This window comes from Thamnophis sirtalis, unplaced genomic scaffold, assembly GCF_051295495.1.
Source record: "Thamnophis sirtalis isolate CommonGarterSnake01/CBP01778 unplaced genomic scaffold, rThaSir2_p1.2 scaffold_18, whole genome shotgun sequence".
NCBI classification, from domain to species: Eukaryota; Metazoa; Chordata; class Lepidosauria; order Squamata; family Natricidae; genus Thamnophis; species Thamnophis sirtalis.
Window position 1 is genome coordinate 2,588,388 of NW_028261398.1, and position 58,321 is coordinate 2,646,708.

The 58,321-nt window shown below is 49.7% G+C and overlaps 2 protein-coding genes across 4 annotated transcripts in view; one reads left to right on the forward strand and one right to left on the reverse strand.

The window, feature by feature from the left end:
• The window catches only part of SART1 (spliceosome associated factor 1, recruiter of U4/U6.U5 tri-snRNP), a 41,857-nt gene extending 22,937 nt beyond the window's left edge, over positions 1-18,920 (reverse strand). Inside the window, 6 exon segments of the mRNA XM_087702934.1 lie at positions 2,687-2,764; positions 3,845-3,950; positions 4,455-4,581; positions 7,589-7,644; positions 10,802-10,859; positions 18,523-18,920. Of these exon segments, the coding sequence (XP_087559060.1) occupies positions 2,687-2,764; positions 3,845-3,950; positions 4,455-4,581; positions 7,589-7,644; positions 10,802-10,859; positions 18,523-18,880 (783 nt within the window). The 5' untranslated portion in view covers positions 18,881-18,920.
• Positions 18,921-23,114: 4,194 nt separating this feature from the next.
• Positions 23,115-54,340, forward strand: DEDD (death effector domain containing). 3 transcript variants are annotated; one of them, XM_087702947.1, is made up of 6 exons: positions 23,115-23,285; positions 26,360-26,393; positions 37,687-38,093; positions 42,055-42,162; positions 50,410-50,556; positions 53,409-54,340. In XM_087702947.1, the coding sequence occupies exons 3-6, from the start codon at positions 37,730-37,732 to the stop codon at positions 53,783-53,785; spliced, it is 996 nt and encodes a 331-aa protein (XP_087559073.1). In that variant the 5' UTR covers positions 23,115-23,285; positions 26,360-26,393; positions 37,687-37,729; the 3' UTR covers positions 53,786-54,340. The 3 variants fall into 3 exon arrangements, with proteins under 3 accessions (XP_087559073.1, XP_087559072.1, XP_087559071.1); XM_087702945.1 differs by having other exon boundaries at positions 23,116-23,285; positions 26,360-26,563; XM_087702946.1 differs by lacking the exon at positions 26,360-26,393.
• Positions 54,341-58,321: the final 3,981 nt, after the last annotated feature.

Sequence of the window (58,321 nt, forward strand, 5' to 3'; positions counted from 1 at the left end):
TACAAATGACTGTAGAGAATATATCTACCCCTCCTTCCTATTTTCCCCACAAGAACCCTGCGAGGTGGATTGGGCCAAGAGAGGGGTCGGGGGGGTGGGGGGGGCTGAGAAGCGGATTGTAAAGGCCAGTCTAAATCAACGAGGAAGCCGGATTCACTTAACAACCGTGTGTCTAACTTAACAACCACAGCGATTCACTTAACAGCTGGGGCAACCAAGATCATAAAATGGGCAAAGCCCGCTTAACTAACGTCCCGCTTAGCAACATAACCTAATTGTGGTCGTTAAAGGGTACCTGGAATGGCTCAAGCTGTCCCTTTATTTTCCCCTTGGACCTCGAGAGTGGACAGCAAGAACGGGAACCACCCCCCACCCCCCCCGAGTGAATTTTCTTCGCGTCAACTGGAAAGCCAAGGCAATCCTCTCAAAATTCAGCCCAGAATTTTGCTTGCAAGTCGTCAAGGTCGCTAAACAGATCACCTTTGACCTGACTCGATTTTACAATGCCAGTGTCACCGTGGTCATTCATTCATTCATTCATTCATTCATTCATTCATTCATTCATTCATTATATTTATATGCTGCCCTTTCCCCCCAAAGGGGACTCAGGGCGGCTAACAAATCAAATCAGGGAAGGGGGGTGTACAGACAAAAAATAAAAAATAAAAACGATACATAACAATACATAATTTAAAAACACACAACAGTCATACCATTCGAGGAGGGGGGCAAAAGCTCTTTAGCCCCAGGCCTGTCGGAACAGCCAGGTTTTAAGGGCTTTGCGGAAGGCCTGGAGGGTGGTGAGGGTGCGAATCTCCACGGGGAGCTCGTTCCAGAGGGTCGGAGCAGCCACAGAGAAGGCTATCTTGGAGGAAGCTAGCTATCTTGACCCCTTCCAGTCCGGCTTCAGACCTGGTTACAGCACAGAAACCGCTTTGGTCGCATTGACCGATGATCTCTGGAGGGCCAGAGATGGAGGCTATGCGTCCATCCTGGTTCTCCTTGACCTCTCAGCGGCTTTCGATACCATCGACCATGGTATCCTTCTGCGACGACTGCGGGAGGTGGGAGTGGGAGGCACTGTTCTGCGGTGGTTCTCCTCCTACCTCTCGGACAGGTCGCAGTCGGTGTTAGTCGGGGGGCAGAGATCGTCCCTGAGGCCCCTAACATGCGGGGTGCCACAGGGTTCGGTCTTATCCCCCCTACTATTTAACATATACATGAAACCGCTGGGCGAGATTATTCGGAGGCACGGGATAAAATACCACCAATATGCGGACGATACGCAATTGTATCTGTCCGCCCCGTGCCAACTCAATGAAGCGGTGGACGTGATGAGCCAGGGTCTGGAGGCCGTTAAGAACTGGATGAGCGCTAACAAACTGGTACTCAACCCGGACAAGACCGAGTGGCTGTTGTGTTTCCCTCCCAATAATTTGGCTAATACACCAACGCTTAGGCTGGGGGGTCAAATTTTATACCCCTCAGACAGGGTCCGCAACTTAGGAGTCCTCCTGGACCCACAGCTGACTTTTGATCACCAGCTGTCAGCTGTGACCAGGGGGGCATTTGCCCAGGTTCGCCTGGTCCGCCAGTTGCGGCCCTACCTAGACCGGGGGGCTCTCACAACAGTCACTCGAGCCCTTGTGATCTCTAGACTGGAATACTGCAATGGGCTCTACATGGGGTTGCCCTTGAAGTGCATCCGGCGACTACAGCTAGTCCAGAATGCAGCCGCGCGAGTGATAGTGGGCGCACCGCGGTTCGCCCACGTTACACCCGTCCTCCGCGAGCTGCACTGGCTACCTGTTGGTCTCCGGGTGCGCTTCAGGGTACTGATGACCACCTTTAAAGCACTCCATGGTAGTGGATCTGGGTACTTGAGAGACCGCCTTCTGCCGATTACCTCCCTAAATCGACCAATTAGATCGCACAGACTGGGCCTCCTCCGAATTCCATCTGCCAGTCAATGCCGACTGGCGACTACACGGAGGAGAGCCTTTTCTGTTGCTGCTCCGACCCTGTGGAACGAGCTCCCCATGGAGATCCGTACCCTCACCACCATCCAGACCTTCCGCGCAGCCCTCAAGATCTGGCTCTCCCAGCAGGCCTGGGGATAGGCTTTTAATTTACCCACCCGAGTGTTTGATTGCTGAATGAAAGTTGTGGTTTTACTATTTTTTCTTTGTTCACATATTGCTTTGTTTTTGACCTCGCACCCCCCCTCCCCTGTGGTTGTAAGCCGCCCTGAGTCCCCTCAGGGAAAAGGGCGGCATATAAATCCCAAAAACAAACAAACAAACAAACAAACAAACAAACAAACAAGGCTCTCCTCCGGGTAGTCGCCAGTCGACACTGGCCGGTGGATGGAATTCGGAGGAGGCCTAATCTGTGGGATCTAATCGGTCTAGTGGAGGTGATTGGCAGCAGGTGGTCATTGAGTGAGTCCCGGTGTCATTAAGCGAAAGGGACACAAATTGCAGTCAGATGACTATGAGAAGCTACATCCAGACGCAAAGGTGATGATGATGATCCCGCCACACACAGGTGGTGGGTGTGTAGGGTGTGTGTGTGTGTGTGGCAGTTGTCACTTCGAGGAAGGGTTGCAAGTCATTTTGGGGAGGTCCGTCGTAACTCTGAACCGTTGTTAAGCGGCCTATCCGTTAAATGAGAAGGGGCCTCTTACCTTCTTCTTCTGCCCAAACTCCTCCTCCACGAGGCTGCTGATGCCGAACTCCTGGTCCATCTCCTCCAAGAGCTTGGCCTGGGTGAGGAATTTGATTTGATTTGATTTATTGCATTTCTATGCCGCCCTATTCCCAGAGGGACTCAGGGCGGCTCACAAACCAAAGTAAGGGGCGGGGGATACAAACAGGAGGAAAACAACAGACAAACAACTGCAACAATTTTAATAACAATCAACAACCACACAATTCGAGCGGGGAAGGAAGGAGCAGCCAGCATGAGAGGCAGGAGGGGCTGCTCCAAGCGTCTGGAGGAAGGCATTACAGAGAACAGCCTTGGCTTAGGATCACAATTAAGACGTCACTCAAGATGTCGCCAGCTGCCCCACTTTGGTCATTTAGAAAAGAGAGACTTTCGAGGCCACTTTTGGCCAAAAGTTAAACTGTGCTAAAGCCCAGAGGTCGAAGGAGAAGAAAAGCCGGATCTAAGGTTTTCACGTCCAAAGAATCTGGTTAACTTTTCACTTGTCCATCACTTGTGGACTTCAACTCCCACAACCCCCCAGCCATCACTTGCGGACTTCAACTCCCAGAATCCCCCAGCCATCACTTGTGGACTTCAACTCCCAGAATCCCCCAGCCAGTGTCCACAAGCTTTGCTGACTGGGGAATTTTGGGGGTTGATGCCCACAAGTCTTACAGTTGGAGACCCTGCCTTGCCATAGAAGAGGGGTTCCCAACCTTTTCTACACCCCCAGAACGCTTCTGATATATTATCGCACCGCTTACAAAAGTAAATACCGGGTATGAATTATGCATATACATTATAATTTTGAAATTTCAAAATTGCACACACACACCCTTGAATATTATCTTGCACCCCCGGCTGGTCACCCCTGCAGTAGAATCATAGAATCCCAGGGCTGGAAGGGACTTTGGAGGTCTTCTAATCCAGTGTTTCTCAACCTTGGCAACTTGAAGTCCTGTGGACTTCAACTCCCAGAATTCCCCAGCCAGCTATGCTGGCTGGGGGATTCTAGGAGTTGAAGTCCATAGGACTTCAAGTTGTCAAGGTTGAGAAACACTGTTCTAATCCAACCCAATGCAGCCCAACCTTTCCTTGAAAACCCCCAGGGCTTCAAAAGGCCCCCAGCACTGACCCTCTTCTCCGCCATCTCTTTCTCCAGCTGCAGCTTCCGGCTTCTCTCAATCCAGGCCGCCGTATCGTCCAGCCAGGGGTCATCTTCACCCAAGGATTTGACTTTCCTAAAGACACAAAAATACCAGCCGCTTACGGGAAGCTCTCGTCCCAGCCCTGAGATGACCAGGGAAGGCGGAATTTACGAAAGCAGATCCAGCCAAGAAACATATATAGTTAGGCCAAACACAGGCAGTCCTCGACTTACAACAGTTTGTTTAATGACCGTTCCAAGTTCCAAAAGAGGGGCTTACGACTGCTGAGGTCACAGGATCAAAAGTCAGGCACTTGGCGACTAACTCATCTTTACGACGGTGTCCTGGGCTCAGCCGATCCCCTCTTGCCGCCTTCTGACCAGCAATGAGGAAGCCACTTAACGACCGTGTGACTAACTTAACAATGGCAGTGATTCACTTAACAGCTGGGGCAAGCAAGGTCGCTAAATGGGCAAAGCCCGCTTCACTAAGGCCCCGCTTAGCAACATAACCTGTGGGCTCAATTGTGGCCGTGAAGTCGAGGACTGCATGTCAATTAGAAGCAGTTTTCAAACAGCGAAGAATCAAAAGGGCTACCCGAGTTTCTGGTTTAAAAGCCGCTTCTCCTTGGCGGCTGCTAGCTTCTCCCGGATCTCCTCCCGCTGCCTGAGGGCGATGGGGTTGATGACCTCCGCAGCCACTGGGTCCTCCTTGCTCCCGGTCTCTGTAGGGGGAGGAGGAGACAATAGGGAGACCAGGTAAAATGAGCTTCACTGCCTAAAACTGTGTTTCTCAACCTTGGCGAAGCTGGCTGGGGGATTCTGGGAGTTGAAGTCCACAGGATTTAAAGTCGCCAAGGTTGAGAAACACTGACCTAAAACAATGATAAACAAGGCAGAGTTCAGCTAGTTCTTGTTCTAGGAAAAATGTGATAAATGCACTTTTATGCCCCTTCATTTTTTTTCTGCTTTTGAAATATTACATTTAGCAACAATAAAATGGAAAAACTTTTGTAATATCATTTCTCTTTTCCTACTTTCTCTCTCTCTTTCCCTGCCTCTCTCCTTCTCTGCTTCCATCTCTTCCCCCCCCCTTTCTCTCTTTCCCTCCCTCTCTGTTTCCCTCCCTCTTCCCCTCCCTCTCTCTTTCTGTTTCCCTCCCTCCCTCTCCCTCCCTTCCCCTCTCTGTTTCCCTCCCTCTCTTTCTCTCTGTTTCCCTCTCCCTCTTTCTTTCTCGAGATCCGGACCCTTACTACCCTCCCGGCCTTCCGTAAAGCTATTAAGTCCTGGCTGTTCCGGCAGGCCTGGGGCTGCTGAAGTATCCAGCCCCACTTTAATTATGAATGTTGTTGTAATTTTAAATTGTTGTATTGTCTTATATATCCCCCCTCCCTTTTTATTGTAAGCCGCCCGGAGTCCTTCGGGAGTGGGCGGCATACAAAACCAATAAATACTAAATACTAAATAATTCTCTCCCTCTCTCTCCCTTCCCCTTCCTCTCTATCTTTCCCTCCCTCCCTCTCTCCGCCCCCCTTGTTGGAGAAATGCGATGGAGCTGGGCTGGGGCGATGGCACATGTGCCCACAGAGAGGGCTCTGAGTGCCACCTCTGGCATACGTGCCATAAGTTCGCCATCACTGGCTTAGATGAACACTAAAGGGGACTGAGCCCAGTTATTGTCCAAGTTCCACCAGTCGCAAAGACGAAAACTGCCAGCTGGGCTCAAGGACAAAATAAGTCAGCCAAACTCTGTTTTTATAGCAGCCACCTCTGCAAACTTAACTGTGGCTCTGTTCACTCATCTGTTTGCTCTCCCAAACAAGGAAACTGTCAGGCTTGCAGCCATCTTTTCTTTTGGGTCTTTGGCTGCCACACTTTCTATTATTCTACTCTGCATTTTCTATGGTGGGAAAATGAGAGCGGGGATTGTATGGCGTTAGATGATAGGTAGCCATAACAACATTCTTTCTAGAAAGCCAAGGTCATCCTTTGTCTCTGCACCTCTGCACCCGGCCGGAACTGAATGGGTGGAACTACCAGCAGGGCAGTGGGAGATGGGACCATGGGATGGACTTGTGGGTGTGGGGGCAAGGTCTTGAACTTTCAACTGGGTGGGGGAAAACAGGGAAGCTTTCAGATTCGGGTTTTCCCAGATGTGCCAACATGGCTCTCTTCATAAATGGGAACTTTGAGGAATCTGTTACCTCGGGCTCTGATTTACTTTTGGGTGCCATTTGGAACCCTGACATTGATCGGTTTTGGCTCAGCTGCTTGGTGAGCTCAGCTTGCGTCCTAGGCCAGAGGGGAAAGAGGAGAGTTGGATATGGAGAATCCCAACCTTCAGTCAATCCTTGCTTTTTCTTTCTTGCCGTTCCACTTTAAGACGGGCGTCCCAAAAGTGTTTTTTTCAAGAAGGAAATGAACTTCATGTTTTTCTTTGAAGACTTTTCGCTTCTCATCCAAGAAGCTTCTTCAGCTCTGGATGGCGGGGAATGGAAGGATTTATCCTCCTTGCAGACAGCTGGTCATTTGCATCCTTTTAGAGGGTCATTGAGGCCACCTGAGGTTTATTTGTATTTCTCAGGCCTCAAGGACCCTCTAAAACAGTGTTTCTCAACCTTGGCTACTTGAAGATGTTTGGACTTCAACTCCCAGAATTCCCCAGCCAGCGAATGCTGGCTGGGGAATTCTGGGAGTTGAAGTCCAGACATCTTCAAGTGGCCAAGGTTGAGAAACACTGATCTATGTATTAGTTATCTATCTATCTATCTATCTATCTATCTATCTATCTATCTATCTATCTATCTATCTATCTATCTATCATCCATCCATCCATCCATCCATCCATCTCCTATCTACTCTTATGTATCATCTCTAACACCTCTCTCTCTCTCTCTCTGTTATCTATGATTTACCATCTATGTCAGTGTTTCTCAACCTTGGCCACTTGAAGATGTCCGGACTTCAAGTGGCCAAGGTTGAGAAACACTGCTCTAAAAGAATGCAAATGACCAGTTGTCTGCAAGGAGGATAAATCCTTCCATTCCCCACCATCCAGCCAGAGTGGAAGAAGCTTCTTGGATGGGAAGCGAAACATCTTCAAAGAAAAAAAACAGAAAGTCCAGTTGCTTCCTGAAAAAGCTCCTTTGGGACAACCGGGACCTGGATGACTGAAAATCTCTCCAGACTTTTAGCCATACAATTTGGGATGGGAGTAGGAACGGATTTCCAGGAGGGGGGTGGGGAGAATGCAACTATAGGAACCTGGAGCATCACTGATCTGAGAACACAAATAAACCTCCAAGCCCAGTTTCCTCTTGAAAAAAGCCCCTTTGGGACAACCTGGATGACTGAGAATCTCCAGGCATTTAAAGCAGGGGTTAAAAAGCAGAACATTGGCAATTCCAGAAGGCCTTGACTAATTTTACAAGGAAAGCGATTGTTTTGCAGGCAGGATGCAGTGGGCCAGTCCAGACCAAAATTGCCACCAGTTCAGTGGGAAAACCTGATAAAACAGCTGCTGAAGAAGCAGAGAAAATACCCCATGAAATAATTCCTACAAGCTCACAAGATTCTTGCTACCATACAGTAAAAAAAAACAAAAAAAACAGGGATACTTGATTTTGGATTAGATGAAATAACAAAGAATTTGTCACAGACGCCCGAAGAACGTAAGCAGGAGACAAACGAAGCCTCCGTGGCAAAACGACAGAAGTTGAAAGGCCAACTTACCCTTCTTGATTGTGTTGATCTCCAGAGGCTTCAGCCCAAGTTTAGCTCGAAGTTTACTATTGAGAAAGAGAGGGGAAAAAGCAACAAAATGCATGTAATTTTGTGCACCCGTTGTTGGACCAAAAAAACAGAATCTCTGCGGGGTCCCTGGGGCTCCCAGGTTTCTTGAAAATGTTTCATTTCCCGACAAGGTAACACCATCAGTTAAGAGGTGGCTTTTCCTCTCTGAAAATCAAACAGTAACTGATGGAACGTAGGATCCTAGGGCTGGGAGGGACCTCAGAGGCCCTCTAGTCCAACCCCCTGCTCAAAGCACGAGACTTATGGCAACGCAATCAAATGGTTGTCCAATCTTTTCTTGAAAGCCTCCAAGATCAGTGTTTCTCAACCTTGGCTACTTGAAGATGTCTGGACGTCAACTCCCAGAATTCCCCAGCCAGCATTTTCTGGCTGGGGAATTCTGGGAGTTGAAGTCCAGACATCTTCAAGTGGCCAAGGTTGAGAAACACTGATCTATGTATTAGTTATCTATCTATCTATCTATCTATCTATCTATCTATCTATCTATCTATCTATCTATCTATCTATCTATCTATCTATCCTCTATCCATCCATCCACCCATTATCTACCTATCTATCATCCATCCATCCATCCATCCATCCATCCATCCATCTATCTATCATCTATCTATCCTCTATCCACCCACTATCTATCTATCTATCTATCTATCTATCTATCTATCTATCTATCTATCTATCTATCTATCTATCTATCTATCTATCCTCTATCTATCCATCCATCCATTATCTATCCATCCACTATCTACATCCATCCACCCATTATCTATCTGTCTATCCACCCACCCCATTATCTATCTATCATCCATCCATCTCCTATCTACTCTTATGTATCATCTCTAACACCTCTCCCTCTCTCTGTTATCTATGATTTACCATCCATGTCAGTGTTTCTCAACCTTGGCAACTTGAAGATGTCTGGACTTCAACTCCCAGAATTCCCCAGCCAGCGAATGCTGGGAGTTGAAGTCCAGACATCTTCAAGTAGCCAAGGTTGAGAAACACCGCTCCAAGTGATGGAGCAGCCACAACTTCTGGAGGGAAGCCGTTCCGCTGGGGGGATTGTTCTCACGGTCATTTCTCCTCATTTCTCTTGGGTGAGATTCCATCGGTTGCTTCTTGGGAATAAGTCAAACCCCCTTTCTCTATGGAAGCCCCTCAAATACCGGAAGGCGGCTGTGGTGTTTCTCCAATCCTTCTCTGACGTTGATTGGACATGCCTGGCTCTCTCAACCGCTCACCAGTCGGTTTGTCTCCAGATTCTTCATCATCTTGGATGCTCTTCCGACCTTCTAGCCCACCTTGGTGACTTTAAGTCCTGTGGACTTCAACTCCCAGAATCCCCCAGCCAGCGCAGCTGCGCTGGCTGGGGGATTCTGGGAGTTGAAGTCCACAGGACTTAAAGTCACCAAGGTTGAGAAACACTGTTCTAGCCTGTGTTTTATATCGTGGTGACCAGGACTGGATGCCGGATTCCACTCAAGGAACGAGCAACTCAGGCATACAGGAAGCAATGGCCGAATCAAGCAACCAGCCACAACCCTCTCTTGTATGTAAACAGCAAACTGCCTCCCTTCTGGCACTGATGAAGTTCCCTAGTTGGGCCATGAAACGTCTGCAAGGAAACAGCCAAGCTCAGAGAGCACCAAGGACCCCCCAGTCCTCCTCCTCCTTCCCTCCCCATGAAACCCCTCTCCCTTCTAGCACTGATGAGGTTCCCTAGTTGGGCCATGAAATATCTGGAAGAAAACCACCAAGCTCAGAGAGCACCAAGGACAGCCAGAGTCCTTCTCCTCTTCTCTGCAAACCCCGGTTCTAGCACTGATGATGTTACTTAGTTGGGTCATGAAATGCCTTCAAGGAAATCACAAAACTCAGAGAGCACCGAGGACCCCAGAGTTCTCCTCCTCCTCTTCCCCTTCTTCTCCTCCTGTCCTAAACACCCTCCCTTCTAGCACTGATGATGTTACTTAGTTGGGTCAAGAAATGCCTTCAAGGAAATCACAAAACTCAGAGAGCACCGAGGACCCCAGAGTTCTCCTCCTCCTCTTCCCCTCCTCCTCCTCCTGTCCTAAACACCCTCCCTTCTAGCACTGATGATGTTACTTAGTTGGGTCAAGAAATGCCTTCAAGGAAATCACAAAACTCAGAGAGCACCAAGGACCCCACAGTTCTCCTCCTCCTCTTCCCCTTCTTCTCCTCCTGCTGTCCTAAACACCCTCCCTTCTAGCACTGATGATGTTACTTAGTTGGGTCAAGAAATGTCTTCAAGGAAATCACAAAACTCAGAGAGCACCAAGGACCCCACAGTTCTCCTCCTCCTCTTCCCCTCGTCCTCCTCCTGCTGTCCTAAACACCCTCCCTTCTAGCACTGATGATGTTATCCACCTGGGTCAAGAAATGCCTGCAAGGAAATCACAAAACTCAGAGAGCACCAAGGACCCCACAGTTCTCCTCCTCCTCTTCCCCTCCTCCTCCTCCTCCTGTCCTAAACACCCTCCCTTCTAGCACTGATGATGTTATCCACCTGGGTCAAGAAATGCCTGCAAGGAAGCCACCAAGCTCAGAGAACCCCACGGTTTAACCTTAGTTACCAAATCTACCCATCTTCTGTTGGGACAGCGGCTCCCAAGGTGACTTTTTTCTTTAATTAACAGATTTCTATGGGAAAATCCAAGGCCTGTCAGGAAAAGGACAGAGCTGGCAGCGGAGAAGTATTTTCCCAAGCACAGATATGCTCCCCTCTTCCTCCCATCCCCACCAACTGCACCCCAGACTGCAGGGTTGGGTTGTACAGGGAGATATATAGTCATAATAACATTCCTTTCTCCACGAGTCAAGGACAGCTTGACCTGCATCTGGAGGGGTGTGACTGGGAGGCATCTCCAGTTGGGACGGGGCCTGATTGGACCATGGGATGGACATGTGGGCGCTGGGCAGGGACGTGGGGAAAACCTGGAGCCTTTCAGATTTGGGTTTTCCCAGATGTGCCAATATGGACCCCTCATAAAATGGAGTCTTCTTTCCTTGGGGGGGTTTCATTTGGAACCACGACACAGAAACCCGCAGAGGATTAGCTACAAGAGGGGCGTCCCAGATATAAAGCCAATTTCCCAATGGATTTAATTCACTCACTTTGTCTCCTCGATGCTGAGCGAGGCGTCTCCTCCGGACGAAGACTTCGAGCTAACCGCTATTTGGGGATGAAGACAGGGAGAGAAATTAGTCAGCACCGGGTAAAGATTGTGAGTTGGCAACTATCTCATGAGTTTGGGTTTTTTTTGCACAACTTGATCCCCAAAATGGTCAGATTTCAGTTCCTTTTGGGAGTTTTGAGACCGGTCTACTCCAAAGAGAAAACTGAAGGGCCTGTACAGTTGGCACCTCAGAGACACCCACCAAGGAAATAGCTCTGAAACAGGTGTCCTACTTGAGGAAGGACAATGCAATATGAATATTCAATTTTTAAAGGCTAGGAATATTCTCTCTTCAGCAACCTCTTCCACAGCTTAATTTAATTTAGTTATCAATTCAGCATACCACGGTTTGATTGCACCCACGGATTCTCTCAAATCCACGTTGGCTGCCAATTTAGATCTTGCCGTGTAAGCTGGGATTTTCGCAGCACCGAATGCTTTAAGCCAGTGTTTCTCAACCTTGGCCACTTGAAGATGTCCGGACTTCAACTCCCAGAATTCCCCAGCCAGCGAATGCTGGCTGGGGAATTCTGGGAGTTGAAGTCCGGACATCTTCAAGTGACCAAGGTTGAGAAACACTGCTTTAAGCTGAGAAAAGCAAACTCAGGGAGGAGGAAATAGGCCCCTCCCTAAAATGGGGGAGGGGGTTTACAACCTGTGGACATGGCTCTCTCAGGAATTCTGGGAGTTGAAGTCCACTAGTCGTACAGAGGCCATAGTTGCCCACCCCTAAGGACAGACTTGTCTTCCCTCAACTTCCTTTGAGCCTCACCATTCTGACTTAAAACCAGATTCCTATTTATTTTATTTATTCATTTATTAGACTTATATACTGCTTCATAGGGCTTTCAGCCCTAAGCGGTTTACAGATTTTTAGCAAATTGAGTCAGCAAATTGCCCCCACAGCCTGGGTCCTCATTTCACCCACCTCGGAAGGATGGAAGGCTGAGTCAACCTTGAGCCGGTGAGATTAGAACCGCTGAACTGCAGATAACAGTCAGCTGAAGTGGCCTGCAGTACTGCACCCTAACCACTGCGCCATCTCGGCTCCTATTATGGGATTTAACTCATGGGAGAAGATGGAATATTTGCCACCATCATTTGTAATGCAAAAACATTTTTTTAAAAAGAATTAAGAGTAGAATGAGCTGGAAGGGACCTTGGAGGTCTTCTAGCCCAGCCCCCTACTCGAGCAGGAGAACCTACATACCATTTTGGATAGGGTCCCCCTAAAAACCTTCAGTGTTGGGAGCACCTGCGATCTCTGGAGGCAGTTTAATTTAATCTAGTGTACAACAGAGACAAGTGCAGGCAGTCCTCGAGCTAGGACCACAATTGATCCCAAAACTTCTGTCGCTAAGCGGGTTTCCCCCCCCATTTTATGACCGAGCTTGCCACAGTTGTTAAGCGAATCACTGCAGCTGTAAAGTTAACAACTCAACTGTTAAGCTTCCTCATTGACTCTGCTTGTCAGGTCGCAAAAGGGGAATTATGTGGCCCCGGGACACCGCGACTGTCATAAGCACACGCCAGTTAACAAGCGTCCAAATTCCGATCACGTGGCCGGGGGGGGGGGGGGATGCTGCAACAACGGTTGCAAATCACTATTTTCAATGCCGTTGTAACTTTGAGCACTCACTAAATCAGTGTTTCTCAACCTTGGCAACTTGAAGATGTCCGGACTTCAACTCCCAGAATTCCCCAGCCAGCAAATGCTGGCTGGGGAATTCTGGGAGTTGAAGTCCGGACATCTTCAAGTTGCCAAGGTTGAGAAACACTGCACTAAATGAACTTGCTGTAGCTTGACCACTGCATGTAACGTCCTGGAAGATTTACAGATAGTTCAATGCATCTCCGGATTAAACTGGCTTGTCAAAAATTCAGGAATTACATGGAAAAATGGGAGGAAATCCTCCGATGCCGCCTGTCTGGAGCGCCTCCTTCCTCATCCTCATACAATGGGGATCATAAGCGGTTGCATCAAATCTACTCCCCGTCTGGAGTCACGTTGCGCCACCAGCTCTATGGAGGCGGGAAGCCTCAGGGAAGGAGGACAGCGAAACCATGAGAAAGCCACTTCTCCCTCCCTGCGCACACGGATCCCCCTCGGTGCCAGGCTCAAACCCCAGGAAGCCCCCCCTGGCCCTCGCTCGACAATGTCAACCCGGGGTGGAAAGCCAAATGGGCTGCTGAAGGCCCAGGTGGAGGCAGTTACGGAGATGACCCTACACCAGTGTTTCTCAACCTTGGCAACTTGAAGATGTCTGGACTTCAAGTCCCAGAATTCCCCAGCCAGCGAATGCTGACTGGGGAATTCTGGGAGTTGAAGTCCGGACATCTTCAAGTTGCCAAGGTTGAGAAACACTGTCCTAGACACTGTTCAATGTTACGGCAGCATGGAAAAAGTGACGTGACCGAATGCTGGCTGGGGAATTCTGGGAGTTGAAGTCCAGACATCTTCAAGTTGCCAAAGTTGAGAAACACTGCCCTACACAAACGGTGACAGGTTTTGACTTTCTTTGCCAGCAATGGTCAACTCTGATCCCCACCCAACATGGTGCCTGCCTGGACTCCTTGTTTAAGTGCGGTCTTGCCTCTACCCCCCCCCGAGTGTGACTGTGGTGCTCCTTGACAAAATATCCCCCACACTGTGACAGAGTGTCCACCAAGAGCTCACCGGTACCAGCCCAATGCCTGATTTTTTTCAACATAGAATACCCTGTCCTTGAATGGATGGGTAGTTAACATTCAAACTACTATAAGTCCATAAAGGGACGCGGTGGCTCAGGGGCTGAGATGCTGCGCTTGTCAATTAGAAAAGTCGGCAATTCAGTGGTTCATATCCCTAGCGCCGCGTAACGGAGTGAGCTCCCGTGACTTGTCCCAGCTTCTGCCAGCCTAGCAGTTCGAAAGCAGATTAAAAAATGCAAGTGGAAAAACAGGAACCAGCTTTGGTGGGAAGGGAACAGCGTTCCGTGCACCTTCGGTGTTGAGTCATGCCGGCCACATGATCACGGAGACGTCTTCGGACAGCGCCGGCTCTTCGGCTTTGAAACGGAGATGATCACCGCCCCCTAGAGTCAGGAACGACTCGCAGATAGGTGAGAGGGGAACCTTTACCTTTAAAAGTCCATGTATTTGCCATTCGCTAAATAAATAAGGGATTCCTTGTGCATTCCATGGGAAAAGCAGGGGAGGAAGAGCACTTTGGCATCCCAACTGCCAGGCTCTTATATCCTGCTCCATCATTCATGAGCCTCTTTGCATCCGGAGCCTTCTCAGGCATGAGGCTCCCAAGAGCTTTTCTCGGAAAAAGCCAGGCTTCAGCAAGTCCTTGGAGAAAGACGACTCGGCTGCTTTCAATAGGAATGAGGCTTTGCAGAAATAAATCCCTTTGGAAAGCTTGCCACTCGAGAGGTTGTGGGAACGCAACGAAGGCCAGGATAGTACATTAGGCAATTCAGGCATTGCGTCACATGTGAATGCAGTGAGGCTGCAGGGTTAAGCCAAGTGTAAGATGAAGCATGTGGGGTGAAACCACGACGACAGCTGGGCCCTAAAATTTCTGTCGCTAAACGAAACATTTGCGAAATGAATTTTTGCCCCCTTTGACGCAGTTGTTAAGCAAATGACCTAAGCAGGGGGTTGGACTAGAAGACCTCCAAGGACCCTTCCAACTCTGTTATTCTAGTCAGTACTATTCTAAATCAGTTTTTTTTAAAAATAAAATTTATTTTAACAAAATGCTTTTGGACTAAAGATCTATCCAAAGAGTAGTTTTCTATTTAAGATACATTAATAGTTTTGTTTATTCAGCATGGAACGGAGCTGAGTTATGTAGCATGAGGCTGTATAACCTGCAATATTTATGCAACTCATTCAACGAATTCAACCCCTGTAAGCTAAATAGGAAACCTTCACTTTGTTTGCAAATAATCGTATTAAAGATTCTAACTACCAGCACGAATGAGTCCCTACATTGAAAGAACACTTGACGATGCAGATCCATCAGGGTGGCAGCGCCTGTTAGCGGGCATACACTCACCCGCTGCCCGCCACGTCCCTCACCTGGTTGTGTCCCTGCCACATCACCAGCCGTCCCATTAAAGTGAACGGGACTGTCGGTGAGTCAACAGCTGGTCAGAAGGGGAGCCACTCTGGGAGTGAGATGATGGCGGCTGTTTAAAAAAATATGATTTAAATCGAGTTGATTTCAATCAAGCCTTTTTACTAATGATTTCAATCGTGATTTAAATCAAATTCACCCATTCTGGCAACCAACGCAGCTCCCTCCAAAGAAGTGACAAATGTGCAAATTTGGACTGGCACAAAACTACGCATGATGCTGAGTTTTGAGCCAGCTGAAGCTTCCGGATGGTCTCCCAGGTAAGAGCGCATTATAATAGTCCAAATGAGAGACCACAAGAAGGGCCTGTTGGCCCAGCTATGTGTTACAGCTAACGCACTTCCACTTACGAGTACGGCAAAAGCTGACTCCATGCCCCATACGCCCGAGGATACTTTTCTCCGTCAGTCAGTCAATTCATTCATGTGTTAGCCCAACCGGAGAGCCGTCAAGTCAACATATGCACAACAGTTAATCATTATACCTGGCCAGAAAAACATCAAGCAACTTTCTTGCAATCACAGTTCCTAATGACGCCTTAGAGCAGCGGTCAATACAATACAATAGCAGAGTTGGAAGGGACCTTGGAGGTCTTCTAGTCCAACCCCCTGCCTAAGCAGGCAACCCTATACTGTTTCAGACAAATGGCTATCCAACATCTTCTTAAAGACTTCCAGTGTTGGGGCATTCACAACTTCTGGAGGCAACTTCTGTTCCACTAATTGTTCTGACTGCCAGGAAGTTTCTCCTCAGTTCTAAGTTGCTTTTTTCCTTAATTATCTTCCACCCATTGCTTTTTGTTCTGCCCTCAGGTGCTTTGGAAAATAGTTTGACTCCCTCTTCTTTGTGGCAACCCCTGAGATATTGGAAGACTGCTATCATGTCTCCCCTGGTCCTTCTTTTCATTAAACTAGACATATCCAGTTCCTGCAACTGTTCTTCATATGTTTTAGTCTCCAGTCCCCTAATCTTATTTGTTCCTCTTCTCTGTACTCTTTCGAGAGTCTCCACATCTTTTCTACATCATAGCGACCAAAACTGAATGCTGTATTCCAAAAGTGGCCTTTCCAAGGCCTGATAAAGTGGTATTAACCCTTCATGTGATCTTGATTCTATCCCTGTTTATGCAGCCTAGAATTGTGTTGGCTTTTTTGGTAGCTGCTGCCCACGGCTGGCTCCTATTTAAGTGGTTCTCCACTAGGACTCCAAGATCCCTCTCACAGTTACTGCTATTGAGGAAGGTACCACCTATACAGTACCTGTGCATTTGGTTTTTCTTGCCTAAATTTAGAACCTTACTCTTTTCACTGTTGAATTTCATTTTGTTAGATAGCGCCCAATGTTGAAGTTTGTCGAGATCCTTCTGTATCTTAAGCCTGTCCTCTGGAGTGTTGGCTATTCCTGCCAGCTTGGTGTCATCTGCAAATTTGATGAGTTCCCCATTTATCCCCTCATCCAGATCATTGATGAAGATGTTGAAGAGTTACTGGGCCTAAAACAGAGCCTTGGGGTACCCCACTGCATACCTCCCTCCATGTAGATGGACAACTTTTTAAAGACTTGGTGAACTTTAACTCCCAGAATTCCTCACCCAGTGCAATGTGGGAGTTGAAGTCCACCAAGTCTTAAAAGCTGCCCATTTTGGGGATCTCTGCCATGGGGAGACCCCAAAACCTTTCTTCCATCAGCCACTTTTTGATCTATCCTTTCATCACTGAATCTCAGCCAAAGATCCTCTAGCCATCTCAAAAAAAATCAACAGAGTAAATACAAGAAAAAAGTCATTCTCACAGCTTTGAAATCAGGGGAGGGTGGAGTAGTTGAAGCCCCCCCTCAACGAGCAAAGATGGCTAGGGAATTCTGGGAATGGAAGTCCATTTTCAGGTTGCGTGGAAACTGAGGAAAAAGGGCTGTAGGCAGTGCTTCAGAGGGCCATAAATCGAGGACTACCTGTATGTGATTTATTAGATTTAGGGCACCCTACAGCCCTTTTTCCTGTTTCCAAACGTTAAAAGTTACAATATCACTGAAAAAAGCGACTTCTGACCGTCTTTCACACTTACGACCGTTGTGACATCACCACGGTCCCATGATCAAAATTCAGACCCTTGGCAACTGACTCGTATTTCTGACGGTTGCAGTGTCCTGGGGGGTCATATGATTCTCCTTTGTGACCTTTTGGCAAGGGAAGTCGATGGGGAAGCCACATTCACTTAAAAATCATATTACGAACTTAACAACTGTAGTGATTCGCTTAACAACAGGGGCAAGAAAGGTTACAAAAACAAGGCCAAAAACACTTAACCAGGGTCTCACTTAGCAACAGAAATTGTGGACTCAATTGTGGTCGTACGTCGAGGACTACCTGTATAACCGATGTCAATTCCGATCATCCCTTGAGGCAAAGCAGCGCCAACCGACAAGCTATTTGCATAGCAGAATATCGGTAGTCCTCGACTTACAACCATTCGTTTAGCGACCATTGAAAGTTACAATGGCATTGAAAGAAATGACTTCTGACCGTTTTCACAGTTACGACTGTTGCAGCATCTACATGTGATCATACAGATGATCAAAACTCACGACATTTGACAGCTGATTCATATTTATGACGGCTGCAAAATCAGTGAGGAAACCAAATTCACTTAACAACTGTATTATCAATTTAGCGACCGCAGTGATTCACTGGACAACCGTAGCCAGAAAGGCAGCAAAACTCACGTAACTGTCTCAGTTAGGAACAAATTTTGGGCTCACCTTTGGCCATAAATTGAGGACTACCTGTAGTTACGCAGAAACAGGTAAACCTCGAATTACAACCATTCGTTTAGCAATCATTCAAAGCTGCAAAAGCACTCAAAGCGACGACTTTCAACCACACCTCATACTTGCGTCCTTATGGTCATGTGATCATTTCGGGGACTTGGCAGCTGACTCACAGTTACAACAGTGGCAACGTCCCCTGGGGTCACGTGGCCCCCTTTTGCGACCTTCCGACAAGCAAAGTCCATGAGGGAAGCCACATTCACTTAAACAACTGGGTTACTGACTTTATCAACTGCAGCAATTCACTTAACGACCGTGCCCTGAAAGGTCGCAAAACGGCTCAAACCTGACAGTCACGGCTCAAATCTGACCTCACTTAAACTGTCTTAAAATGTCGTCCTAAGTTGAGGACTACCTACGGTCACGTGATCAAATTTGGGTACTTGGCAGATGACTCGCAGTTATGACGGTCGCAACGTCCCATGGATCACACAATCCCCTTTTGCGACCTTCTGACAAGCAAAGTCCATGAAGGAAGCCACATTCACTTAAACAACCCGGTTACTGACTTATCAACTGCACCGATTCACTTAACGACCGTGACCTGAAAGGTCGCAAAACAGCTCAAACCTGACGGTCCGCTTAACTTATCAAAATTTGGGGCTCAGTTGTGAGCGTAAGTCGAGGACTGCCGATGCTCCCTGCCCGTTCACGCCACCCCTGCGAGGTAGGCCGCTGAGAAGCCCTCCCCCCCCCCGAGTCCGCACCTGCGCCCTGGGCGCCTTCGTGGCCCTCGTCCCGCTTCTCCCGCTGGCTCCGCCGCCCCGACTCGCCCTCCTGTCCGGCGGCGGCGCTGCTGCGGCTGCCCCGGGTGGAGGAGGAGGCGGCCTCATCCCCGCCGCCGCCGCCCCGCCGGCCGCTCCGTTCGCCCCGGCTGCGGCTCCTCTTGCTCCGCCGCTCGCTGCCTCCGCCGCCGCCGCCGCGGTGCTTGTGCTTCTTGTGCTCGCGGTGGCGGGACGAGGAGGAGGAGGAGGCGGCGCCGCCCGCCGAGGAAGACGAGGCCGCGGGCGGCGCGGAGTCTTCGGAAGCTTCGCTGCGGTCGCGGTGCCGCTTGGAGGAGCCCATCGCGAGAAAATGGCGGCTCCCTCCCCTCCCCAAGCGGAGGCCGCGCAGAACGGCGCTTCCGCGTTGCCGGCGGTCCACTTCCGGGGCGGAGTCCCACTTCCGGTCCGTGCGGAAACCCGTCCGGTCGGCGGCCTTGAGCTGTAAAAGATGGGTTCCTTAAGCAAGGCATGGTTCCTCCTCTGGCTGCTTCTAGTCACCGTCCAGCGTTTTGGGGGTTGGCGGGAGGATTTTCTTCCTGCTTTAGGAAAGGGTGGGATATAGCCTAATTTCTCCTCCATTTTCTGTGTTGTTTCTCCGTGTCATGTAATATATTTCAGTGTACACATACTTTTGTATTTTCATTTATTTATTTATTTGTGTTTAGTGTAAAATTGGAGGTGGTGACCTTTTAAGAGCTGTATGCAACGAAATTTCATTTTTAATATATGCCAATTATATTCAAAGTGATAATATACTCCTATTCTATTCTATTCTTTCCCATTCTATTCTATCCTATCCTATCCAATTCTGTATTCTATCCCAGTGTTTCTCAACCTTGGCGACTTTAAGTCCTGTGGACTTCAACTCCCAGAATCCTCCAGCCAGCTCTGCTGGCTGAGGGATTCTGGGAGTTGAAGTCCACAGGACTTAAAGTCGCCAAGGTTGAGAAACACTGTTCTATCCTATCCTTTCCTATTCCATTCCATATTTCTATTCCTATTCTCTTCTCTTCTTCCAATGTTTATTCTATTCCATTCTACTCTACTCACATCCCCTCATTTCGCTGCATCCTTCTGAATTGAATACATTGAAACAATGATTTCCAACTCTTTATTACTTTATTTTCTACTTTGAATCAGAGACTCCGCAGTCCTCTTCCCCCAATTTTCCCACTTTAAAATGAATGGACTTCCCGGCATGGTGGCTGGGAGATTCTGGGGTTTGAAGTTTATACATTTTAAAAGTTGCTCAAGTTAGAAAAACATTCAGATAGAGGCAAATACATTCAAAGTGATAATATACTCCTATTCTATTCTATTCTTTCCCATTCTATTCTATCCTATCCAATTCTGTATTCTATCCTATCCTTTCCTATTCCATATTTCTATTCCTATTCTATTCTCTTCTTCCAATGTTTATTCTATTCCATTCTACTCTACTCACATCCCCTCATTTCGCTGCATCCTTCTGAATTGAAAACACTGAAACAATGATTTCCAACTCTTATTATTTTATTTTCTACTTTGAATCAGAGACTCCGCAGTCCTCTTCCCCCAATTTTCCCACTTTAAAATGAATGGACTTCCCGGCATGGTGGCTGGGAGATTCTGGGATTTGAAGTTTATACATTTTAAAAGTTGCTAAAGTTAGAAAAACATTCAGATAGAGACAAATAGGGTTGACATAATATGATAATCTGCAAAAAAACCACTAATCTGACACTGCATCTACTAACCCTGTACCTGACACGGGTAAAGGTGGCAATGTGAATACAATGTTTGTTTCGACTTACAGTATGTTCACATTTCATTGGGAGCAAGCATGAACTAATTAGAATGTGAGAGTATATGGGTCATTGAACACCAGTTTAAGAGAATTCTGGCAGCTCAGGGTTGACCCGTGGGAATAGTAGTCCTGCTAGAACAGTGTTTCTCAACCTTGGCGACTTTAAGTCCTGTGGACTTCAACTCCCAGAATCCCCCAGCCAGCTGTGCTAGAAGGAAGCGGGCTTTGCAAAAGGAAAGGCGGAGGAGGACTGTGGGGTCCTTTGTAACGTTCCCGTGGTTCGTCCATGAGGCCAATGTGGAGAAAAGACAGGACACGATCTTTCTCGGGATGGAGCGACCCAGATTGGGGGTCTGAGAGCCCCTTTTATTGAGATAGGACAAAGGCAGGAGGAGCAATAGCATGTGGTTAAAAACAGCTTGTAAAAGTACAATTTCTAATCTGCTCAGGGAAGTTCTGTCTATATATGGTCAAATCCTGGGCGTCATTGGTAGGGCACATCTAGAGTGAACTGTCAGGATGTTATGTTATGCACTATCAGGATGTTATGTTCTTTAGGAGTTTGTTTTCTCCTGTGTGGTTCAGCATGGCTGCGCATGCCCCGTTATCCACTGGGCCATGGGTGACTGCTACGCCTACACAAGGAATTATATTACAACAGTCCTTGATGCTCTCAGAGCTTGGTGGTTTCCTGGCAGATGTTTCATTAGTACCAAACTAGATAACGCACCTGCTTATAGGACACCAGTTTTTGCAGTCACCTGGCATACTGAACTAACTGCATGGGGGGGGGGGGACTCCATCCAATAGTTTAGGTTAAAATGTGACTGATTAGTTGGTGCTTCAGAATGCTGTTGAACTAAACCATTGAATTTTCACTGGACAGAACTATAAATTCCACCCTCTAATTCTCTTTCCGTAGCCTCTAAATATGTCCAACCTAAAGACACAGATGATCTTCATTAATCTTGTTACAGGCTTCCCCCCCCCCCCTTTCAGTGGTTAATAGGTCAAGTGCTTAAAAGGGATGAAGGAAGGGAAATGAAGGTCAGGGATCTCTGCCCTGTGGGAAAGGAGTTTTAGGAGTGTCCAGAGTTGGCCACCTTAAGACCTCAAAGGCCAACTCCTAGAATTCCCCAGCCAGGCTTAATGTAGCCATGGTTGGATATCCCTCTTCTAGAACAGTGTTTCTCAACCTTGGCAACTTGAAGATGTCTGGACTTCAAGCGAATGCTGGCTGGGGAATTCTGGGACTTGAAGTCCAGACATCTTCAAGTTGCCAAGGTTGAGAAACACTGACATAGATGGTAAATCATAGATAACAGAGAGAGAGAGAGAGGTGTTAGAGATGATACATAAGAGTAGATAGGAGATGGATGGATGATACATAGATAGATAATGGGTGGATAGACAGATAGATAATGATAGATAGATAGATAGATAGATAGATAGATAGATAGATAGATAGATAGATAGATAGATAGATAGATGATAGGTAGATAGTTTTATAGTTTATAGTTTATAGTTTTTATTAGAATTTGTAGGCCGCCCTTTTCCCTGAGGGGACTCAGGGCGGCTCACATAAAACTGGGAAGGGGGGGATACAGACAACAAAATAGAGACATATACTAAAATGGTAAGCAACATACATTCATCATTCGGGAGGGGTAACTATCCTTATCCCCAGGCCTGGCGGGCGAGCCAGTTCTTCAGGGCTGTGCGGAAGGCTTGGACGGTGGAGAGGGTACGAATCTCCACAGGGAGCTCGTTCCAAAGGGCCGGGGCTACTGCTGAGAAGGCCCTCCTCCTTGTGGTTGCCAGCCGACACTGGCTGGCCGATGGAATACGGAGTAGTGGGTGGATGGATGGATAGAGGATAGATGATAGATAGATAGATAGATAGATAGATAGATAGATAGATAGATAGATAGATAGATAGATAGATAGATAGATAGAATGCTGGCTGGGGAATTCTGGGACTTGAAGTCCAGACATCTTCAAGTTGCCAAGGTTGAGAAACACTGTTCTAGAAGAAGTCTATTTTTGTGTAACACAGACTGCATTTTAGTCAACAATTTATCCTGGAAAGTGTGATCTAAATTACTGGGAAAATGTTGTGTTATCTGCAAGATATCACAAGGCTCTTGAGTTATTTTAATGTTTTTGCAAATATTCCAATCACTTGAATCAGCTTTGCTGGCCCTACCATGAGTGGAAGTCCTGCCCTTAAAGCCCCGCCTACTCCTGCAGAAAACAACGTCATCGGCTCCGCCCACGCCGGGAGATTCCAGGAACCCCAGAAGCGCGGGGGGGAGGGGAGGAGTGGCACGTGGCGCATGGGCGGGGCGGGGTTGCTTGTGTTGGGGCTGGTAGGGCAGGATGTTTATTTTACACTCTGTCCACGCCCAGAGGGACCTCACCCAAAAGCGAGGCGGTGCCGCTTTTCTCTTTCCTCCCGCTTCTCCCCCCCCCGCCACTCAAATGGGGGGCGCCTCTCCCCTTTTTTGCCCACTTCTCGCCCACAAATGGCCAAGCGCCTGCCCTTTCCCAAGATGGCCGCGCCCCTGCTCCGTTAGCCGCGCCCTCTGCCCTTCCTAAACATGGCCGTTTAATAGCCGCGACGCCCGCCCTTCCCCAACATGGCCGCCCGCTCCGGCGACGCCTCCCCGGTTCCAGCCACAAAGATGGCGCTCCCCGCCTCGCCGCGCCCACGGTTTGAACCGGGGTCGGTAGGTCAGGGAGGCCCGGATGTCGCCTCTCTCTCTCCCTCTGCCTCTCTCTGGGTAGGAGGCGCCGGTTGCCCGGATGTTCCTGTTGCTGCGGCGGCGGCGGCGGCGGCGCCCGTGGTCTGGTCGTCACCGGCGGGGGGGCGCGGAGCGGCTGGGCCCAACATGGCTTCCCCGGCGGCCCTGAGGAGAAAGTGAGAGAGGGGGCGAGGCGGGACGGAGGGTGGGAGGAGCCCAATTGGGGAGGGGGCGGCTGAGGAAGGGAGGGGCCGGCCCCGTCCCGTGGCCCTGGGGCAGGCGTTCCTCGGGGGCGGGGCCGGAGCGCCCCCAGGGCTTGAGGGGGCTGGGGAGGGCCTGGCCCACTCCTGATTGGGGAGGGGGGGAGCTCGACCCTCCCCCTTATTAAAGTTAGCCCTTCCTGCAGGGCGAGGGAGGGGCTGTGGGGGGGGAGAGACCCCAGGGGTGTCCTGGAGGGGAGGGGGCGTATGGGGAGGGGGGCGTGAGCTTCGCAGGCCTGGCTCTGAGCCCCCCAGGTGAGCCAGGCCAGGCTGAAGGGATGGGGGGTGGGTGGGAGAGGCTGGAGGGGAGGGGGGGGCTTCCAGCAGCTGCTCTGCCTTGCCAGCCAGTCCCCTGGGCCCCCAAAGCCAGGGAATGGAGGAGGGGGGACCCAGGGACATATTTGGGGATTCTCTGAGGGGGTTTAGTGCTGATGGGGGGGATGGAAGCTGTGAAAATAATCACCATATTGTCCAAACTAGAAGACTTGGGGACTTCCGTTTCCCAGAAACCCCCAATTCTACAGGTAGTCCTCGACTTACGGCCGCAGTTGAGCTCAACGTTTCTGTGGCGAAGCTCACGCCCCCTCCCCATACGCCCCCTCCCCTCCAGCCCCAAAGACACCCCCCAGGGTCTCCCCCCCCCGCAGCCCCTCACTCTCCCTGCAGGAAGGGCTAACTTTAATAAGGGGGAGGGTCGAGCTCCCCCTCCCCAATCAGGGTCCCTGGGTCCCCCCTCCTCCATTCCCTGGCTTTGGGGGCCCAGGGGACTGGCTGGCAAGGCAGAGCAGCTGCTGGAAGCCCACCCTGACCCTCCAGCCTCTCCCACCCACCCCCTTCAGCCTGGCCTGGCTCACCTGGGGGGCTCAGAGCCAGGCCTGCGAAGGTCACGCCCCCCCCATACACCCCCTCCCCTCCAGCCCCAAAGACACCGTATTTGGGGATTCTCTGAGGGGGTTTGGTGCTGGCAGGGGGGGGGGAAGGGATGAAAACTTTGAAAATAATCACCATATTGTCCAAACTTGAAGACTTGGGGGCTTCCGTTTCCCAGAATCCCCCAATTCTACAGTTAGTCCTCGACTTACGGCCGCGGTTGAGCTCAACGTTTCCGTGGCTAAGCCGGACAGTTGCTAAAGTGAGTTGCATCAGCTTCTATTGCCGCAGTTGTTAAGTAAGCATCGTTGCAGGTGTTCAGTTAGTAACGGTGGGTTGTTATGTGAATCTTTTTAACTGGTCGCAAAAAGGGACCCACGTGTCCCCCGGGAGACTGCGGCCGTCGTGAATATGAGTCAGTTTGCCAAGTGTCTGAATTTTAAATCCCTTAAATCCCACGGTCGTATGGGTGAGAAGCGGTCGCAAGTCACTTTTTCCAGCGACGTTCTCACTTTGAAGGGTCACTAAATGGAATGGTTGCAAAATTGAGGACTTCCTGTGTGCTGGCTGGGGAACTCTGGGAATTGAAGTCCACAAGCCTTAAAGGAGCCGAGGTTGGAGACCTCCGTTTTTAGATCATGGATCTCTAACCGATTAAACCAGTGTTTCTCAACCTTGGCAACTTGAAGATGTCCGGACTTCAACTCCCAGAATTCCCCAGCCAGCATTCGCTGGCTGGGGAATTCTGGGAGTTGAAGTCCGGACATCTTCAAGTTGCCAAGGTTGAGAAACACTGGATTAAACGGTAAATCGGCTGCCTTGATTAATGCAACCCATCGTTTGCAGTTCTCCTCCTCTTGGTTGGTTGGGAAAAGTTTATTTCAGTGGGTTTCTGTTTGAAAGCAATTGGAAATTGTTTCGGGTTTAAATCGGCATTGAGCGAAGGAAGCAAAGGATCTTGTGGAAAAGGGAAATAGGGTTTTGTCCACATATATCCTCTTACCCTGATGTTGTTACCTAGTTGGGTCATGAAATGTCAGCAGCACAGCAAGCAAGTTGAAGGATCCCACAGCCATCCTCCTTCTCCCCCCTCTCTTCTTGCACTGATTATATTATTTGATTGGTTATTGGGGCACCAAGGACCCCACAGTTCTCTTCTTCCTCCTCCTCCTCCTGGTTATCCCCCCACCTCTTCACTAATGATGTTCCCTCCTTGGGTCATGAGGCGTCTGCAAGAAAAGCTCAGAGAACAGCAAGGACCCCAAAACCTGCATAATTAAGGCGGCTCCTGTAAGCAGGGAGAAGCGTTTTGGATATCTCTTGTGAAATATTCTTTACAGACTGATGCATAAGCCAATCGCTACTTCATATTTTAAATACAGTAGTTGAGTTTGAGTTGAGTTTATTATATTTCTATGCCGCCCTATTCAGGGTGGCTCACAACCAAATCGGGGTGTGTGTGTTACAAATAAGAGAAAAAGAACACGAACAAAACAATACCACAATTTAAAACACTCAACAACCATACCATTCGAGGGGGGACAAGAAACTCATTAGCCCCAGGCCTGCCGGAACAGCCAGGTTTTAAGGGCTTTGCAGAAGGCCTGGAGGGTGGTGAGTCACCACCCTCCACACTGGTGAGGGTCCGGATCTCCACGGCGAGCTTGTTCCAAAGGGCCGGAGCAGCCACAGAGAAGGCCCTCCTCCGGGTGGTCGCCAGTCGGCATTGGCCAGTAGATGGAATTCGGAGGAGGCCTAATCTGTGGGATCCAATCGGTCTATTGGAGGTAATTGTAGTCTCAATTGCCTTCTCCACTCTTACCCTATGATCATCCCTTCAGCTATTTTTGAGTGACGGAAAACTTAGCGTCCCTGGGGAGAGGGAGGCCCTTGCCTGTGGTCAGGAGAGAGGAAGAAAAGAATAGAATACACAGTTAAAAGAGTTGGAAGGGACCACAGAGGTCTTCTCCTCTAGCAGGCCATCCATTCCAGCTGTCCAGCATCTTCTTAGAAACCTCCTGTGGTGGAGCTCCCACCACTCCAGGAGGAAAGAAACGTAGCTGAAATTTGCAGGTCATTTGGGGGGGGCTCTTATTCATACCGTTTTTTCTTTTTTACAGCCTGAAAGAGAGAGTGAGGACACCTGTTTTGGCTGTGAGGCATGGACTGAAATATAACTCTAGGAGAAAACTCACCCGGGGCAGGGACCCTCCTCTTTAAAAAAATGATTTTAAAATGTGTGTGCTCCTCCCCGATCCTTTGTGCCCTATCACTTTTGCAAGACATGGCCAAGCAGGAACCCCACAGAATAACAAAGACATAAGGTTAGTGTGCCATAGTTGTCATAAGCTAAAGTATCGCAAGGGCTGCCATGACATAACCAGTGACACAGTAACGTAAGTAGAGCACAATGGCTCCATTCCTTCCTTCCTTCCTGTTGGTTGACCTGCAGTTTTAGGTGAGTTTCCAGGGCTGTCCAGGATTAAGTCTCTCGCAGGAGATCTCTTGATGCCTTTCAGAGAGACTTTTAAAAGGACACCGTGATCATTTGTGGAATGGAGTTTGTGGAGTTGTGCTTTTATCTTCTTGCGCGTATTTGAAGAAAATGATTTGGTAGCTAGAGTGAAACTGTGGTGTTCTCTGAGCTCGGTTGTTTTCTTGCAGGCGTTTCGTTACCCAGCTAGGCAACATCATCAGTACTGGAGGGGAATGGGGCTTGTGGAATGGAAGAGAGGAGGAGGAGGAGGAGCAGGGGGACTGTAAGGTGCCTGCTGTTTTCTGAGCTTGGTTCTTTTCTTCTTCTTCTTTGCAGACGTTTCATGACCCAGCTAGGTAATACCATCAGTGCTGGAAGGGAGTAGGGTGTGTGGAGTGGAGGAAGAAAAGGGAAGGAGGAGTAAGTCTCTAACAGGAGATCTCATGATACCTTTGAGGGAGAAACAATACCTTGATCATTTGTGGAATGGAGCTTTTAGCTTCGGTTCCACCACTAAACCGCGCCCGACGAAACCGCGTCGCTGACGTCATCAACAGGGCAACAACAGCGCGGAGACAGAAGCACGCTGTAAACCCTAAACCTAAAATTAACCCCTAAACCTAACCCCCCTAAACCTAATCCTAACCCTAAACCTTAACCTAAACCTAACCCTAACCCTAACCCTAACCCTTAACCTAACCCTAAACCTAACCCTAACCCTTAACCTAACCCTAAACCTAACCCTTACCTTAAGTTGAATCGGTTTGCTTTCAAAACGCTATTTAAAGCGCCCTTCTTTCTCCGCGCTGGCTGTTGTCGCCCTGTTGATGACGTCAGCGACGCGGTTTAATCGGGCGTGGCTTAGTCGAGCGCGGTTTTGACGGGTCACGTTTAGCTTCTGGCGCATATTTGAAGAAACTGATTTGGTAACTAGGGTTAAACCGTGGGGTTCTCTGAGCTTGGTGGTTTTCTTGCAGGCCGTTCATGACCCAACTAGGTAACATCATCAGCGGTAGAAGGGAATAGAGGAGGAGGAGGAGGGAGAGGAAGAAAGGGACTGTGGGGTCCTTGGTGCTCTCTGAGCTTGCTGGTTTTCACATTTCATTACCTGACTAGGTAACATCATCAGTGCTAGAAGGAAATAGAGGAGGGAGAGGAAGAAAGGGACTGTGGGGTCCTTGTTGCTCTCTGAACTTGGTTGTTTTCACACTTCATTACCTGACTAGGTAACATCATCAGTGCTAGAAAAGAGTGAGGTTTGAAGACAGGAAGAGGGCAACTGCTATCTTTGGTGCTGAGTGGGGTGGAAAGGAGCGGGGTGGAGGAGGAAGACAATGACTGTGGAATCCTTGGTGCTCTCTGAGCTTGGTGGTTTCCTTGCAGACCTTTCACTACCCAACTAAGTAATATCATCAGTGATGGGAGGAGGAGGAGGACTGTGAGGGTCGTTAGTGCTCTCCGAGCTCGGTTGTTTTCTTGCAGGCGTTTCATGACCCAACTAGACAACCTCATCAGTACTGGAGGGGAATGGGGTATGCAGCTGGCCAGGCAAACCACTGAAAACATCTGTAAGACACCAACCAACAACAGGGAGCCCCCTGCATATTTGAAGACAGGCCTCTGGAGTGAAATGGGAGGTTTGGGGGGGCCTTCCCTTATTTTGGCCATCTCTGATGGGATTGGAAAAACCTCCTGGGGGCATTGGAAGGAATTTTAGACGGCGTGTTTTGAAAGGCCAGCTCCTCCTGCAGAAATAATTGTGACTTTCCTCCGCTTCTCCGTATACCCCTGCCCAGCCCACCCGTTTTTTCATCAGGCGTATCGTAAACCTTGTTTAAGGAGCCGAGGTGGCGCAGTGGTTAAATGCAGCACTGCAGGCCACTTCAGCTGACTGCTATCTGCAGTTCAGCGGTTCAAATCTCACCGGCTCAAAGGTTGACTCAGCCTTCCATCCTTCCGAGGTGGGTGAAATGAGAACCCGGATTGTTGTTGGGGGCAATATGCTGACTCTGTAAACCGCTTAGAGAGGGCTGAAAGCCCTATGAAGTGGTATATAAGTCTAACTGCTATTGCTATTGCTATTGCAGCTGGCAGTTCAAACCAGCCCCCTTATTGCTCCAAATTTCCCCAAACGCTCCCAGGTTTCTGGCAAGTCCCAGAGCAAAGTCATCCCTCCTCTCTCTCTCTCACACACACACACGTTTGATGTGCAAAGGTGTCAGCTCCATTGCACTTTCTCTTAAGAGAAGTGAATCTGGAGTGCTTGTTAAGTGTAGGAAAAAGACTGAACTAGTCTGAGTTTAGATATGTTATCACAGTCCTTACCACTTACTCTTTTCTCTTTCCCTAAACCAGGGGTCTCTAACCTCTGCAACTTTAAGACTTGGGGACTTCAACTCCCAGAGTTCCTCAGCCAGCGGATGCTGGCTGAGGAACTCTGGGAGTTGAAGTCCCCAAGTCTTAAAGTTGCGGAGGTTGGAGACCCCTGGCCTAAACCTTAAAGCATAGGCCTACAAGCATTAATTTTTAAAAATGAAACCTTACAGACTCGTATTTGTTAGTGAAAGATATGGATTATTTCTATTCACCAGACTGGTTTTCCTTCAAGGACTCAAGTGTAGATAATCCTCGACTTGCAAAGTTTGTTTAAGTGACCGTCTTCCACTGAAAAAAGTGTCTTAGAACCATTATTTCACAGTTATGACTGTTGCAGCTTTCCCGTGGTCACTTGATCAAAATTTGGACTCTTGGCTCTTATTTATGACGCTTGCAGTGTCCCCGGGGCCGTGTGATCCCCTTTTGTGAGCTCCCGACAAGCCAGATTCACTTAACAACCGTGTGACTAACTTAACAACCGCAGTGGTTCACTTTACAACAGCGGCAAGAAAGGTCGTCAAATGGGGCAAAACTCACTTAAGAATTGTCTCGCTTTAACAACAGGTGTTTTGGCCTCAATTGTGGTGGTACGTTGAGGACTGCCTATGTATGTCTTTGTGTCCTCTAGTAACCCCGTAGTAACCCTGTGAGATACTTTGGTCTATGGGAGAGTGATGGTCCCAATCTGGGTCTCCCCACTCTTGAGTTCATTAACCACAACATCGCACTTTTTGGGTCGGGGGGTGAGGTGAGCACGCATAGGATACTCCTGGCCCATTGAATTAATGGGCAGTGAGTTTTGTATTGTGATACTATGGGACGCGGTGGCTCGGGGGCCAAGATGCTGAGCTTGTCGATCAGAAAGGCCGGCAGTTGGATGGTTCGAATCCCTAGCGCCGCGTAACGGAGTGAGCTCCCGTTCCTCGTCCCGGCTTCTGCCAACCTAGCAGTTCGAAAGCAGGTAAAAACTGCTAGTAGAAAACTAGGATCCACCTTTGGTGGGAAGGGAACAGCTTTCCGGGCGCCTTCAGCGTTGATCATGCCGGCCACAGGACCACGGAGACGTCTTCGGACAGCGCTGGCTCTTGGGCTTTGGAACGGAGATGAGCAGCGCCCCCTAGAGCCGGGAACGACTGGCACCTATGTGCAAGGGGAACCTTTCCCTTTACTCTGGTATCACTCATTGGCTGTCGTCTCGGCCTTTGTGAAAATCGATGCTGTTTTTGCTGATGGAAGTTACCTGCAAGGCTGGATTTTTCCATGAGTGGCAGAATCGGAAAGAAACCTGGAGGGGTGTTTTATCTGTTGATCCAATTTAGACTCTGCCCGTCGTGTCGCTCCCCTCGCTGTGCCCGTGCCCATCATTCAGTCAGCCCCCCGTTGGCTTGTGGTTGTGTTTGGACACCTGCCCTCTCCCACCTGGGCCTGAGGTCTGGAAGCCCCTTAAAGAGGAAAGAGATTTTTTTATCTCGTGTCAAGTGGGAGCCCGTATGTGTGCGGTTTGCGTGGGGAATTTGTGGTGGCATCCCTTGGTCACTAGATTACCAGGTTTTTTTAAAAAAATTCTGTGGTTTTTTTTCTCTTTGGTTTGTTTATAATATTTTATTATATTGTTTCCTTGTCGATTATTGTTAGCGATCCCTCTGGACCTGCCTAAGCTAGTCCTCACCTTGCAACCATTTATGGGTCCAATCAACACCTAGCGCTAAGCATAACACGGTGGGTTTGGATTCATCGGGATCAGCCTGAATCTAGGTCTTTGTGGCTGAGGGCCCTCGACTTACGACCACAGGCGAGCCCGCCCTTTCCATTGCCAAGCGAAACAGTGGCTAAGTTGAGTTTTGCCCCATTTTACGACATTTCTTGGCACTGTCGTTAAGGGAATCGTCGCCGTTGTTAAGTCAGTCAGACGGTTGCAAAGTGAATCGGGCTTTCCCAGAAGGTCGCAAAAAGGGATCACGTGACTCCAGGATGCTGAAACCATTCTAAATTATGAACCGGTTGCCAAGCGTCCTAATTTTCTTTTGAAAAGTTTTGTTTTTTGTTCTCCATATACAATTATAGGTTCACATAGTTATTATTCTTTTTTTTTACATTTGTTGTTCTTATACCTTTGTCATTCCATTTACAGGGTTACAACATACCGTTTGGATTGCTCCGTTTACCATCCCTCGCCTGTTTTGACACCTCCTCCTTTTCCCTTTCTTTTCTCCCTCCCTCCCTTCTCTACTTTCTTCCTTCCTCTCTCCTTTTCCTTCCTTCTTCCCTTTCCTCTCCCCTACTCCTCTCTTTTCCTTCTACCCTCTCTCCTTCTCTTTCTCCTTTCCATCTTCCTCTCACCTCTTATCTTTGCTCCTTCCTTCCTTCTCTTTTCTCCCTCTCCCTCCCTTCTCTACTTTCTTCCTCTCTCCTTTCCTTTCCTTCTTCCTTTTCCTCTCCCCTACTCCTCTCTTCCCCTTCTACCCTCCCTCCTACTCTTTCTCCTTTCCATCTTCCTCTCACCTCTTATCTTTGCTCCTTCCTTTCTTCTCTTTTCTCCCTCTCCCTCCCTTCTCTACTTTCTTCCCTCCTCTCTCCTTTCCTTTCCTTCTTCCCTTTCCTCTCCCCTACTCTCTCTTCCCCTTTTACCCTCCCTCCTTCTCTTTCTCCTTTCCATCTTCTTCTCCTCACCTCTTATCTTCCTTTCTTCCTCTCCTCTCCTCCTCTCTTCTTTTCCCCCTCCCTCTCTTCTCTACTTTCTTCCTTCCTCTCTCCTTTCCTTCTTCCTTTTCCTCTCCCCTACTCCTCTCTTCCTCTTCCCCTTCCTACCCTCTCTCCTTCTCCTTTCCATCTTCCTCTCCTCTCCTCTCCTCTTCCTTCCCACCTCTTCCTCTTCTCTCCTCTCCTCTTCTTTTCTTTTCTCTTTTCTATGGCTGTAGGATGGAAAGATCTTCCCTTTCCTCTCCCCTACTCCTCTCTTCCCCTTCTACCCACTCCTTCTCTCCTTCTCCTTTCCATCTTCCTCTCTTCACCTGTTATCTTCCTTCCCTCCTCTTCCTCTCTTCTCCTCTTTTCCTTTCTCCCCCTCCCTCTCTTTTCTACTTTCTTCCTTCCTCTCTCCTTTCCATCTTCCCTTTCCTCTCCCCTACTCCTCTCTTCCTCTTCCCCTTCCTACCCTCTCTCCTTCTCCTTTCCATCTTCCTCTCCTCTCCTCTCCTCTTCCTTCCCACCTCTTCCTCTTCTCTCCTCTCCTCTTCTTTTCTTTTCTCTTTTCTATGGCTGTAGGTGTCTCTTTACTTTTTATTTTCTTGGGGTGGTATTTCAGCAGACCCAAAAATAGTGGAATATCATTTCTTGTTCCCTTTCCTTCTCAAATCTATCCTGATTATGTCCCCCCCCTTTTGTATCTTACTTTTGAATATATACTTATATACTATTATTTTCTTCCCTATTTTCCCCTTTTCTGCTTAATGGTGTATCGTCTGGGTTCCAAGTCTTCTCCTTACTTTCTCTTCTGTATGTCTTTCTCTAACCTTTCATAAAATCTTTCCCATTTCTTTAAGTACACCAATTCCTCTTTATCCTGTAACCAAGTGTTCTAATTTTAATCGTTTGACCAACGGTTATGTTGTTATTGTTAGTTACGAAGTCATAGGTTACCTGTATTTTCCAAAGTATAAGATGCACCTTTTTTTCCCTCAAAAAAGAGACTGAAAATCTGGGTGCGTCTTATACACCAAATACAGCATTTTTCGCCTCCCGAAGCCCCGCCCCCTTCACCAAAATGCCCGTGCATAGCCTTATGGAGGCTTTCAGAGAGCTCCTGGGGGCTGGGGAGGGCAGAAATGAGCACAAAATGGGCTGTTTTTGCCCCCCCCAGCCCCCAGCAGCACTCTATAAGCCTCCATAATGCTATGCATGCAATTTTTTGACCAAAAAATGGGCCTGTTTTTGTGAAAAACGGGGTGTTTTTTGCTTGTTTTTAGCCCTGCAAGAGCACTCTGCAAGCCCCCCCCCCCAAAAGGCTATTCATGCCTTTTTTTAAAAACGGGCTTGTTTTTGCGAAAAATGGGCTATTTTTGGCAGGATTGCAGAGTGCAAAAACTTTTTTTTCCCTTTTGGAAAACTCTCTTAACTGACTGATGAGAATTAGATTGATCAAGCGCTGTGCCAGCAGAAACAAAGTCTTAGGTGCTGCAGATTGTCAGCGATTTCCTTCTCCAGCACATGGATAAATACACCTGGAAACATCTACCTACCTATCTCTCTCTCTCTCTCCCTCCCTACTGTATTTCTCTTTCCCTCCCTCTCTATTCCTGTATCTACCTCTCTACTTTTTTAAAAATTTGCCTCTTCAAAACCTTGTTGCTTCTTATACTCCGAAAAATGTGATGCCTCTTTTTTTCAGTGCTGTTGAAACTTCCAGGGGCCACTAAAACGAATGGTTGGGAATTACCTGTAGTTGTTTCTTTACTCGTTGCATTTTTATCCTGCCTTTTCACTCATAGTTTACGAGGGTATACATGGAGGCCTCCCTTAATTTTATCCCCCCACAACAGTCCTGGGAGCTTTGGGGCGACATTGTGACTCTCCCAGAATTATTCTGTCATCTTCCATACTTTTGACCTGCCTAGATTTTGCTCCGTCTCCCATCGTCCCCGCCCCAATGTCCTCTTCCACGGCCTTCCGGAGTTGGTTCAAATTCACGGTCCCATGTCAGTGCAGTACTTCACTCCCACTAGTCAGTTACGATCAGGTGAAAATTGCAGACCGTTCATCGAACCCCGATTAAACATTAACTACCAGGATGTGTGAATGCCTATCTAATCTCCGTGGGAAGCTTTCTGAGACTCTGGAGAAGTTACAAGGACTTGAACCTGGGACTTTCTGCATGCAAAGCTCTGTGGGCCAGTGAAATTGAGGAACAGGGGTGGTCCTTGACTTACAACAGTTTGTTTAGTGACAGCACTGAAAAAATGTGACTTATGACCATTTGTCATTCAAATCCCCCAAAGGTGGGCTCCAGCACGAGTCCAAAATCTCAGAAGACAAAACTTCTGGCTTTTTTTATTATTGTTTTCCTCCTCCAAGTGTGCGTCTTATAATCCGGATGGTCTTATAGTTTGAACAATATGGTAATGGTGGCAAGAAACGTACCCAACAGATTTCTCACTCAGCACTGGCTCAGTTATGGTCCTCCGTTAAGGACTTATCTGTGTTTCCTAATGGCTCTGCTGAACTTTGCAATTCCTCAATCTGGGATGAGAGTCTTCCTTACTGACAACCTTACTCACCTCATCTCTTCCTTCCTAGTTTGGGTCATTATATTCAGGCCCTTTATGGCAGTATTTCTCAACCTTGGCAACTTGAAGATGTCCGGACTTCAACTTCCAGAATCCTCCAGCCAGCTATCTACGTCAGCGAATGCTGGCTGGGGAATTCTGGGAGTTGAAGTCCGGACATCTTCAAGTTGCCAAGGTTGAGAAACACTGTCCTATGGGTTGCTAATGTGATCGTGACTGACTTTACGACCCACTTTGTAGTGGTTGTAAAGTGAACCCTGTGGTTGTTAAGTGTAGCCATTGTTAGCTATGGGGCATTTTTTTAAAAACGGGAAACTGGAAATAAATAAGTTTGCTCTCAAAAGCATAAATCATGCTGTCAATCTGTAAAGGCAGGCAGCTGTAAAGAAATCTCAGCCTGTTGCCGGGCTCAAAATGTGATCACATGACCACAGGGGTTGCTGGGAAATCTTTGGAACTTCAAACCCAGTACCTTTTTCTGGGTCTGATGTAACTTTGAAGGGTCGCTAAGCGACCAGTTGTAAGTCGAGGACTGGAGGCTTCTTGAATTGTAGCGTTCCTGGGCTCCGTTGAAGAGTTCCTTTAAAGACAATGCTGTTTGCAAGGCCTGGAGTGTTTGCCGATACAACCGTCACACGCCGGGAACTTATCAGTATGGGATGCAGTTGAAATCTGCTCCCAGGTCCGCCTCCTCGAGCAGGGGGTTCGGCTAGGAGACCTCCAAGGTCCCCCACAACTCCGAAATTCTTGCTTGTATTTTTTCAATTTAAAAAAACATGAATTTTAAACAAAACTCCTTACTTTTCTGTTCCTCTCTTTCCTCTCTCTCCTCTCCCTTCCTCCCCCTAGCCTAGCCCTTAAGTGCCTTTGGCACCAAAAGAGCCGTCCCTGGCCAAGAAACGCACTTTAGCACATCAGTTGGGCCTGGATCCAAGAAAAATGGTAATAAAAGGATCGTATTTTAATTGAGAGTCCTAGAAACACCCCCCCCCCCCAAAAAAAAGCGAGGCCAGGGAGACAGAAGACATGGCAGCAGAAGAGACCACGGTGGGGCCCTTTTGCTGCTCCCTGAGCTGGGTGGTTTTCGTGCAGATGTTTCGTGACCCAGCTAGATAGCATCATCCGTGCTAGAAGGGAGTGGGGGTTTGAGGAGGAGGACCACAATTGTGGGATCCTTGACCCTTTCGTTTCCTTGCACACGTTTCGTTGCCAGAGTGGGGAACTTCAACATTGCTAAACAGAGAGCCAACCCTGCCCCCCACTTCCTCCCTTCTAGCACTGATGATGTTTCCTAGTTGGGTCATGAAACGCATGCAAGAAAACCATCAAGCTCAGAGATCACCAAGGATACCCACAGTCCTTGTCTTCTCCCCCCCCCCCCACACACACAAGCTCCACTCTCTTCTAGCACTGATGGTGTTACCTAGTTGGGCCATGAAATGTCTGGTGGGAAACCACAAGGCTCAGTTAGCAACCCCACAGTTTCTGGCTACCTGAGAGACCGCCTCCTGCCAATTACCTCCCAAAGACCAATTCGATCGCACCGACTAGGCCTTCTCCCGATTCCATCTGCCAGCCAGTGTCGGCTGGCGACCCCCCGGGGGAGGGCCTTCTCTGTTGCTGCTCCGGCCCTCTGGAATGAGCTCCCCGTGGAGATCCGGACCCTTACTACCCTCCCGGCCTTCTGTAAAGCCATTAAGACCTGGCTGTTCTGGCAGGCCTGGGGCTGTTGAAGTATCTAGCCCCACTTCAATTATGAATGTTGGTGTAATTTTTAAACTGTTGTATTGTCTTATTTATCCCCCCTCCCTTTTTATTGTAAGCCGCCCGGACTCCTCCGGGAGTGGGCAGCATACAAAACTAATAAACTAAACTAAATCCTGAGCGACACAGACCGTATTTTTCAGAGTATAAGACGCACCTTTCCCCTCCCTAAAAGAGCGTGGAAATGTTGGTGCGTATTATACACTGAATACAGCCATTTTCGCCCCCCTGAAGCCCCCAGGAACACTGCAGGCTTCAGGAAGGTTGGGGGGAGGCAAAAATGCCTCCGTTTTTTGCAAAAAATGGCTGTTTTTCCATCCTTTTTTGCAAAAACTGTGTTTTTGCCTTCCCCCAGCCCTGCTGAAGGTTGCCAACTGCACCTGGGGGACGGGCAGACAAAAAACCTTTTATTTATTTCTTACTCCTTCGAAACCTTGGTGCGTCTTATACACCTGTGCGTCTTATAGTCCGAAAAATACGGTGTCCTCTTCTGGGGAGAAGGAGGCCGAAGAGTCACGGGCGTCCCTGGCTCCAGAGGAAGGGAAGGGAATCCGCCAGTTGCTCTCCCTGCCCAGTTGGCGTCTGAGCGCAGCCTTCGAAAGTGCCAGCTGTCACCGTTTAAGGCTTTGCAGGCCTTTGTTGTGGGCTCAGCTAACAGGCCCACTTTTCCCCCCAGTTGTTCTTGTGGGTTGAAATGCCGGCTGGGCTCTGTCCTTATGGGGGTGGGCAAGTCTGTGCACCAGAGGTGGCCTTCAGCAGGTTCCGACCAGTCCTGGAGAACCGGCAAATGCCTCCTCTGGCTGGCCACGCCCCCATCTAATCCCTGCCTCCCGAGTCCCAGCTGATCGGGAGGGGAGATTTTGCAGTATCCGTCCCCTGCCACGCCCACCCCGCCCCGCCCATGGAATAGGTAGTAAGAAAAATTGAAACCCTCCACTGCTGTGCAGACATCTGCGAGAAAACAACTGTGCTCAGAGAACCCCAAGGACCCCATCTTCCTCCTCCTCCTCCTCCTCCTCCTCGCAAACCCCTCTCCCTTCTAGCACTGATGATGTTGCTTAGTGGGGTCATGAAACATCTGAAAGAAAACCACCAAGCTCAGAGAGCACCAAGGACCCCACAGTCCTTTTCTTCTTCTTCTTCTTCCTCCTCCTCCTCCTCCTCCTCCTCCTCCTCCTCCTCCTCCTCCTCCTCCTCCTCCTCCTCCTGTCAGTCTGTCTGTCTCTCTCTCCACCCATCCCCTTTCTAGTTCTGATAATACTACCTAGTTGGGTCATGAAATATCTGTAAGACAGCAGCCATGCTCAGAGAGCCCCAGGGACCCCACAGTCCTCCTCCCGTCCCCTGCAAACCCCGCTCCCTTCTAGTTCTGATGCTATTACCTGGTTGGGTCATGAAAGGCGAGCAAGAAAGGCCTAGAGAGCACCAAAGCCCCCCCCCCCCCCCGATGAAGTCCCTAGGCAGAGCCGTTCAGGGCTAACTAACCCCTCTTCAGCCCGAATTGCAGCCTGGGGGGGCTCTGACCGGGCCTTGCTTTCTTCTCTTCCAGTGCCCCCGTTGAAGGAGACCCGCCGTCCCCTCCGTTCCCCTGGATGCTGGGCGGCCGGGCCCGGTTCTCGCAGACGCCCAAGATGCCGACCGTGAAGCGCAGCCACCAGCAAGCCTGGCCGGAGGAGGAGGGCGACCGGGAGCACGGCCTCTACAGCCTGCACCGCATGTTTGACATCGTGGGCACCCACCTGACTCACCGCGACGTCCGCGTGCTCTCGTTCCTCTTCGTGGACGTCATCGACGACTACGAGCGGGGCATGATCCGCAGCGGGCAGGACTTCCTCCTGGCACTGGAGCGACAGGGCCGCTGCGACGAGACCAACTTCCGCCAGGTGCTGCAGCTACTGAGGATCATCACCCGCCACGACCTCTTGCCCTACGTCACGCTGAAGAGGAGGAAGGCTGGTAGGTCGGCTCCCGCTTGGCTTTCTGGGGGGGGCGGTGGGGAGAAGGCCCGCCGGGCAGATCCGGCCCGTGATGTGTTTAGATCTGGCGGGCAAGCAGGCCAACAGGAGGAGGTGATGGAACAGTTACCGCCTTGCTTCTTCAGGGGTCTCGTCAGTGGCAGCAGTGCCAGGCCAGGATGGGCACCGGGAGCCTCTGCAATGCGTGGAGCTGTGCGCCAGCCATAACCACTGGGGTGGGCATGGTTAAAGCGCCCTCCGCCTGAGAGCGAGGGAAGGAAAGAGAAAGGACAGAAGGGGCTCAGGACGTGGGTTTCTTCCGTTCTCACCCCTCCCTGCCCTGCTGCCTTCCCCTCCTCCCCTTTCTTTCCCACAAGTGGCCATTCTCACCACAGACTCTCCCCCAAGGACGGGAGGAAAGGCGAGGCGGGAGGCCTGTGTCAGGCCCGGGTCAAAGCTGATCAAGAAACCTGAGTTAATATCATCATTGTCTTTTAACGGCCCTATAATCTCTGGAGGGGTGGAGTCTGGGTAGCAGAATGGAACTAGCAGAGTGTTTTACTGGCCGGATGCCCTACCCTGTCGCCAATGCGGAGTTTTGTTCGTGCCCAGAGAGAGAAATATCTGCCTCCACCTAGGATTGAACTCACGGCCTCCTGATTGCGAGGTGAGAGCTCCACCTCTAGGCCACCCCACCACTCCGAGCCTCAGCTAATATGATACCTAGAATTACACGCAGGTGGCCCTCTGAGGTCAACCATCATGCTGACGCATCAGTGAAATTGGATTTGACACCCCTGGTGTGAAAGGGCCTCTCTTCATTTGTGGATGTCTGCAGGGAGTCCTCGACTTACGACCAATTGGGAGCGGAATTTCCTATGTGCTGAGCAGGGCGGCTGTTAAGTGAGTCGCTTGTCTGATTTGATGAACTTTTTGGTTGTTAAGAGAATCCCTGAATGTGATTATGTGAATCACATGGTCATTAAGCAGGTCTGCCTTTCCCCCTGGGCTTCGCTTGTTGGAAGCCGACTGGGATGGTCAATCGCGTGACCTTTGAACTCTGGAACCGTCCTAAACACGGGCCGACTGCCCGTATTTTGATTGAGGAGCTGTGGGGATGTTGCGACGGTCACAAGGCAAGGACTGGTTGTAACTTTTTTTCAGTGCCGTTGTTTGAATTACAACCATTGCTAAACTAATAGTTGTAAGTCGAGGACTCCTTTCTTTCTTTCTTTCTTTCTTTCTCTCTCTCTCTCTCTCTCTCTCTCTCTCTTTCTTTCTTTCTTTCTTTCTTTCTTTCCCTAAGGGTTTATTCTTTATACTATTAATGTTGTTTGTATTTGTTGTCATGGGTTGCACCAGTGAGACCAAAACCAATTTCATTGTATAGAAAAATTCTGGGGATGCCCGTTCTTTGACCCAAAGTGAAGATCCAGCTATGCTGAAAGCCTTCCTCCTCCTCCTCCCGCCCTCCCTCCCTGCTCCTCCTCCTTCCTATCTCTCCCCCCACCTCCTTGCTCCTCCTCCTTGCTCCTCCTCCTCTTCCCCCCTGCTCCTCCTCCTTCCTATCTCTCCCCCCACCTCCTTGCTCCTCCTCCTTGCTCCTCCTCCTCCTCCCTCCCTGCTCCTCCTCCTCCCTATCTCTCCCCCTGCCTCCCTGCTCCTCCTCCTTGCTCCTCCTCCTCTTCCCCCCTGCTCCTCCTCCTCCCTATCTCCCCCCGCCTCCTTGCTCCTCCTTTTTCCACTTTCTCCTCCTCCTCCCTCCCTCTCTGCTCCTCCTCCGCCCTATCTCTCTCCCCACCTCCTTGCTCCTCCTCCTCCTCCCTCCCTCTCTGCTCCTTCTCCTCCCTATCTCTCACCCCGTCCCCTTGCTCCTCCTCCTCCCTATCTCTCCCCCCGCCTCCTTGCTCCTCCTTCCACCTTCTCCTCCTCCCTCCCTGCTCCTCCGCCCTATCTCTCCCTCCACCTCCTTGCTCCTCCTCCTCCTCCCTCCCTCTCTGCTCCTTCTCCTCCCTATCTCTCACCCCGTCCCCTTGCTCCTCCTCCTCCCTATCTCTCCCCCCGCCTCCTTGCTCCTCCTTCCACCTTCTCCTCCTCCCTCCCTGCTCCTCCGCCCTATCTCTCCCTCCACCTCCTTGCTCTTCCTCCTCCTCCCTCCCTCCCTGCTCCTCCTCCGCCCTATCTCTCCCCCCACCTCCTTGCTCCTCCCTCCTCCTCCCTCCCTGCTCCTCCTCCTCCCTATCTCTCCCCCCGCCTCCTGGCTCCTCCTTGCTCCTCCTCCTCTTCGTCCTCCCTCCCTCCTTGCTCCTTCTTCTCCTTCCTCACTCCCTTTCTTACTACTACTACTCTTCCTCTTGCTCCTTTTTTTGCTGCTGCTCCTCCTCCTCCCTCCCTCCCTCCCTCCTCAGTACAATGACATTGAAGGCGATGCTGCTGTAGAGAATTGACCGAGGTGGCTGGAGAATTCTGGGAGTTGAAGTCCAGAGAAGGGAACGTGGGGAAGGTTGGGAAATGTTGCCCTGAGCCCTGTTGGTGAAGATTTCTGCAGGTTGGCCAAGCTCGGCCCTGCAGACAAAATGACCCTGTGTAGCCACACAAAGGGCCTCGTGCAACTTGTGCAAGTGACGTTTTTTGCATTATTTCCCCGTGTTGGACAGTTGTCTGATCTTTCGGCTGAATTCCATCCCGCTGCTTTTAAGAAACTTATAAAATAAAATAAAAATAAAAGCCGTCTTGCAGGGCCCTCTAACCTTCGCCACCTTAAAACCTGTGGACTTCGACTCCCAGAATTTCTCAGCCAGGAACCCTGGGAGTTGAAGTCCACAAGTCTTAAAGCGGCCACCCACGAATCTTGTTGCTTCCTCCCTTGTGTGTCTGCATGGCTGGAAGTGTTTCCTCAGCCCTGGTTCTGCTTAACAGACCTTGGTTTACTCCCTTTCTGCAGTTTAAAGCTTGGATAAAATAAAAGACAATACCGGGGGTGGGTCTGCAGGTTGGACCCTCCGTCGGCTGATGTCCTTCTGCATCTGATCTTTACCATTTAAAGAAATCTAATTTAAACCCCGCTTCTCTTCCTCTGTGGGTAGAATGTTGGCATTCCAAAAAGGCATCGCGCTAAAGCTGTAATAGCAATAGCAATAGCAGTTAGACTTATATACCGCTTCATAGGGCTTTCAGCCCTCTCTAAACGGTTTACAGAGTCAGCATATCGCCCCCACAGTCTGGGTCCTCATTTCACCCACCTCGGAAGGATGGAAGGCTGAGTCAACCTTGAGCCGGTGAGATTTGAACCGCTGGACTGCAGAACTGCAGTCAGCTGAAGTGGCCTGCAGTGCTGCACCCTAACCACTGCGCCACCTCGGCTCTGAAGGCATACAGGTAGTCCTCAAACTTACAACAGTTCCTTTAGTGACCGTTCAAAGTTACAACTGCCCTGGAAAAAGTGACGTACGACCATTTTTCACACTTACGACCAGCGGTGGTGTCACATGTTGCTGCCAAGTGGGTTTGCCATGTGCCCACTTCCACCCATGCACCTGGCCTTCCGTGCATGTGCTCGGCCTCAAAAATGTGCCTAATGCGGAGGGCATGAAGCCGGGGCAGGAGAGCGCAATTCCCGTTAGCATTTGGGGCCACCCGGTCGAAACGGCTGAACCTCCGCTTATGACCATTCCCCGTGGTCACATGATCGAAATCCAGACACTTAGCAACTGACTCACGTTTATGACGGTCGCAGCATCCTGCGATCGCCTTTTGTAACCGCCCGACAGTGGGGAAGCCACTTAACAACTGTGTGACTAACTGCAAAATGGGGCAAAAACTCCCTTAACAACTGTCTTCTCACTTAGCAACGTTGGGCTCCATTGTGGTTGTAAGTCGAGGACTACCTGTGTTTCCAATTATTACTCTTTTTGTACGGTTGGCAGTTCGTCCGTCATACGTTTTCCTTTCTTCCCCTTCAGTATGTCCCGACCTTGTAGATAAGTACCTCGAAGAAACTTCGATCCGCTATGTGACGCCCCGAGACCATAGCAATACGGAGCATCTCCCTGTGCACCAACACAAATCTGGTGAGTTTTCATACATGTCTCCACCTTCAACAGCTGAGTCTCCGGATACACTTCGGTTTGTACTCCTTGGCTTAAAGGTGTCACCCCTGGCAGTGGGGACACCAGACTTGGTCACCGCAAAACCAAAAAAAAAAGGATGTGGAGACTCTAGAAAGCGTGCAGAGGAGAGCAACAAGGACGATACAATACAATACAATAGCAGAGTTGGAAGGGGCCTCGGAGGTCTTCTAGCCCAACCCCCTGCCTAGGCAGGAAGCCCTATACCGTTTCAGGCAAATGGCTCTCCCAACTGAAACCCCGCCCCCTTCACCAAAATGGCCGTGAATAGCCTTAGGGAGGCTTTCAGAGACTCTCTGGGGGCTGGGGAGGGCAGAAATGAGCAAAAAATAGACCGTTTTTTGTTCAATTTTACCCTTTTTACATGTCATAGGTTTCCCATCATGGATCCGGGGTGTTAACTTGCAGTATATTTATTATTTAATAATAATTGGTTTGCCCCGTGGTTATAGTAATCGGTTGCTTCTGATATGGTTCTGATGTATGGCAGTGCCATCCTTTCGTAGCTTGGGTGGATAGAGATACCCGGTCGTCCGTTTTGTGGGAAGATGCCATCCAGGTGGTCTGTTTCCTCCTTCTCCGTCTATTAATAGGACTTGCCGTACTTTTTGGAGTATAAGATGCTCTGGAGTATAAGACGCACTTAGATTTTGGGGAGGAAAACAAGGGGAAAATATCTGCCTCCCAGCTACTTGCCTCCTTGCAACAAACAGTACAGACGATATACACTGTTTGTAGTGTTATATTTCAGACTATACCTGTACAGATGCTGTTAAAATTGATGGGCTTTCTGGAAGCTTATTCTCTGCTACTTCAAAGAATAGCACTTTTTAAACCAATAGCACGGGGCCTCTTCAGATCAATCGTTTATTTTAAAAAGCTGCTTCATTTTGTTAAGTTGCCTAGAACAATAATAATAATAAAGCAGTCTTTAAAAAATGAGTCTAATAATTGGAACATTCTAGAGGCCTTTATAGTTGTTGACTTAGCTCCTTGCAGCAAACAGCCTGATTAGCACAAGAAAAAACAAATCTGCCTCCCAGCAATTTGCCAGGTGGAGCAAACAGCAAGTTTCACTTTCACTTTCTCCCAATCATCAGCTGTTTCAGGCTGCAGGGATTCCTATAGCTTATTGAAGCCTCTTCAAGCCCCCGTTTGCTGCAAGGAGGTAAATTGCTGGGAGGTAGAGGCCAAAGGGTGGGGGCCAGTGGATGGGTGGGGCTACATTCAGTGTATAAGACGCACCCAAATTTTCACCCTCTTTTAGGACTAGGAGCATAGGCTTTCCAAAGAGAGGGAAGGCCTGCGGGAGTGCCAGGCCAGGTGCCAGCCCCTGGAGGCTCAGCGGGCTGAGACGGTCAGCTATTTCCAGGCCATGATGCAGTCCCACTGGAACGAGGCCCTCTGGCTCTTCGCCACCAGAGGCGTTTCCCTCCAGTCTTCGCCCCAAGCCCCCCCACTAGGAGGCCAAAGCAGACCCCATGTCGGAATTTCTGCCCCCCTCCGACCCACACAAAAAGACCCCAAAGGGGGAGACTCTCTGCAGCAACACAAACGTTTGTTGCATGTATCCGTCCCCGGGGCCGTAGTTTGAGGACTCCTGATTTAGTGCAATACAGAAAATGAAAAAAAAAAAATCTGTGGACCACCAATTGGTGACTGCTGGATTGGTTTATATTAACAGAGTTGGAAGGGATCTTGTAGGTCATCTAGTCCACCCCCCTCCCTGCCCAAGCATTGGGAAGGGGAAGAAAGGGAACGAGAAGGAACAAAATTGGAGAGAGAGAGAGAGTGAAGGAATAAGGTGACCGCACAGGGGAGAGAAATCCACCTTAATTGTTATTGGGGTGTGTGTATTAAATTCTGGGCACAAACAGGCCTTCCCAACCAGGCACCACACACTCCAGGAAGGAGGCCCGCAGCCATTTGCAACTCCAACCCAATTTCTAGATAACTATTCAATGGTTAACGGTGCCAGCTTGTTAGCTCTTTCACCCCGTTGTGTGCCACTGAGATCCAAGCACTGTACAACGGGGTGAGTTCCTGTCCTCGCCCCAGCTCCTGCCCACCTGGGCGTTTGAAAGCAAGCAAATGCGAGCAGATCAACAGGTACCACTTCCGTGGGAAGGTAAGAGTGTTCCGTGCGCCTTTGGGTGTACAGCCAGGCTGGCTAGGGAAATTGTCTTTTACCGCTGGCCCCCTAGAGTTGGACCCAACTGGACAGGGAAACCTTTAGCTTTATTTGTGAGATAACTCCCCCCCTCCACCTCCTGGGTTCACCTGTCCACATTGGGACAGATTCTGCAGGAGATCCCTGTGGTCTGTCACTTTTTTTTTTAATCTCCTGTGGATTCTTGAGTGCAGACCTTCCATTTGAAGAAAATGTTGTCGAAGGTGGCTGGGGATCATTGGTTCTTCCAGTGATAGTAGGGGGGTGCTCACCTCTGGAGGTGGCCGATGGGATAAGAAGACCCCCATCCCATCCGGCTTTCCTCTCTCTTTTGCTTCGGGCTGGTTCTTCATAGTATTTGAACTCTGTGGTTTTAATCTTAATCTCTTTTTTTTTGCCTGTTTTATAACTTCTAAGCCAAACAGAATCACCTTTTAGGAGGCCCGAGTGGCATAAAAATTTAACAAATAAATAAATAAAAATAAAAAGCTGGGGCGTCACGCATTCTAATACAAATAAAACTAATGACATTAATCATAATTATTACTGTCAACTCCCAATGTTGTCGTAGTGAGACAAGGGGGCGAGAGTGCCTTCCACGCATACTGTCTGCGGAAGTCGGGTCTCAGATTACTGCAGCCGGTTTGGGATGGGTGCACCTCATAGGGGAATGTGATTTATGACACAGACTGAGGGGAGGAAAGGAACAGGGGTAAAGTGCAGCTATAAATCAAACAAAGCTTAGACTTGACTGCAGAAAGATCTTGCCTAATGGGGCTCCTAATAATTGACTAGCTTTGTATTGAAACTTGGCTCGATACTCAGGAATCAATTAGGGCATTTTTAGAAAACCTTACAGTTACATTCAATCAACTCGTATATTTCTAGCAATAATACATATTTACATTGGATTATAGTCAATCATCATTCAAATATTCCATGTTGTATCTTATTGTTACTTTTATTATTATATATTTCATTAGTTTTATTTGTATTAGAATGTATGACACCCAGTTGCAACACTGTTTGCGCATTGATTTGATTTTTTTTTTAAATTAAAAACATTAAAAAAAAGATTGGGTAAGGCGTTGTTGAGAGCAGCTTCTCCCATGTTTGTTACGGATTAGATTGTTCTCGGAGACCCGTTTTGATCCGTTCCTTTACTTTCACGGGTGGGTGATACAGATGGAGACCAACCCGATTGAAATTTGCGCGGGGATTTCTACCCTTCCCCCACGCACCTTTCCTTCTTCTTCTTTTTGGCACTTCATGGAGCCCCCTGCCAACGATTTAACCAGGTTTGAGAAGAAGCAGTGTGCTAAGAGTGCTGGGTCTCCGTTGAATGGGCACTGTCAGTCTGGGTGTCCCCCTTGTTGATTTCACCCAACGTGCTTAACCGGAAAACCTGGCATCCCCTTTTTGCAAAAATGATGAACCTGGCTAGTTTTAAATGATCGTGGTTAGCCTGTTGTACTGATCAAAGTCACTCCCCGAATCCTGAACTTGGTCTTCTATCTAGTGCATTAACTATTGTTAGAACAAGCAGTCGTTCACAAGTGTTGTGTGGCCTTACTCATTTAACTAGCCGATAACCTGACATTGCCCAGGTGTTTATTTGTAGGGGGGAAACGTCTGGACCAAACATAATTTCTAATGTTGGATTTCCCCCCCCCCTTACCACAGGGAGCGCCCTTGTGAAATACTGTGAAGCCGTTACCGTGGCAACTCCACTGTGCTGTACAGTAGAAGCCATGTTACGTCAGTGCAGGAGAAGCCATTTAAAGGCACAACAGGCTGTATCGTAACTGAACACACACACACACCGAGGGGTGTAGGGTTTTCTCACCCCCACAGTATTTGTTTCCAGAGTGGAAGTCATCAGTGTACCAAGTTTGGTTGAAGAGTTATGCTGGAATACACACACGGACGCACGCACGCACGCACGCACGTACGTTTATATATATATAGATCAGTGTTTCTCAACCTTGGCCACTTGAAGATGTCCGGACTTCAACTCCCAGAATTCCCCAGCCAGCATTAAATCAAGTCTAAGATTAAATCCTGATTGAAATCACTAGTAAAAAGGCTTGGTTTAAATCAACTCAATTTAATTCATGCTTTTTAAAGAGCCACCGTCATCTCTGTCCCGCAGCGCCCCCTCCTCTGACCAGCTGTTGACTCACCGACAGTCCCGTTCACTTTAATGGGACGGCTGGTGATGCGGCAGGGACACAACCAGGTGAGGGACGTGGAGGGCTGCAGGTGAGTGGATGCCCGCTAACAGGCGCTGCCACCCTGATGGATCTGAAATGACAGGTGCTCTGTCAATGTACGGACTCATTCTTGCTGGTAATTAGAATCTTTAATATTGCAGAGCATGGATTCCTGGAATGAGTTTATCAAAAATGTAAATATTGCAGAATAGACAGTCCCATGCTACATAACTAAGCTCCATTTCATGCTGAATAAACAAAATTATTAATGTTATCTTAAATAGAAAACTACCTTTAGATGATTTTTTTACTCCAAAAGTGTCAAGAGTTTTGGCAGACTGACTATTATTATGAGATAAACGCAGGAGCGAAACACAGGGCCTTCAGACAATTAATAGTGGTTTATACACAAATATATTGAATTTGAATTTGAATTTATTAAAATTTATAGGCCGCCCTTTTCCCTAAGGGGACTCAGGGCGGCTTACAATCACAAGGGAGGGAAGTGCAACATCAAAAACAAAACAAAATGTGAACAAAGAAAAAAAAATAGTAAAACACAACTTTCGTTCAACAATCAAACACTCGGGCGGGTGAATTAGGAACCTATCCCCAGGCCTGCTGGGAGAGCCAGATCTTGAGGGCTGCGCGGAAGGTCTGGACGGTGGTGAGGGTACGGATCTCAGCGGGGAGATCGTTCCACAGGGTCGGAGCTGCAACAGAAAAGGCTCTCCTCCGTGTGGTCGCCAGTCGGCATTGACTGGCAGATGGGATTCGGAGGAGGCCCAGTCTGTGCGATCGAATTGGTCGAAGGGAGGTAATCGGCAGGAGGCGGTCTCTCAAGTACCCAGATCCACTACCATGGAGTGCTTTAAAGGTGGTCATCAGTACCCTGAAGCGCACCCGGAGACCAACAGGTAGCCAGTGCAGCTCGCGGAGGACAGGTGTAACGTGGGCGAACCGCGGTGCGCCCACTATCACTCGCGCGGCTGCATTCTGGACTAACTGTAGTCGCCGGATGCACTTCAAGGGCAACCCCATGTAGAGCCCATTGCAGTATTCCAGCCTAGAGATCACAAGGGCTCGAGTGACTGTTGTGAGAGCCTCCCGGTCTAGGTAGGGCCGCAACTGGCGGACCAGGCGAACCTGGGCAAATGCCCCCCTGGTCACAGCTGACAGCTGGTGGTCAAAAGTCAGCTGTGGGTCCAGGAGGACTCCTAAGTTGCGGACCCTATCTGAGGGGTGTAAAATTTGACCCCCCAGCCTAAGTGTTGGTACATTAGCCAAATTGTTGGGAGGGAAGCACAACAGCCACTCGGTCTTGTCCGGGTTGAGTACCAGTTTGTTAGCGCTCATCCAGTTCCTAACGGCCTCTAGACCCTGGTTCATCACGTCCACCGCTTCATTGAGTTGGCACGGGGCGGACAGATACAGTTGCGTATCGTCCGCATATTGGTGGTATTTTATCCCGTGCCTCCGAATGATCTCGCCCAGCGGTTTCATGTAAATGTTAAATAGTAGGGGGGATAAGACCGAACCCTGTGGCACCCCACATGTTAGGGGCCTCAGGGACGATCTCTGCCCCCCGACCAACACCGACTGCGACCTGTCCGAGAGGTAGGAGGAGAACCACTGTAAAACAGTGCCTCCCACTCCCACCTCCCGCAGTCGTCGCAGAAGGATACCATGGTCGATGGTATCGAAAGCCGCTGAGAGGTCAAGGAGAACCAGGATGGATGCATAGCCTCCATCTCTGGCCCTCCAGAGATCATCGGTCAATGCGACCAAAGCGGTTTCTGTGCTGTAACCAGGTCTGAAGCCGGACTGGAAGGGGTCAAGATAACTAGCTTCCTCCAAGGCCCGTTGAAGCTGGAAGGCCACCACCTTCTCAACAACCTTCCCGATAAAGGGGAGGTTGGAGACAGGACGAAAGTTGTTTAAAATGGCTGGATCCAAGGATGGTTTCTTCAGGAGGGGTCTCACCACCGCCGTTTTAAGTACGGCGGGGAAGTGCCCCTCCCGAAGGGAGGCGGTCACGACCGCCTGGATCCAGCCATGTGTCACCTCCCTGCTGTTGGCAACCAGCCAGGAGGGACACGGGTCCAGAATACAGGTGGAGGCACTTACAGCTCGAATGGCCTTGTCCACATCCCCAGAGGCAACATCCTGGAACTCAACCCAGAGATGATTTGCCAAGCGGTCCTCCTGTGTCTCGGCTGGATCTACTGCGGTGGAGTCCAAGTCCGACCGAAACCGAGCTATTTTGTCCGCCAAGAATTGAGCATAGTCCTCAGCCCTACCCTGCAAGGGGTCTCCCGCATCCCTCCTGTTAAGGAGGGAGCGGGTTATCCTAAACAGGGCGGCTGGGCGTGACTCGGCGGACGCAACCAAGGCAGAAATGTATGATCTTTTGGCAGTTCTTAATGCTCGGACGTAGTCCTTGGTGCAGGTGGTTAGAAGTGCTCGGTTCGCCTCGGACTTATCGGACCTCCACTGGTGCTCTAGGCATCTCCTCCGGCGTTTCTTCTCCCGGAGCTCCTCGGTAAACCAAGGGGGCCTCCGGGATCCACTGACCCGGAGGGGCCGTAGTGGCGCAATCCGATCAAGAGACTCCGACGCCGCTGAATGCCAGGCGGCAACCAGAGTCTCCGCCGAACTGTGGGCGAGAGTATCAGGAATGACCCCAAGCTCCGTCTGGAACCTCAATGGGTCCATAAGTCGCCTGGGGCGGAACCACCCGGTCGGTTCCTCCTCCCTACGGTGGGGGTTTGGCCTCCGGAAGTCAAGCCTCAGTAGGCAGTGGTCTGACCACGACAGGGGTATGATCTCATTACCCCTCAGACCAAGATCACACATCCACTGCTCCGAGAGGAATACGAGGTCGAGCATGTGACCCGCTGCATGGGTTGGGCCCCGAATTACCTGGGTCAAGCCCATGGCTGTCATGGAAGCCATGAACTCCTGCGCCCCATCAGAGCGTTCACCGAGCGATGGCAAATTGAAGTCCCCCAGAACTATAAGCCTGGGGAACTCAACTGCCAGCTCGGCTACTGACTCGAGGAGCGAGGGGAGGGATGCTGCAACGCAGTTGGGATATACAGACATTCACATGGTAGATAAATCCCTTACAAGGAGAGAAATGAGATACACGACGAGAGAAACACCCTCTAATGGCCACCTATATATAGACACCTTTTAAAACGGTAAACGACTTGTGTGGACCCCACCAGAGTCTTAAACTGGTTATACCTATTTCTATGATTCATCCACATTGCATCAGCTTACAGCTTACAGTTTACAACCTTACATCAGCTGGCAGCCATCAAATCCTCAGTAGCTGACAAAAAGCATTTTATTAAAACAAATTTGATAAAAATAAAAAATGCGAATAAAATTTAAAAGAAAAATCATCTATTTTTATCCACCCTGGAGCTCCCCCTCTCCCAGCCTCTCTCTCTCTTCTGTATCAACTCAACAGAAAGAGCCAAGGTGGCGCAGTGGTTAAAATGCAGCACTGCAGGCTACTGCTAGATCAGCAGGTCAGCGGTTCAAATCTCACCGGCTCAGGGTTGACTCAGCCTTCCATCCTTCCGAGGTGGGTAAAATGAGGACCCAGATTGTTGGGGGCAATATGCTGACTCTCTGTAAACCGCTTAGAGAGGCCTGAAAGGCCTATGAAGCGGTATATAAGTCTACTGCTATTGCTATCAACCGCTAAGCCAGACCGACCGGCTTAATTTCCATGCCCCCCCCCCAAAGCAAACCCAGCCTGGCTTTGAACCCCTTGACGTTTTGTGTGTTCCGCAGTGCCTCCCCACCACCCGTTGGTCTGCTGCTCCTCTTCGGGCCCCCAGATCTGCGCCAAGAGATCCGGCCGGGGACGGGCGCTGCTCGGCAACCAGCGGAAAAGGAGGAAGTCTGTGACGCCGGATCCGAAGGACAAACAGACCTGCGGTGAGGTTCCCGACAAGCACTTTACGCGGGACCCTCTGGGCTCCACCCGTTTGCCCCCAGACCCATCAGCTTCCTCAAACGGCCTAGAATCATGGGGCTGGAAAGGGACCCTGGGGGTCTTCTAGTCCAACCCCCTGCAGATGACAGAGCTCAGTATGGGGGGGACAGGCTAAGCATGGCTGCCAACAGGTCCTAGCGCAGTGTTTCTCAACCTTAGCAACTTGAAGATGTCCGGACTTCAACTCCCAGAATCCCCCAGCCAGCATTCGCTAGCGTGTAGCGTGTAGCCGTGGAAAATATAGGTGCGCGGGCACACCCCGTACAATTACAGCCCCGGAGACTGGCGGGGACTTGTTCTCACTTGCCCGGCCTGTTTCCCAGAGGGAGGAAAACGCACCCCCTCCATTGGAAACGAGGGAACTGTCAAGGGAGAAGAGGGCAATGCAGGACTTGTGCGGCAGCCAGAGAACAGGAGGTGAGGGGATCACAGTGTGTGTGTGTGTGAGAGAGAGACAGACAGGCAGAGAGAGAGGCACACAGAGAGAGAGAGGAAATCAGAGAGACGGACAGACACACAGAGAGAGACACATACACAGTGAGTGATTGAGTGAGTCAGTGAGTGAGATACAGGCAGACAGACACACACACACACACACATAGAGACAGAAAGAGAGGAAGGGAGGGGAGAGACACACACACAGACAGGGGAGAGAGAGAGAGAGAGAAAGAGAAAGGGAGGGGAGATACAGGCAGACAGACAGACACACATAGAGACAGAAAGAGAGGAAGGGAGGGGAGAGAAAGAGAGAGAAAGAGAAAGGGAGGGGAGAGACAGAGAGACAGAAAGAGAGGAAGGGAGGGGAGAGACACACACACACAGACAGAGAGAGGGAGGGGAGAGAGAGAAAGAGAAAGGGAGGGGAGAGACAGAGAGACACACAGAGAGAGAATGACAGAGAGACAGAGAGGGAGGGAGGGGGAGTGAAACAAAGACACACACACACACACACACACACACACACACAGAGACAGAAAGAGAGAGAGAGAAAGGGGGGGAGAAACAGACACACACACAGAGCGAATGACAGAGAGAGGGAGGGAGGGAGGGAGGGGGAGTGAAACAAAGAGCCACACACACACACACACATAGACAGACAGACACAGAGAGAGAGAGACAGAAAGAGAGAGAAAGAGAAAGGAAGGAAGAATTGGTGGCTGTTTTGTTTTTTCTTTCCTTTCTTTCTTTTTAAAAGAAAGGCACTCTTTCAACTTAGAGCCGAGAGCCTGCTCGCCCGGAGTCCTTCGGGATTGGGCGGCCTAAAAAATAAAATTAAACTTACAAACTTACTTACTTAAACTTCCCAGGAGGAGTCCTGCCTTAAGTAACGGTGGGGGGGGAGGGACTACTGACTGGCAAAGTTGAGGGTCTTGTTTCAAGCATCCTGCATCTCAGATGTTTACGTTACGATTCATAACAGTAGCAAAAATTACAATTATAGAGTAACAACAAAAATAATTTTATGGTTGGGGGTTACCACAACATGAGGAACTGTATTAAAGGGTCGCGGCATTAGGAAGGTTGAGAACCACTGTGCTTAAGAAAGTGAAGACTCTTGAAAGGAAGGATTTCAAAAGGACCCTTTTATGAAGCCGAAGTGAAACCATTCAGTTCAAAGCGACGTCTGAATCCCCTTGGGCATTGGGAGTGGAATTAAAGCAGTAGAGAATGCAGATTTCAGCCAATACACAAGTGTGAAGATGTTTCCTTTACCAACTGCCCTGAGAACCAAAGAAATATACCTTCCCATCTTCCGTTAGACATTAGAGCAGTGTTTCTCAACCTTGGCCACTTGAAGATGTCCGGGCTTCAACTCCCAGAATTCCCCAGCCAGCGAATGCTGGCTGGGGAATTCTGGGAGTTGAAGTCTCGGACATCTTCAAGTGGCCAAGGTTGAGAAACACTGCATTAGAGTGGAACGTCCCACATGGCTATCATAAACTTTCCCCCAAAAGGTGATGGGATCTCAGGCATTTCAGTGCCAGGAAACCACTTGTAAAAAGGCCCTGCTAATAAATCTTCAAGTTGACAAGGTTGAGAAACACTGTCCTAGACACTGAATTGTTTATACGCGAATGCTGGCTGGGGAATTCTGGGAGTTGAAGCCCGGACATCTTCAAGTGGCCAAGGTTGAGAAACACTGCATTAGAGTGGAACGTCCCACATGGCTATCATAAACTTTCCCCCAAAAGGTGATGGGATCTCAGGCATTTCAGTGCCAGGAAACCACTTGTAAAAAGGCCCTGCTAATAAATCTTACTCCAAGCCCTCCCCCTCCTCCCCATTGAATGGCAGGATCACGTTTAGGGATCCGACACAAGGTTAGGAGTACCAATAAGGGAAAGGAAGGACAAAACAGGGGTTTCTGATTTTCTTCAACTGAGGTTCAAATATCAACTGTGGAAACCTGTTACTTTAAGGGGAACGATAGTACGCAGCCTTTCTGTAACGGTCAACACTTCCAATTGTCAACTCCTGAAATTAAAAGTTTTGTTTCTGTTTCAAGCAAAAGAAAAAAAAAAGTTTTTTCCAAGTAAGGACAAAGCTAGAGGTCAAAATTAAAGGAATTATCCACCCAGAGTCATTTGCTGAGAAGGGTGGAGGCTCTAGCAATCAAATAAATCAAATCAAATAGAGTGTCCATTTTGCCATCCCTGCTAATTCCAGCCGTTCTTCCACTCTGCCTCCTTCCCTTCTCCGTGCCGGATTTGAAATGCTCTTCCTCCCAGTTGTCCGGTTGCCTCTTAACGCTCTTGCTGGTATCTCCCCCCTCTCCCCCCCCCCAACCCCGCAGATATCCGCCTCCGAGTCCGGGCCGAATACTGCCAGCACGAGACGGCCCTGGAGGGCAACGTCTTCTCCAACAAGCAGGACCCCCTGGAGCGCCAGTTTGAACGTTTCAGCCAGGCCAACACGATCCTGAAGTCCCGGGATCTGGGCTCCATCATCTGTGACATCAAGTTCTCGGAGCTGACGTACCTGGACGCCTTCTGGCGCGACTACATCAACGGCTCCTTGCTGGAGGCCCTGAAGGGCGTCTTCATCACAGACTCGCTCAAGCAGGCCGTGGGCCACGAGGCCATCAAACTCCTGGTCAACGTGGACGAGGAGGATTACGAGGTGGGCCGCCAGAAACTCCTGAGGAATTTGATGCTGCAGACGGCCCCCTGAACCACCGGCGGTGGACAATTTGGTGGTTTTTTTGGGGGGGCGAGGTTCCCCCCAATTTTCTTCCTCTCCTGCCTCTCCTCAGGCGCTCCTTGGGAGGAATATTTTTCTTTCTTTCTTTTTTTTTGCAAAATTATTTTCCTTAAAAAAAGAAGAGAGAGGGAGGGGAAGAAGGGGGCGGGAATGATATCTCCGAGAAATGGAATTGGTCACCTAGACTGAATGAGTCTTTTCCGTGGGAGGATACGCTGGCTTTTCTTCTTCTTATTCCTCCAGGGGGGAACTGGAAACAGGGGGCCCGGAGAAGCCCGCCTGGCACCCCTGCCTGGAAGGGGCCCATTGTCCTGGGCTCGCGGAGCATCGGGGACCCCCCAAAAGATGCTCGGCAGTTCTTTCTTTCCGCCTGCCCTCTTGTGCTGTCCGACTTTTCTGTTGTTTCGGTATTGTTGGCATCGATTCGTTCCCCCGCCGTCGGCCCCTCCTGGTGAAGCCCGACCTAAGACCCCCGAAGGCAGGCCCTTAATCCGCCCCTTCCCATTAAAGGAGCTGTTCTTGTCATTGGGTCCCCGTTGCCGTCTCTCTGTGGGGGAAGGGGACAGAAAGGGGGGCCTTGGCTCATGGGGAGAGGAGGGGGCTCTGTCTCCCCATCCCGGGTCTTTCATTTTCTGATTTCCACTCAGCTAAAGCAGGGGGGGCGGGGTGGGGGCGGGGAGGCGTGTTCCAATTTAGTCATGATTTCGCTAAGGGAAGGGCCGGGGGGGTTGTGTGTCGATGGAGGGGTGTCGTGTGAAGCTCAGCCAAGGTGGGGCAGGAGATGTGGGTCCAAAGACGAGGGTGAGCCACGGCTGCTGCTCCGAACCCCACTTCGGTGGGGTGGGGAGATTTCCTTGTGGGTCAAATAATTGGGCAGGGCTCTCCAACCTTGTCAGCTTGAAGACGAAGGGACTTCGACTCCCAGAATCCCCCAGCCAAGTCCACAAGTTCCCCCCCCCTTTGGCTTGAGCAGCTCCTCCCAGACCCCTCCCGGCTCTTCTCCCCTGCCCGCCATCCCGCCATCCCACCTGTGCCTTTTCCTCTCGCTCTCCGGCCTCCGGAGATGAACGAGAAGGGCCCTTCCTCTTCCCTCCTCAGCCATGCAGCCTCAGAGGAGACCCGCCCAACCTGGGGCAGTTCGCCCAGAGATGGACAGACCTCGGCCAGCTAGGGAAGGAGGGGAGCCCGAGCTTAGGAGGGATGCCCCTTTGGCCTGGCCCAGCGTTTGGGGGGGTTCACCTACAAAAGGGCGAACGACAAAAGCGCGCCTGACTAAACCGCGGTGACAAAACCGCGAGTTCTAAAGCACGCCGACGAATGAGCACTGAAGCGCGCCGACAATAGCGCGCCGACAGAAGCGCGCTGTAACCCTAATCCTAATCCTAACCCTAACCATAAACCTAACCCTTACCTTAACTTAAATCGCGCTTCTGTCGGCGCATTGTTGTCGGCGCGTTGATGACATCGCGGTTTTAGCGCCGCGCTTTTGTCATGCGCGCATTTGTCAGGTCACGCGTTTGGGGAATCCTGTCAGGTTCCTCTGGTGGATCGTCCCGTCCCGACTTCCCCGAACAGCTCGGAAGACGCTTGGAGGTTACGTCTCAATGTTCGTTTTCTTTGGGGAGACGGCCAGGGGGGAAGGGGGCTCTGCCGGGGTTCAGCCGTGGGGTTACGCTTTTGGTGTCTCTTCCCAGGTTCTTCGGTTCCTGCTGTTTTGACCCCACACGCCGTGCGTTGGTTCTGTTCGGCCCCCTTAAATCAGCTCAGGTGGCCCTCCAGCATTTCACGGGGGGCAGGAAGAGGGGACGGACACTAACAGGAAAAAGTGCATGGAAGAGGGAGGGGGCCATGTAATCCCCCCCTCTCCCCAGACGTTCAATTGGTTACTTGTGTTGTGTTAACGATTTTCCGGAAGTGGCTTTTTCACGAAGGTTCGTAACGGCGTGTTGGATCTGGATGGGAAGCGAAGCCCCCCGTCCCCCTGCTTCGGAGCGTGCGCGGAAGAGCCAAATGCGACGCCTTCGTGCGGCTCACCCAAGCGGGGGCCTCTCTTTCCACAATTGCACAGCTGCCAACCTTAAAATTGCACAGGCCATTGGGGTTTTATTTTTGAGGTCTCCGCTTCCGTGAGTTGCCAGCGGCGCCTGCTTTGGTTCTCACGCCGGGGCCCCAAATGTGACCCCAAGTCCGAAGCGCTGGGCTAGAACTTCTCAATTCCACCACCACCATTTTCCCTCTATAACTGTGATGGGGAATCTATGGCACACATACCACATTTTTCACCCTCCTGGTTTTAGCCCTCCAGAGCAGTGTTTCTAAACCTTGGCAACTTGAAGATGTCCGGACTTCCAACTCCCAGAATTCCCCAGCCAGCTGGCTGGGGAATTCTGGGAGTTGAAGTCCGGACATCTTCAAGTGGCCAAGGTTGAGAAAACACCTCCAGAGCCTTCCGGAGGCTTCCCTGCAAGCTCGAGAGGACAAAAAATGACCCTACGAGCAAACTGGAAGCAAGTTCCTGTTTTTCATGCTCCGGAGCCTCCAGGGATGCTCCCGAAGCCTCCGGGGGAGGACGGGGGGTCTGTTTTTGCCCTCTCCAGCCTCTGGAGCCTGGGGAGGGCGAAAAAAGCACGGCAAAAATGTGGGAGAGGGAGGTCTGGTCATGTACGCATGACGGGCTGGTGTCATGTGCATAGCATTATGGGTGTGACATGCCCGCGCACGACCCGCCCCCCTGCACTCCCCCTGCTTTTGGCACACAAGCCAAAAATCAGATCACTGCTCTGTAACGATCCGCTTCTTTTCTGGCTGGGCCCTAAACCTGGGAAAGGGAGGAAGTGACCCTTGGCCTGGCTTGGTCCAGCTGGACACCGGAGGCTTCTTCCCTGCCCCCCCCCGCCCCTTCCCGGTTGCCTCCCCCCCAAGTACACAAAAGTCTAATCATTGCAAAGCCCCGATATTTCATGATAATTCTGGCACAAACGTGTGTAAAATCGGTGACGACGACTTCTTATTTTTTTTAAAAGGAAACGCCAGTGTGACTGGCCGTGTTCCCTAATGTACCTTCGGTTTTCGGCTTTCTTTCTGAGATGACGATGATGATGATAATAAAAAAAAATCTTCTGCCTTTGTTCGGTGCAGCTGTTGGGCTCGCTGGCGCCCCGGAAACCAAAGTTTCCTCAAGAGTCCCCGTCAGTCAGTCGGATGTCCTGGAAAGGATCTTTTGGGGGGGAAGAAGCACAAGATGGGTGAGGGGGTCTCCAACTTTGGCCCGTTTACGACTTGTGGACTTCAACTCCCAGAATTCCTCACTCGACAGTTTTTACGAATTGGTGGACTTCAACTCGTAAAGTGGCTGGCTGAGGAATTCTGGGAGTTGTAGCGTGGTTTTTCAGGGTGCTCGTAATATTAGCCCTACCCCCCAAAACAAGGCAATCATTAAGATCATCAGCCAGACGGACGCGTTGAATAATTGTATTTTCCCTGAAAATAATGACTAACCAGGCATTAAGCCCTAATGCAGTGTTTCTCAACCTTGGCAACTTGAAGATGTCTGGACTTCATTTGCTGGCTGGGGAATTCTGGGAGTTGAAGTCCGGACATCTTCCAGTTGCCAAGGTTGAGAAACACTGACATAGATGGTAAATCATAGATACCAGAGAGAGAGAGAGAGGTGTTAGAGATGATACATAAGAGTAGATAGGGGATGGATGGATGATAGATAGATAGATAATGGGTGGATAGACAGATAGATAATGGGTGGATGGAGGTAGATAGTGGATGGATAGATAATGGATGGATGGATGGATGGATAGATAGACAGACAGATAGATAGATAATACATAGATCAGTGTTTCTCAACCTTGGCCACTTGAAGATGTCCGGACTTCAATTCCCAGAATTTCCCAGCCAGCGAATGCCAGTTGAAGTCCAGGCATCTTCAAGTTGCCAAAGTTGAGAAACACTGTCCTAATGCGTCTTTCGGAGCAAGAGACATCAGCCCCCCCGTCTTATTTTGGGGGAAACACGGCACCTATCGATTATGTGAAGAGCAAGTTTTAAATCCCTACAAGTTCCCTACATAGTTAAGTCCTCAACGTAGGATCTCAAATTTCTGTTGTAAGCAGGAGAGTTAAGCGACTTTTGCCCCATTTGACGTCCTTTCTTGCCATGGCTGTTAAGTGAAGCTGGCTTCCCCATTGACTGCTTGTCAGAAAGTCACAGCAACTGTCATAAGTACCTGCCAGTTGCCAAGCGTTTGAACTTGGATCACTTGATGCTACAAGTCCCAAAACAGTCACTAAGTCACATTGCCTTTGTAACCCCAGAACAGCCACTAAAGCAGTGTTTCTCAACCGTGGCAACTTGAAGATGTCCGGACTTCAACTCCCAGAATTCCCCAGACAGCATTCACTGCACTAAAGGAACGTTGGTAACTACTGGTGTTAACCTGCGAGATGCTTTTAGTGGCCCAAAATGTTGGCTGACCGTCTGCCCGGGGGATCCTTC

Coding starts and splice junctions, on each gene's coding strand:
- DEDD (XM_087702945.1), top strand. CDS start 26,475: ATGTGTGTGCTCCTCCCCGATCCTTTGTGCCCTATCACTTTTGCAAGA. Junction 26,564..37,686: donor CAGAATAACAAAGACATAAG/GTTAGTGTGCCA, acceptor CTTCTCTTCCAG/TGCCCCCGTTGAAGGAGACC. Junction 38,094..42,054: donor GCTGAAGAGGAGGAAGGCTG/GTAGGTCGGCTC, acceptor CTTCCCCTTCAG/TATGTCCCGACCTTGTAGAT.